A 72089-nucleotide genomic window follows, 5' to 3' on the forward strand; every position below is an offset into this window, starting at 1 on the left:
GCGAGTGATCCTCGTCACCTAGATAACTATATTTCTAAGAAATTTCTTCTTTGATTTATGATTGCTGATACACTTAATTTTTTTTACATTTAGGATAATCATGTTATGGTATACTCTCCGTATACTCTCTGTATAAAAAGTAGTAAAACATGGTTTTACTACAGTAATGTAGTAGTAACTAAAAAAAATTACAGAAGATCACTGTGAAATCTTTATATTTTATCATGCAGAATGTAATTCATGATTCATTCCAAGGCTTCGTTTATTTGATCCAAAATACAGCAAAAACAGTAATATAGTGTAATATTTTTACAATTTTAAATAACTGTTTTCTATTTGAATATATTTTAAAATGTAATTTATTTTTGTGATCAAAGCTGAATTTTCAGCATCATTACTGCAGTTAGTACTCTTCAGTGTCACGTGATCCTTCAGAAATGCTTTTCACTGCAACTGTACTTTTCACACTATTTTTATTTATTTTTTAATTGCTGGCTTATTTTAGGGAAAGTGTAGTGAATAGGAGATCTTGAAGAAACCAACATACCTGGTCCACCACAGTATCAAATTTTTGCCAGGTAGGCGGAAACATGTTGGATATGTTATAGTAACGGTATGGCTATAGTTTCTTATAATCTGGAATTGAGTTGTACCGTAGTGTTGGACATAATTACTTAAATTATATTTCAAAAAAGTTAGTCAAAAATACTTGACTCATTGCTCACCTTCCCCTCTTCTCAATGTCATTCATAAAAATGTTAACCAAATAATACAAATTAGCTTATGAAACCAAACAGAATAGCTAAAAAAGAGAATATATATAATTGATATAAAAAAGGGAGGGGGTGCCCTTTTTCAGTTTCAGCACATGCCCCTCAAAAGGTCTGTGCACGGCCCTGACCAGCACACACACACACACACATACATACAAGGAATTAATATACACAGTAGACACACATTATTTAAACAAAAACATTTATTTTAGATGAGATTAATCACAAATAATTGTTTGACAGCACTTCACAGGAATAATGTGATTGTAGGCTCATATACATGGTAATCAGACTACAACTTGCCTTGGTGCTGTGCATTAACAATAAAAGACAGAGGTGACGCACAATTCTTCAAAACCTGATAACGCGTCATATCATGTATACTTAAAGACTATAGCTCAATTTTGTAAATTAAAGACAACAGGCAGTGTTTTTTTATAAATGCACCTCCACAGGATCTGATTCTCGCTGAAACACCATGTACTGTACTATCACACTTTAAAGGTTAATGTGTTGGTCTCATGCAGTCAAGTTCAATTTAAAATAGAAATCTTAAATACATGACATGACGCACAGGACCCTAGAAATGTGGCCAGAGCATGTGGCTATCAGTGCAGTACTTGACAGTGGGTTGAGGGCTCTTGTGCCATTTGTGCCAACCGTACAGCTCTGCTTACATTAAATGGGTCAGGAGGACTAGTTTGTTCAACTCAAAAACATTCCCTAATCAGACCAGTTTACTTTAAAATACATTCTTGCAAATGTAGAATGCTGCAGCCATTATGTCAAACCCCAAAAGTCTGATTTGCTATGGGTGCCGTAAGATCTACCCATAGGTTTTAAAATAATTTATCTAATAGGGGTTTACAAATAATAAATAAACTAAGTTAAAAACATTTTAATAATAATAACTATATCTGGAGTGGAGTTGCATGTATGTTACCTTTAAGATGATATAGAATTTTTGCATACGCATATTCTCTGGAAAGTTGAAGAGCTATAAGTTTAAAACATACATTGTAGGCCTATATGTTAATAATCGACAATATGATTCACAATGAATTCTTCTACTATTATATAGGTCAACTATTTTATTTATATTTACACAACTTCATTATAACATATATACATAAAACAGTATGTTTTTTAAAATCATTTTTAAATACAAATGTTTATCATTTATAAATCAACATGTTTTAATGGGTTTTAAGATGGATATACATGTACATATTACACAAGTATTTGTATGTTCAAGATATGTTAATATATACAAATTATTATATTTTCTAACAGGTTTCATACAGTACATGCTTTTACTTCACATTAAAAAAAATTAATATATGGACCTACTACTGTTCCAGATTCGTACACATCATTTATTGTTAAGTCTTACTATTTAAATGTTGTTGTTGTTTTTGTCTGTCCTCATGTCAGATGTGTATGCATGTATGTATGTTCCAGGAGCACCTTAAAAAATTCCTTGTGTGTTTGTGCACACCTGGCTAACACAGTATTATGAATATTGGTATGGATATTCAGAGGCATTAGAAGAAAAGAGATGTGAATGTTGCATGAGTGATATTTATTTTTATAGTGATTCCTCAGATCTAATGGAATCTAACTACAAGATTAAGAAAAAATAATAATAAATAATCTAGAGTCTGGAAAGTAAGTGTGAGTCCCAGACATTTCCAGATTGTTCCAGAGAAGATTTTGTAACTATGAGTGTACCAGATTCTGGCATGATAGAAGATCAAACAGTAAAAAACTAGACTTACTAAGTGCTTTATAAGTAGCAGTATTTTGTCATATTTATCATTATCCTTCCTCAGAACACAACAGGTAGATGATAGCAATGATAAAATGTGGATAATATGATCAAATGATCTGTTAAGACGCTTTTTGAACCAACAAATTATTTGTGGAGACTGCAGAAAATCTAGCCAGTAACGCATTATCGTAATCTGAATCCTCGTAACTTTGCAATACTTTAAAGATGAAGAATGTTTTTCTGTAAACACTGGAATATGGTTCTACATGCATTACCCTACTGAGGAAAAACTGTCCCTAAAAAAAGATTTTTGATAATAAATAGCACAGTAAATCAGTATTTTTATAATTTTTTTAATTGTTTATAGTCTACATAGTTTTGGGTACATTACTGCAGGTATATGGGTAACTATTAAGTTTAAATTAAAATTGTAGCATGTTAAATTCAATCATTATAGTACCCGGGAAAAGCAAGTAACAACAAAACTACCTGTTTGTCCAACAGGGCGAGTGTTTGGGAGAATGGAAGTTTGTTATTTATAGTTAATTTCTATCATTTCTATTTAAATCTATTTAATGACGCCAATGGCACAGAAATTATACTCTTTACTTTTACCAAATTAATTGGGGTTTTGCTGACTAACTGAATAGTTCTTTCACTCCTCTATGTGTTTGGCCATTGTGGACGAGGAGACTTTACATCATAAGCTTTGGTATAACAACCTGTGAGGGCCTAAGTTATGTTTGTGTAATCATCAGTACCTGTTGGCTTTCAATGGACAAAAATTGCTTACAAAATCCAGATATTCCATTTGATTTGTGCAACAATTTGTGGGGACTGCCATGCCATTAATTAAAGTAGTACAGCAGTCAACATTTGAAGTGGATAAGTTAAAGATTGGGAATTGTTTTGATTTTAGGACAACTTTGACGAAAGGTTTTGAACCACTTCACATGTTGACTATATTTTCATGCCCACTTATGATTGCAATATATTTACCACAAAACAGAATATGGTTGGTCACTGTATCAGTGAGAAGACTCTTTCTGTGGGGTGGATAAGCTGCAGAGTGGATCAGACTCTGTGCCATTTCAATGCTGTGTGAGCCTTGGCAAGCCCTGCAATTAAATAATAATAAAAGTGAATGTCAGTCTGATGCTGCAGGCTACATATTAAAAATGAATGGATGGACAGTTAAAACATCAGTTGGAAAACAGGTGTCAACACAGTCTGGAGCAAAAGCAGCTGGAAGTGATGCAAGAGAAGCAGTTTCAAGAAAACAGATTTCTAAAATGAGAAACACATAGCAGATTCAAAAGTTGTAGAGTTTGGAGAAAAGGTCTCAGTTGGCTGAAATATCCAATCCTGCTTTCATCTATATGGAGTCTATATGGGTTATTAAGAGGCTGCAATGGCACCAGCACCAGCCCTCCTTTAAAGGTTCTCCCGCCTTTATTGTTCCATCAAATTACACCTGCCCTGCCAAGCATGTCTGAGTTACATAGTTAATAAAAGTCTGCCGAGAGTCACCCGCTCCACAGCGAGCGCATGAGGTCGAGATTGTTGCCGTGGAAACGTGAGATAGCAAGCACCTGTTCCTTCCCTGGAGAGAGGCGAACGAGCCCGGTCCTCTAGGGAAGGTGTGGCGATTCCTTGGAGTGTCATCGGCTGCAAGAGTCAACCCAACGCAAAGAGCTGCATCTGATACAACCATTGAGCTCCTGCTCAGATCTGGAGCCAAACCATCGAACAGAGCTGACGGCGCTGGTACTCAAGCTTACCATGCAAGACTTGAAATTGGGAGAACTTAGTAGTAGTAACTTAAAACACCAATCAGCCAAATCTGAATAGACCAGAAACAAACATGTGAGGTTATAATGCAAACACACCAGGCCACAAATATACCATGCAATTACACAAATTTGAATGCTTGGTCAACGCATTGCATGATGCCAATTGTTCGGGTCCGGTGTTTTAAAAAAAAAAAAAACCTTTCAGGTGGAGTTTCTTTCAGATGTGAAACATATTTTACTTACCTTATTCTGGAAGCCGTTTGCCTGCTTAGCAACAGCAATGCCATCAAGGGTGCAATTCCCAGGTAACACACATACTGATACATTACATTCCTTGAATGCTAAATGAATAATGCATGTACGACCTCGTCAAAGATCAAGTCATGACAAACCTGCAATGCAGTTCAAAAGCAAATCACTATAAATCTACAGCAGATAAAAAAAAAATTATAATATTTTATGTGTTCAGCTACAGTACATCACATTAACACTCAAAGCTAAAAGAGAGCAAATGACATGTAGTCACACAAGGTTAAATGGAGATTAAATGTATGTTTGCTCTCTTGTTTGGATGGGCCACAAGTATCTCATATAGCATTCAGCTCAGGTTCTGCGAACAGTTTTATCATTAGTCTTAAATATGAAATCTCACATTCAGGACCATTATGTAGTTCTGTTTACATAATTTCAGTTGCCTTTTGCATTCCAAATATTATTTTGCCTCATTGTTTAATAACCAACAATTGCCTGAGTGCTATGAAAAGAAAAACAATGATTTCAACCTATGAGAGCAAATCTTATGGCTCAAGTCAGTGTAAAATGCTGTTTTTAATTTTAATTCTCAACAACAACAAAATTTCAGTCAGAAATTGATTGAATCACAACTGCTCTGTAAAAAAGTGAGGTGATTTAGAGCGGAGGCATTTGTGATGTCAACTGAGAGAGATGGCAAAATGATTACGCTTTGATGAAAATGAAGACAAATTGCTTTTCTTTGGAATAACATGCCCGACGAGACCAGGAAATGTTCATTAAGAAGCCCATTTGGATTTCAGTGCTTCTCAAGCATAAACATCACAAATAACAAGCTACTAAATGCTGGCTATTAAATCTGTTTCTGGAAATGATCAGTCATGATTGATGTTGCATGAATGTCTCTCAGGACTGTCGTTTTAATATTATGCTGGGATCTGCAGGCCCATCCCAAACAGATGTTTTTGAATGTTATGCAAATGTTTGCAGCTTTAGCACCTTGAGTAGGTGTAAGGTCCTGTTTTACCGTGGTCTATCCTCACGGCCTGAAGGATGACAAACAGCTTTGAAAAATGTATAGTCTTCCATAATATGATGCTGGGGGTATGTGAGATAGACGCATGTTCAGTTTAATACATAATGTTATTCAGTTTAATATTATTTAAATGATCAAATATGCATAATGCATGCTGTGCTGTTACTGTAGTAATCTAATGATTACGTCAAAAGGAAGCAATTCAAGTTCTGATTTTTAATGCAAAAATAATCTCAGTAGCAATCATTAAAAAAAAAAAAAAATACTAAAAGTATTATATACATATATAAAAAGTATGTCTCTTCTTTAATGGTAATACAGTCTGAAACTAAAATCACTGGACTGGAGAGAAAAGATCAGTGCAAGACCTTTAATTCAACAGGGATCCCCCGAGAAAAGAGTTAATCTATGTCCAGCCAACAAATGTAAATGTAAATATAAAAACCAATAACTCATCATAAAAAAAGTGGATATTGCCATAATTTTACATTGATTAAAAAAATACATAAATACATGCATGGCAGTTTGAATATTTTTTTTTGCAGAAGAAATTAACTAAGCTATAAAAATAATAATAACAACAACATTACAGTTTGTTCTGACATCAGGTTACTCTGTAATATCAGATTTCATCAGAAAAACTGAAAAACAGACTCCCTCCACAGTCCCATCCATTGTGCTTTTATAAAAAATTAAATATGAATTCTAAACGTATGCACTTGATGTTCTTGATTCATGCGTCACTGGACAACATTATAGCAACACACCAGCATATATAAATGACATAACAGGGTTGATGCTTGCAAAATCCAGTTAACTTCCTATCCGACGTAAAAGAATGCATGTCACTGCAAACCTCTACAGTTATATATGTATTCATGCAAAGCTAGCGTCCGATCATTGCGTGCCAGTTGTACAAGCCAGTTCTCCAAATGTGTCTCTTCACACATCGGAGTTGAGGCTGAGGTTGGCTAGCCGTGGGTCTGAGTTGATCTCGTATCTGTAATGGTATCCCTCCATATGATCTCTGCACGCGTCACGGATATTGTACATCCACCTCTTGATCCCTTTCCTGTTAAGGTAAAGGACCAGAAGGAAGATGACCCCAATGAGGGCAAGAACCATCCCCAAGAACACATAGGAGGGCTCCAGCGCACGGTTCATCGCATCTCCTGCGTTACTCCAGCACGAGAGCTGTGATTGTTCCAGGTGTGAAAGTGGGACATTTTTTAGTTCTGCCGGATCAGAACAGGTAAGGTTTAATATGTCTACCACTAACTCATGTTTGGCCAACCAAATCAACATTTCCTCAATATTGCAATCACAGCGCCAGGGGTTTCCTGCGAGTCTGACTCGCAAATCAGGGAACGAACTGAGCTTCTCTAGGGTCACGTTGGGCAGGACTTTCAACGCATTGTCTCGTAAGTCCAACTCTTTAAGTCCCCGACTGCACAATGTATCATTCCTGATTATAACAAGGGAGTTGTTCCTCAAATCCAAAACAGTGAGGTCCAACAAACCTGTGAATATGCCTTCTGGAAAGAGCACCAGGTCATTACTGGATAAATCGAGATGAGAAACTTTGGGCAGGCTGTGATTGAAAAGATCTGCAAACACACCGATGTAGGAGTGATTGTGTAAGGATTTGCTGAGGTTTAGAACCTCAATCTTGTTGTCTTGAGGTAAAGCCTCAACGCTGAACTGTGAAATCCTGTTGTTGCTGAGGTCAAGTAAACGCAGACTTGGCAAGTTTTTAAACACCATGGAGTCTAATTTCTCCACTTGGCTTCCAGACACATAAAGGTGTGTTAAATGTTCCAGCGGCCTGGGGAAAGATTCTTTGTTCAGGTTCCTTATATCGTTCCCACTGATGTTAAGCACGGTGGTGTTTTCTGGAAGGGGCTGTGGGACTGATTTCAAGTTTTGGCTAACACAGTTCACCACCGTGGCTTCGCACAAACACTGGGCAGGACATGAAGATAAGGACGAGCAGGGACACGTCAGGAAGAGTAAAACACAGAGAGTCAGGTTACACATGCCCCTTTGTTTACTCTGAAGTTGAAGCAAATGCAGTAATCCAAAATCTGACATTCTGAAGCGATGTAAATCAAACGGCGGGAAAGTATTTCTCTCCACAGAGATGAAAGCAACGTGTTCGCGCTTCTCAAACAACCGTTTAACGTAAAAATCTCATATATTTTTCTTTGTTCTTTCATTCAAGATAACTCCTTGGACTCATTAACTTTAACTCTTTCGAACTTTTAACGATCCGAGATGCGTTTATTATGATTCCGTCACTTTGTGCGTCTGTATCGTCACTTCTTTTTTAAATCCAGAATTCAAAAAACGAGTTTCTTCAAAGGTAGTTTCTCCCAATCCTTCGACCGAATCCTGTCCGAAAAGTCCGAGTTGTTATTAAAGTCCCTTATATTTTAGAAAGACACCGTAGTTCAACAAACCTGTAGTCGTGTGATTCGCCGTGTCTTGTCGTGCGTAAGGCTCGGGGCTCAGCATCTCACTCCCCGTCCCGCTGCGACGGCTGTAATGACTCTCCCCCGCCGCTCGCCGGATCCACACTGAGCGCCGTTCACTGGACTGAACCATCACGAGCAAACAGGGGGCGTCAGGGACCACACACGAGCCAGCAGAATCCAGCAGAGCTGTGACGTTTTCCAAATAGTACATTCTTTTACGGGAATCTGCAGGTAAATAAACTATTATTTACACATTCTAGATATAAAACATTATAAACACGACACAACCAATAAATACGAGTGTCAAGCTTTTATTATGCATTTAAAAATATCTATCTATCTATCTATCTATCTATCTATCTATCTATCTATCTATCTATCTATCTATCTATCTATCTATCTATCTATTCAATTTAATTCATTTAAATTCAAAACTGCTTTATTGGCATGGATGATACAATATTGCCAAAGCAATATACGTATACAAATAATAATAATAATAATAATAATAATAATAATAATAATAATAATAATTATAATAATAATAATAATTAAATGAATATCACAGTAATGGAACTGAATATCACAGTAATGGAACTGAATATTGTAACATCTTAAAATATTAAACTGTAACAAATTATAATATGATAATGAGTCATGTGACTCGTTAGGTATGCCCCGTAAGCCCCGCCCCCACTAAGCTGACGCAATAGAAGGGACTCCCTTGTCAACTCGCCATGACACTAGCAACCATTTTACAATATAGTCCGTCAACAAGATATGCGCAAAATCATAAACAACTGGAATGTTTACAATAAAATGAGACATGTTTGTGTCAAAAGCGCAAACTGCGAAGTCCTTTTTACACCCGAGCCGTCCAATGACAAATAACGATACAAGTCTGCAAGTTGAACTGTCCAATGAAATGTAAGGATGATAGATGCCGAAGGGCCAATCAGAATTCGTGTTACTCATGCGTCTACACCTCTAGCTCTTACTTAACCGACTAACTCTACTGCAACATATTTGCTGCAACTCGTCAGTGTTTCCTTTAAAGATGTTTCTGTGGATCTGTCTTATTGGGGACAACACAAACATGGGCTTCTCTTTCATCTAGCGTCAGGTGAGCGAGAGAGATCAGCGCTCTGGCAGTGTTTCAGCACAGAGTTCAGTAGATATGGGTCAGAAATATGATGACGATGATGTGTCAGTCACTCAGAACACACTTCAGGACAGATCTCACCCATTATCGTGTCAAATGTGTTTTAATCCTTAATTATTTCCACTAGATATTACAGCGTGATCTCAGAGAGTCGCTTGGTTGTCAGTGAAATGTCTCTGACTGACGTTACAGTTAATGAGAGAAAGCTTTGTGGCCTCCAGATGTTAACAAACGGGTTGAACTGAATCATTTCCTCAGTTATTTGAGATTTAAACACATTTATGATCACAAAATAATTAGTAATGTCCAAAAACGGATGCAGTAAGATGGTTGAAGCCATATTTATCTGATGGTGGGGCTGTTTGGAAGTGCACTAGGTAATGTTTCTTCAAGTGTGTGCACTCTTCGTTATTTTTGTTATTAACTAACAGGTTTGAAGGTTACACTAACCCTAACTGCATTATTCCGTAAACATTTGTTTGTTTACGGTATTTATTTGACTACTTACTACTGAAGAAGTTTTATTACTACTTTTCTAATGCCAGTGTTGTGTGTGTGTATATATATATATATATAATGTTTTGGCTTAGACCCAATCTTATAACATGAGCATTGATTTGTGAAGCCCACTGTCTAATACTGTTAGCAGATAAACTATTTTTATTTTTAAAAAGCAAGATTTATTTATTTTATTTATTTAAAAAAAATTAATCAAATAAAAACACAGCCATAACTAAAGAAAAAAAACTGTTATGTATAATTTTACATAAAACATAACTAATTTGAGTGCTTTATGTTTGTTTTCAGGCTAGTAAAATTTTATAATTTTTCAGCCAAGTCATAAATGAAGGCACAGCTTTGTATGATCTCATGAATTTGGCTGTTTAATTGGTGACATTTTTGTATTATGAATACTGATATTAATCTGAAAACCGTTCTTTCTTTTCAGGGACCTTTTGCAATTATGGAGGCTTGAACGGTGGAGCGTTTTGGGGGGAAGGAGACTTTCCCCTCAAAGTTGATGGACTCTTGAATGGACACGATTTGCCTTTTGTAAAATACGATATATAGATATATTACTAAATTAACTTATTTATTTTTGTTGAGAAAACTGGTATATATTTGTATGTTTCTGTACAGAGAAATGAGTATTTTCTTTGATGCTAATGAATGTGCCAAAGGTTTTGTGGGATGTGTTGTAGACGCGATGTGTTGAGATGAGCTAGATCTTCACTCGTGGGGCCGCTAGGGTGCTGTGGAACATCAACACACGCACAATTCTAGCGCCCTGAATTCACAGAACCTGAAACCTAAATATAGTTTTTTTTATTGTGTTTTCTTTAATTTATTGCAGTTGTTTGAGAAATTAATTTCTGTGTTAATCTGTGAAGTTAAAGCACAAGCTTGTGGGTGTTCTGGGTTTTTTGGGGTTGTAACTTAGCGGCTGGGAAGCTAAAATGAGTTTGGGAAGCCCAGACTGCACACCGAAGTGCCGCTCTGTGAGGCACGCGGAGGAAGTGATCGCCGCTTTGACCAGCGGCTCGGAGGGCCGTCTGCGGGGCTTCCTGTCTGTCCACTGTCACAATGCATCCTCCCTGCGGGACGAGTTTGGACGCACCGCTCTGCACCTCGTGGCCTCTCTGGGGAAGCGTGACCTGCTTCAGTGGCTCCTGGACAGCAAACACGCAGACATGCTGGCGAAGGACAAGGAGTCTGGGTGGACCGCACTGCACCGCAGCGCCTTCTACGGGCAAATCCACTGCCTCATGGGGCTCATCAAGGTGAGCACTGCTTCAGTAATACAGGTGTTTCACTGACTGCTGCCAGTACAGTGTTTAGAAAGAAGTCTGAGGTGACCCATTGTCAGGATAATGCCGATTTTTAAAGATTTTTTTTGTATATAAAAGAAAGTCTATTACAAAAAATAATAATAATGTAATATTGGGAAATATTAAATAAGTGCAGTCTTGATGATGTGCAAAAAATGTAACATAGAATTGCAGTTTATTTTGGTGTTTCTAATACCCAGAAAAGTGCTATATAAATTATTATTATTATTATTATTATTATGATTATTATAGAGGCACAGAAACTGCACACTCGGGGTTGCCAGGTTTTCACAACAAAACCCGCCCAATTGCTGCTCAAATTTAGCCCAGTGGTTTTTCGAGCTGGGTCCCCCCGAAAAATCTAATCTAATTAGAAAGTATATCAGAAAGTATATCTAATATACTTTCTGTACAGCACTTTGGTTCCACTTGTGGTGTTGAAAGGGCTTTATAAATAAAGTTGAGTTGAGTAATTCTGGGGGGTAAAATAAAATTATGGCAATGTTCCCCAGGTAAAATTCACGTTGCAGGGGCTTAATATCCCAAAATTGGGAATATCACTTCAACCCATGAACATGTAAAACAACCTGTTGATACAGTGTTAAAGAAGCCCAATTCCTCAGGCAAACCGCAGATTGGCAGCACTGTGCACACTTCACCTGTTAAAATTGTTTGCTTTTCCCATCCAAACTGGCCGATTTTGGAACGGTCATATTAGTGATAGCCCACGTCTGTTAATTTGGGCCAACTGGGTATTACATTCATGGGCCAGTAATCTGAAAATGATCAAATAATGGCTGATTAATTGGCCGGGGTGATCCACGAGTCAGTTACTGTTGAGATTGACACCAGATTTCTCTAGAACAGCGTCATCTTTCCCTCCCCACTCCAGTGGTTTATTGGTTTGTATGACTTTCTTTAATTGTTTATATGTTCATGTTCCAGCGTGGTGGAGCACTGTCCATCCAGGACAAGGAGGGTCTTTCTGCCCTAGACCTCACCATGAAGGACCGCCCAGCTCACGTGGTCTTCAGAAACACCGGTAATCAACATGGATTCATTTCTTTATTCATATTTGTGAATGTGCCAGTGCTAAACAAGGGTTTATGATCGTTATGATTGTTCACCTTAACGTTAAAATTCTTTAATCCATACTCATTCTATACTTGCATGCCTGTTTTTGACATGTCTGAACCAGTAGTGTTTGTTTGTTTCATTGAACAGCCCAAACTAAGTCATTCGTCTTCATGCTTCATGTTTGAAAATGTGTACATGTGAATATGAATGAATAACCGTCTGAGTTAAAGAAGGGATTTTAATGACATTATGCCGATTTCATGAGAGAATTTGTGTTGATTTAAGGCTTAAACTTTTAAATCATTAAAACCAAAATTTACTCCCTTCTCAATCCACTTGTTTAGTCTGTCATCACCATTTCTGGATGCAAACACACAGCAAACGGTGCTTATATACACTCACGCTGTGCTGTTTAACTTGGTGATGATTGAAGATGATATTGAGACTAGAGACTGGGACTGGTAAACAGTATTACCTCACAACTTAAACACGAGCACATACAGCTCACGTTGTTGATCTGCTCTCATCACAGACCCTACTGAAGTGTACACTTGGGGAAGCAACACAAACTTTAGTCTGGGACACGGAAACCAGGAGAGCAGACACCATCCTGAGATCGTGGACCTGTTTTCAAGGTCTCGCACTTATGTGAAGCAGGTAAATATTGTTCAGTGTGACTAAAGATTTGAAAAAAAAACAGTTTTCGTACTTTTGGTTTCTTTTTAAAGTTTATTTTAATCAACCATTTTTGTCCATTTTTTTTAATCAATTCAATCAACATTATTATTAATATTATTTGTAAACAGTGGTGCACATATGTTTTTCAGCCTGCTTCTCTTTAGAGCACCTGGATATTTGGTTTGATCATCACTTGGCTAATAGTGACCCGTAAAACATAACCATAAAGAAATGCTAATATTACTGGGCTGATATTATTACTGGGCTATAATAATACGTGCGCAGCGTGTATGTACATGATTGTGTTTTTGAGGGAAAAAAAAGATTTGTGGTTGGTGAAAAACTAAAAATGTTAAATCACTTGAATAAGGCCATAAAACACATACAGAACATTGGTACCCGGGATTTTTGAGAACTGGCGCTTGTAGCCTAGAATTTTTTTTTTTGTCTTTACAGATTCGATTGATGTATTGGTCTTGTCTGTACGATCAAAACTGAAAGTGTAATTGGAGTTATTTTCAGGGTTATCAGGAGAAAATGCCTCATGACATGTATACGCGTGAATCAACTCCAGAGGGTTAATATAGAATGGTGATAAAACTGACTTGTAACTACCTTTGCATTAAATGGTTTTAATGCACACCTGTTAGCCAATCAGAATCCAGTATTCTGACCGACCATGGTATAACAGCTGTTATGAGTGCAAATGAGCGCTCTGAACTTAAGGCGCTATCACGTCATGACGTAATTGTCTTATTTGAGATACCAACTAGAAAAAAAGTGTTCACGTTCTCGTGGAACTCGTTTTCTGTTATATACCACAGCTTATAAAGCTTGTACCACGTGACCACTGCACCTCAGGGTAACTGGCAGCACTTCAGTAATTTCGTGTAATTGACTTTTGCCAATATAAATGTCTACATAGAAAAGTAATGTGAATATAAATGAAAGACATCACGAAGTTAGATATGTAGGATATCCATGTAATAACAAGTGTAATAATGACTCCTTTGCAATTTTGCATAGCAACTGTTACTTGTATTGTGTTTAGAAACCGATTATCCACAGTCTGAGGATGTAAACCGCACAGAGTTGAATGTGTTTTCATCTTGAAATTACGGTAATTACAACACGGTGTAAACACAGCATTATTTACGCAGTGCATTTTTTTTTATTTTGGTTGTGCATGCATACCACTTATGGTGCACTTAAAGTGTACTTAAAAATGCAAAGAAAAAAGATATGAGGAATAAAATAATCACCCGGATTTTGTAAACACTTAAGCCATTCCACAACTGAGGGACAGCAACCAAGCTTTTTTATCTTCTAAATCTTATTTAATATTTTTGACCCAGTCACTCCCAAACTTCTCTGCATCATTATACATCTATATGGATTATTTTCTGCTGATGAGGCACATAGTGTTATGAAATCCTCATCTGCAATGCAATTCCCCAAGGTTTGTGTGAGCTAGCAGATCCTATAACTCTCCAGGGTTAAGTGTGACAACAAGAGAGGAGGGTAAAAACAGAGGACCTGAGAGGGTTGCCTTGATACCAGGCTCCTCACAGGGAACCTCCTTCAAAACAAACATCTCCAAGGGTCCCTGCAAACCATCCCAGGAAACTGGGACCTCTTTGTTACTCTGTAAATTGTTCTTGAGAATGCCCTCGAGGAAGAAAACGATGTTCTTGTTGATGAAGAGAAGCTCTTTGTGTTGGAACTCGCGCAGCTAAGGTGAGCGTCGCTGCTTTGGCATACCTGACCATGAAAAGATGCCAACATCATGCTTTAACGCTGTATAAGTTTCCATTTTCCGTGGTCATATCGGGGACTCATTTGCATTTTGGATGGATAACCAGCATGTGCTCCTATGTGGATGGGAAATGTGATCCAGTAGTGCTGCATGATCCCATTGTCAGCCTTTCACTTGGGATTCGGGCATTTTTGAAAGGAGAAGCCCTACGTGGTTAAGGGGGGGCTCAAAATGAGTGCATTAAGCCAAAAATGTCAGCCGTTTAGGATGATGGAAAACTTCTAGAGATGCATCTTTCCCTTGAGAAGACACTTCAGCAATGCATTTCATTTTTCATTGTTCAGTCGGTGTGTGTACTTACATTCGGCTAATTAATTTCTGAAGTGCGGGGCAGGCCTTTAATTTTGCACTGCTCATTGTGATGGCGGATCTCGTTTCCTGACCCTTTCTTCAGCTCTCCAATGCCCCCTTACATGGAAACAGAGTGCATTGTGTAACGCCACGCTGTTCTGCAGATGCTTTCGGTTAAATATTAAAATATTCATTCAGGGAGAATGGCAGCAGATTAAATAAGCGCTGTGAATGTGTGCGTATGGCAGCCCGTCAGCGCAGAGTTTGGACGCTGCGCAGAACATCTCTTGCTTCTGTTTCAGCCTTGAAGAGTGTGTTAAATTAGTGATGATGTTGACTTTGGCACCCCTGCGCTGCTGTAGTTGACTCCGAGCCAATCCAGAGCTGGCCAGCTTTGCATAGAAAGGGCAAAGCTGTCATGGTTAAAAGTCAAGTCCTCGTAATGAGCAGAACGCAGCTTGTTGGTTCTGGCCTGCTGTTGTTCTGTCCAGGTCTCAGTTTTGAATCAACCCATAATCTCCAATGATATCATATTTACACTGGCCTTTTAAAGTATTTGCTACACTTTTTATAAAGTTGAAATGTAATTGCGTTAGATGTTTTTGCAAAAATGACCCAGATTTTTTTTCTTTCATTTTGCTGATGCAAATTGCTTTTGTTTTAGGGGTCATATGATGTTGCTAAAAAAGAACATTTATTTTGTGTATTGGGTGTAAAGAAATGTTTGTGTCCTGAAAAGTGAGGTGTGCTCTGATTGGCCAGCTTTCCAGTGCACTGTGATTGGCTGAATACCTGAAGCATGGGACGGAAATGTTATGCCCACGAAACAAAACCAATAAAACCCATTACAAACGAGGCATTTGTTGCATCCAGTGTGGACATAATTACTGATAATGACTTGGTCTTTGTGTTGCATGTCACGCTGCATAAACATAAAACCATGTCTGCATTTGTGATCGGAGAAACGACAAACAACAAACAACAAGCTCTACTCTAGACGGCTCAAAACTCCTGTTTGAATCATCAGTGACAAACCCTTTACATATGAAAACATACTTACAGCTGGCACTGAAGGCTAGTCTCTCAGGAAACAGTCCTCGTCCTTCGTAAAATGTGCTGAACAAATGAACAAATCTGAATATTTGGGTTGAACTGTTCTGGGACCGTGTTGTAAGTACAAATTAACCACTGATTTCTTGCTGTGTCCTCTTTTGGAAGGACAAACAAAGTAGTTTCGTGGTGGCAGCAACAATACTACAGCGAGAATCAAAGTCATGAAACCCTTTCTCTGCATGAGAAACATTTGGGCGGTGTTATGCCAATCTTCTCACATCATGACATAGACATGGGGCGTGTTAGAACGAGGTGTTTTAGGAGGGTGTGGTTGACTCCTAACTTTTATTAAGAATATCTCTTTAGATTTTTTTACTTTATTCTTTGCAACTTTACAGATATTCTTTATGCAGCAAGAGCTTGTGACACTCCAAAATAGAAAGGAAAAATTGAGATCGCATTATATGACCCCTTAAACAGTTATGCAATTAATTAAAAATGGCAGTGAGTGAAGACATTTATAATGTTTCAAATGAACTGTAGAGTCATGTGACACTGAAGACTGGAGAAATGATGTTGAAAACACAGCTGCACATCACAAGAATAATTTCTATTTGATAATATATTCATATAGAAAAAAATAATAATAGAATTTTCACTATTTTTGCAGCCTACAACAATTTTACTAATGGTCAATGCATGAATATATAGAAATGCAGTATATTATTTATTAGATTGATTTTTTTTTTTAATGAAAACTCAGATTTGATCATGGGAATAAATGCCATTTTACAGTGTATTCACATAATATGGTTATTTTTAACTGTATTCACAATATTGCTGTTTTACTGTATTTTTAATTTAAAAATGACTAGATAAATGCATATTAGTATACAGGCTTTTATGCTAATATAGACCATCATTTATGCCTTTTTACATTAGTACCTGCTACAAAAAATTGACAATTTATTGAATTTAAAGTTGGCAAAAAAAAAAGAAAAAAAAATCTGGACCTACTGCGCTAAAAATAAATAAATAACAATATTAAATAAACAAAAAAGAAATAATAATAATAATTGTCAGTCCATTCTATTATTCCATATGTTTAAAAGTGCATTTATTGTCTTATCATTTCAAATTAAACATAAAACTGTCTGCATTTGTGATCCATGGTTCTCTTTTTTTAATTGTTTTGCTGAAAGAGAGTGCTTGTGCTACATATGTTTGCTGTAGTGTTTAAATATCGGCACCATGACGGTCTGTCTTCATTAACATGGTCTTGAATGATGATGGTAACATTGTTGTGTTTTTGTGTCTGTTAAGGTGGTGTTGTGTAAGTTCCACTCTGTCTTCCTGTCCCAGAAGGGTCAGGTGTACACATGTGGACACGGACAGGGCGGACGACTTGGACACGGTGATGAACAGACATATCTGGTGAGACGCTTTGGTGTCCGTTGATGCATATATTTCTACACCTGCTGTCTTTCTAAGACTTGGTGTCCACATTCATATCAAAGGTTCCCCGAATGGTGGAGGGGCTTTTGTCCCATCACTGCTCTCAGATCGCAGCGGCCCGAGATCACACGGTTGTTCTGACAGAGGAGGGGTACGTCTACACCTTTGGGCTCAACACCCACCATCAGCTGGGGCTGGCACCTCCTCCTGCTTCCAGCCAAGTTCCCAAACAGGTCGGACCGCCTGGATTTATCCATGACACACTGTATCACGAAACTAGTGATGCATCAAAATAAAAATCCTGGGTCAAGTCAAGCCACCTTTATTTATATAGTGCTTTTAACAATATAGATCGTGTCAAAGCAGCTTTATAGTATTCAATAGGAAAAATTGTTATGCAAAACAGTAAACACTCAATTTACAGTTAAAGTCAGTTCATCATTGATTCGGTGACTTCATCATTCAGCTCAGTTGATGATATTGCTGGAAATTAAGCGTCTAGGTTATTCCATATATCGCATCTTTTAATATTATTCTCTGTTGACCACAGGTCACCTCTAAGTCCCTGAAAGGGAGGTCTGTGATTGGTGTAGCAGCTGGCAGGTTCCACACTGTTCTTTGGACCCGAGATGCGGTGTATACCGTCGGATTAAATGGTGGCCAGCTTGGTAAGCTGCTCACGCATCCAGATCTGTTTATCACATACAAACAAACAGATTGTTTAACTGATCTAAAGTCTCTCAGGTGTTTCGCAAATCCTATTCATGCAACTTCATCAGAGCATCTGCTTCATTTACCTCTTCCCATATGAAAACTTGTGGTCCAACCATTGTGATACATTCAGGTTACCTGCTGGAGCCCAACGGAGAGAAGTGCGTGGCTGTTCCTCGACAGGTGTCCGCCCTGCACCACAAGGATGTGACCATCGCTATGGTGGCAGCCAGCAATGGGGCCACTGTGTGCGTGACCGAAAAGGGAGATGTGTACCTGCTGGCAGATTATCAGTGCAAGAAACTGGCATCCAAGTGAGTGGAGTTAGGAGACTAGGGTTTGGCATTATGTTGTCTCTCCGATCCAGATTTTGTTCAGTCAAACCAGAAGACTTTTCTCATCCATCTCAACCATCTAAAATATTGTTTTAGTCTTTCTGAAATGCCTGAGTCTGTTCAGTCTGTCACCAAAATGATTTTATATAATTACCTCCCAGAAGTGTCTCACATCATTGAGTTCTCAAACATCAGACGTCCAAATGCAAGATAACATGACAGCATTTGTTACTGCAAATTTCGTTTGCATGCTCTGAGGCAGAGTCAATTTAATATGCAGGAAACAAGAGTCACCGGTTTCCCCGGCTGAAGCAACTCTTTATTATTGTATTACTGATACTTTTGTACTAATTTCCCAAGAAATGCTGATTTTGTTCTCTTGAACACACAAGATAGAAACCGCTTTAGTTGCGAATGTTTAATGCAATATTTAACCTTTTAATTGTCACCCATACGGGACGCCTACGTTGACTATACTATATTACAATCAAATCTAATCTAATCTTGACAAACTATATATCGTTGGAAAGGTCTAAGACTCCCAAATATATATTTTACCAATATTTTTTGTTAAAGATTATGTAGGAAAAGTAATAGATTAATTTATGACAGGAGTGCATTCTCAGAAATCTACATTACAAAAGGAGCTTTGACCTTTGTTTAAAAAAAATACTTCCTCGTTGCCTTTTTCTCGATCACATTTTAGAAATCATCAGAAGTTATATATCACTTGAAAACATAAAATCTCAAAATTCATCCTTTAAAACCCATTTTAAAATCAGACATTGCATTACCATGTAAATGGCACATCAAAATCATGTTACAAAATGTTTTCAGTCATGAATTATAAAAATTTAGGTTTGTATCATGCACATTCAAGACTATCTTCAAAAACGTGAGTGACAGTTAACAGGTTAATATTTAATGCAATATTTAATTCACATTTAACACAAGTTTAATTCACAGCTTTAAATGTAAACTTAGTTATTGTTAACACTGTCCCTGTGTTGTCCTCCAGACAGCTGAACCTGAAGAAAGTTCTAGTGAGCGGTGGTAGTTTGGATCATCGTATCAATCCTCAGCTTCTGCATGATGGTGGAGGAGAGAAGCTGGTGATTTTGGCTCTAGATGAAGCTGGAAGGGTGAGTGATATGACACTGAACTGAACTTCAATCTCTTGAGTACACATGCTAAAATATTGGCCAAAAATACCTTGTGTAGCAAAGTTTACGATGAACTTGGATTAAAGCCCAATGCAGTCTGTTCCCATAGTCACTGAGCTGTCCTAATCATACAGATACACCTGATTCTCCTCAAAAATGCTCATGAAGAAGTTGTTACGATCCTTTTAGAATCTTCTTTTACTGAAAGAGCGAGTCTATCACTCAACAGTCAAATGAAGCTGAAGATGCTCAACTGAACGCACCATCAGTCTCAAATTAATATCAGTATAGCTTCCAAAGCTTCCTCTGTAGCTGTAAAAGTCTTTCTAAAATAATTTTATCTAAAGTGCTTATGTTAATCACAGTTTAACAAATTGAAATTACTTGTCATACATTCAGTATAATTCATGATCCACTTTCATCTGAACTTGAATAAGTGTAGAGAACATTGTGGTCTGTATAACAGTGAAAACTAATGCTGTGTTTCCTAATATCATCATGTAAAGTAAAAGAACAACAAAGGGCCTGAGACAGAGCCTTGTGGCATACCATATTTTTGCAATAGGTCAGGCAGATTTTCATTTACATAAATTCAGTGGTAGGGATCTGACAGGTAGGATCTAAACCAAGTTAGGGACTAGTGACTGTCCACAGTTGCCAACATGATTCCTTACCCTGTGTAAAAGAGTTTGGTAGTAGCATCAGATGACAGAAATAAGTTGTTTGTTGTGCTAAGTTGTAATTGGCCACTAAATTATTAAGTTTCCAAACAGCGTTTCATTTTTATTGCTGACTTTTTTACTCCCTCGTAATTCACTGTGATGTACAGCTGGTTATAATGTCTGCTTAACCTAGATGTTCAGTCTTGTGGGTTAGTACGTGGCTGATAAAAGCCTATCAGTTGGACCAGCCCAGTTAGTGGAATGGGGTCCAAGTTGAATTTAGTCATGCTTGATGATTTTGCATTTTCACATCATTAATACCAGTGTGTTTTCATATATATTTTAAAACATATAGTTTTTCTAAAATGAATCCACTTATGCTAGTATTGATGCTGGCATTTAATTTGCAAAGCGCATATACCTAAATGTCTGGTAATATGCCAGAGTCATTTGCTGTTATATCTTAACATCTTGTCAGTCCATCTGTTTGTCAAATGCCTGCTTTAGCAAACACCATCATTTTTGCTCATTAGGGATTTAAACAAACCCTGGTACCTCTGATCACGTGACTTGTTTGTTTGATAAGAGGTGCATTATTGCTTTTCTGAGAAGTATGACTTAAGATTTTCTGTGATGTGGAAAAGGCAGATGGAATCATTGAATCCAGTCATAAAAATGGAATTTACTATATAATGTATGGTCTCACGCAATTTGAGATATTATGGATTATTCAATTAAAAAGTAAGGAAGTACTATTAATCAAATAGTGATATGCATTAGTGTCTGAATATTACAGTCCGAAAAGATGATTTAGGAAAAGGAATTCTGTTTTGATTAAGTTTCAAGATTAATTGTTAATGTTTTAAGTCTTGATTTGATTACCACAATTTTTGAAAGTACATAAACATTCAACTGAGCCCTGTTATTGAAAAAAAAAAAAAAAAAATTAAATTACTACAGTATGAATAAAGTTGTGACATTAATTGTGATTATTAAAATGTAATTACACTTAAAGAGATTTAATTACAAACCTAAAAATATTAAAACCTATCCGAATACATCAGAATATTGCGAAAAAATAAACACTTTTTTTTTTAAAGAGCCTTAAAAATGTATAAACAAAAACTTTAATTTGTTTATATTTATTTATTTATTTATTTAATTTAACCATTATAATAAAATCCAGAAAAATGAACAAAAAAATAAAATAAATAAATAAAATAAAACCGGTTTCATAGAGCCTTTTGTCTGTGTTTTTGACTTGAGTTAGTAAGTCAGAACAAATTAGCAACTTTAGCTGGTGTTGCATTCATTATATTCATATTCCTGCTTTCCTCTGTGTTCCTCTGATGCTTCAGGTGTTTTGCTGGCGCTCGATGGGTTCTTCAGTGAGGCAGTGTCGCTGGGCGTATGGCCGACAGGTCTTCATGTCAGACATCGCCCTGAGTAAGAACGGCATGATGTTTGTTACTCAGGAAGGAGAGGGCTTCAGTGGACAGTGGCTGGGCCAGCACAAGAAAGCTGTAGACAAAAAAGGTACTGAGAACATCAGTTTAACACTTAAAATCTTACAAATAAAAGAGGATTAACAGATCTAGACCCGTTACACATGAATGCTCTGTTGTGTCAGATGGCATAGAGGTGTCCGGTCACCCAGACGGAGGGGGTGTTTACGAGCGAATCCGTCTGGAGAAGCTCCCATACGTCCACAGAGCTGTCAGCATCACCATGGATTCTAAGGGACGAAATTTTGGAGTGCTGCAAGCCGATCCAAAAACCAGGTTCAGATAATTATGATGACTAAGGGCACAGATGTGTGTGATCTAAATGACTTTTCATTTGTTTGGAATGCTGGAATCTAACAATTCCAGCTTTCGATGTCACTGACTAGTTCCAGTTAATTCTGATCAAAGATGTTTATTATACAAAGATAAACAAAAATGTGCTTCGAATCAAACTGAGATTTTTATTTTTTATTTTTGTAAATTACCATCAGCAAAACCGGGAAATTACAGAATTGATGATTTTTTTTTTGTTTTTTTAAAGACATGAACAAAGTGGAAAGCTGATTAACCGTCTTAACATATGGGAAAAGACTGTAAATACTGAATTCGTATCAGCCATGTTACCAGCTGATGAATAAATCTTTCCATATATACAGTAGAATTTATTTTGAAGCAGAGCTTCACAGCTTGGCATCAGCAACAGAACAAATATGAGAGGCATTTTCTCCTCCGTTGCGAAGATGATAAACTTGTTTGGTTTGTTTTGTTATCTTAACTATGTATGTTTATATTGTTAGTAAAATTTTATTAAAATGCATGAAGTGTCCAAGTATAAGTAGGCCCAAAACTATATATATATATATATCTATTCATTTAGCAGACGCTTTTATCCAAAGCGACTTACAGATGAAGACAGTGGAAGCAACAAAAACAACAAAAAGAGCAATGATATATAAGTGCTATAACAAGTCTCAGTTAGGTTAACACAGTATACATAGCATGGGCTTTTAAATAATATAATAAATAAAAACAAAACAGATAGAATAAAAAAAGAATAGAGCAAGCTAGTGTTTTTATATATACACACACACACATATATATATATATGTGTGTGTGTGTATATGTACAAATTTATTTTGTTAGAGGGTCAAATAAAGATGGAAGAGATGTGTTTTAAGGCGATTCTTGAAGATGGCTAAGGACTCAGCTGCTCGGATTGAGTTGGGGAGGTCATTCCACCAGAAGGGAACATTTAATTTAAAAGTCCGTAAAAGTGACTTTGTGCTTCTTTGGGATGAACAATCAAGCCACGTTCACTTGCAGAACACAAGCTTCTAGAGGCACATAAGACTGAAGTAATGAATTTAGGTAAATGGGTGCAGAGCCAGTGGTAGTTTTGTAGGCAAACATCAATGCCTTGAATTTTATGCGAGCAGCTACTGGAAGCCAGTGCAAATTGATAAACAGAGATGTGTGACATGTATTCTTTTTGGGTCATAAAAAATTAATCTTAGTTCTGGATTAATTGTAAAGGTTTGATAGAATTGGCTGGAAGACCTGCCAAGAGGGCATTGCAATAGTCCAGCCTGGACAGAACAAGAGCTTGAACAAGGAGTTGTGCAGCATGTTCCCAAAGAAAGGGCTTGATCTTCTTGATGTTGAATAAAGCAAATCTGCAGGATCGGACAGTTTTAGCAATGTGGTCTGAGAAAGTCAGTTGATCATCAATCATAACTCCAAGGCTTCTAGCTGTTTTTGAAGGAGTTATGGTTGATGTGCCTAACTTGATGGTGAAATTGTGATGAAACGATGGGTTTGCTGGAATCACAAGCAGTTCTGTCTTGGCAAGGTTGAGTTGAAGGTGATGGTCCATCATTCAGGAAGAAATGTCTGTTAGACAAGCTGAGATGCGAATAGATACCATCGGATCAACAGGATGGAATGAGAGGTAGAGTTGTGTGTCATAGCAGTGGTATGAAAAGCCATGTTTCTGAATGACAGAACCTAATGATGCCATCTAGACAGAGAAGAGAAGTGGTCCAAGAACTGAGCCCTGAGGCACCACAGTAGTTAGATATATATATATATATATATATATATATATATATATGAACTACAGTAGGTGCCAAAGCAACATTTCTCATTTAATTTAGTTGATGTGATGCACTAAAACAACTATTTAATATATTATATATATATATTAGTGCTGTCAATTGATTAAAAAAAATTAACTAATTAATCGCACAATTTTTTAAAATTAATCGCAATTAAAAGACAAATATAGCTCTTGAGCGTACCGCTCAAAAAATACCGTAGACGGCAAGACACAAATTTAGATATTCATTTATCTAATTAATATATAGCCTATGCACAAAGACAATATGATCTTTTTGTCCCCTTTTTGTTTTAAAGCTTGATGAAGAGAGAGAGAGCGCAAGTTGCTGCAGCTGAAAGAGGACAGTGATGCACGCGTACAGGAGTGATTGACAGTTCGCGGCACTGTGTACAAAAAATACTCCGCTACACAATTATGTCGTTATTTTCGTTTAAGCTTATTAACGTTAGCGGTACAGAAAGGTCTGATTTACGCACTGTTACAGCAGTCATTGTTTTTTTTTTTTTTTTTTTTTTTTTTTTTTAAACCATGACATTGGAGTTCATGATTTTAATGTTGCTTTTTCTTGTGGCAGACTGAAGAGTAATCCGGCAGAGTTTTATACTGAAATACTCCATATTTCTTTGCACGTTGAACATACATAGGCCACAACCGGAAATAAAAAAAACTGCAACCGCGTTAATTGCGTTATTTTTTTTTTAACGCGTTAAATATTTCAAATTAATCGAATGCGTTAACGCGCTAATTTTGACAACACTAATATATATATAATTAATATAATATAAAAAACATCAAAACAGTAACCAATATAAATGACTAAAAACTTTTATTTAAAATTCAAATAATTACGTTAAAAATATAAAGGAAAAGCTATAATGGTATCATAACACTGCATTTAAGAACCATTAATGGAATCAAATTTCATGCATACAATCCTAAGTGTGTTGTATTACACTTTGAGCCTACTTGCGTTAACTTATTCTTCTCTCTGTTCTTCAGCTTGTATGAAGTTCCCACCACTTCTGCGTCCACGTTCTCCCAGCACTTCCTGCGCCTCCTGACCGAAGCCGATGAGACGGACAGCATCCATGACGTGACCCTTCAGGCTGGTGATCGCACCTTCGCAGCACACAAATACATCCTGTCCACGCGGTCAGACTTCTTCCGTAAAGTGCTCCTCCTGGAGGAAGGCAAAGAGGGTGTAGAAGATGGAGAGGTGAAGAAAGGAGAAGACGCGGTGGGCTGTGATCTGCTGGTCCTGGAGAAGGTTCCTCCTGAGATGCTGGAGCAAGTGCTTCACTTCATCTACACAGACTCCTGTGAGATGCTGGTTCACGGGACCCGGCCCATCATCCCTCGCTCTACCCACAGCTCTGATCCTGAACCACAGCAGCAGCTGATCCACAGTCTGCAGACTCTAGGGCTGGAGAAGCGCTCCGCTCTGGACGTGTACCGCTCTCTTCCTGCTAAGACTGCGGAGGATGCAGACAAGCCCAAAGCCAAAAACACTAAATCTGGGAAAAAAGGCAAGAATGGTAATGTCGGTGAATCTGGACAAAATCCGGTAAAGATGCTGCAAGGCGTTGCCAAAAAACTGGGCTTGGGGAGCCTCTCAGCACGGTGAGATGCATTTAGTGGAGTTCACTTGTACTGTTAAAGGAAAAGTAGAAAAATGAAAATTTGCTGAAAATGTACTCGTCCTCAGGCCATTCAAGATGTGTGCCCCCTGCCTCCTTGATTTTGTTCCCCCTCCCCTCGCGTTGAACATGGTGTCGTCCGCAACCAGCCCGGAGACTGCAGAACTAGTATCAAAAAAGAAAACTGGCTCCATTATATGGAGATACCTCGGTTTTAAGGCGTCTGCAGGCAGATGTATACTGTAGGACCCTATGATTTCCGCGATGCAGAAAACGCGGAGGGAATCACGGAATCCAGTCATAAAAACGGAATTTACAGTTTAAACGTGGAATGTCACGGAATTTGTCAATTTTTTATGAATTAATCAAAAGTAGGTCATTGCACTCACATCAAATCGCGATCTTGACTAATATCTGTAAATATTAAGCCAGAAAAGTCTATTTAAATATGAATCCTGCATGTTCTGCATGTCTGTGTTAATGAATGGCACAGAAGCGGGTCTTCATTCATTAAACACACGAAAGCGTGCGTGACACTCGCGATGATTTCAGCGTCTGCTGTCTCACTAAATAAAGACGTGAACACATGAACAACATCTCCAGAACTGCTCTGAGAGTCACTCAATGAGCATCTGACCGTTTGATTTGAGTTAAACTAGCTCATATCACATCATAGATTGTAGTATCACATACACAGAACTGTAAAGGTAAACCTGTCAAAATAAAAGTCTGGTTTAGTTTAAAGACAAGTATTTGCCAGAAATCTATTACTATTGTTCAGCAGAATGTACATAGCCCACTACTACTACTATTAAAATTAAACGAACACATTTTTTTAATGAATAATCACACAACATTTCTTCCATGTTTTATTTTTAATATTAAATCCCTTTTTTTTTTTAATTCAAAGATAAATTAAATGAATGTTTTATGCCTTCATTTGAGAACCAGAACAATGTAAATACACAGAATTTCAGAGGGGGAAAAACATTTCTTAAGGCTATTTTAAGATTTTTTTTTTTTTTTTTTATAATTACAAATGCTAAAACACAGAATTAGGTAACAATAAAACATATGGTAAAAAATAAATAAAACATTTAATTGGGCCATAAATGTAATATTTGGCATATTTTATTATTTTTTTCATAGTTTTTGGGGGGTTATTTTTCCTGTAAAGATATCGAGAGATATATCGTATATCGAGATATATTTTTTTGCTCCATATCGCCCAGCCCTACACTGATGGAGTACTACATACCTGAAGACACAAACTCATCCTAATCTTGGATGGCCTGAGGTGTTTTTGCTGCTGTGCTTTCAGTGTTTCCGTGTGTAAATGAAGGGTCTTTATTGGCTGTTGCTATAATTCAACAAGGTATCCCGGTTGCTAAATAATAAGTATTTTACGAATGACTAGGCTTGATGGGGTGAAGTTTGAGAACGGGAAGATCAGTGTGGTGCAGAAGAAGACCGGCAACAAGCTGCGATTCAACCAGAAGAAATGGTGTGTGTTCTGTTGTGATGAAGCATCAGTGTTGGTCACACACTCGTTCAGTGGCTGTGAATACAGATCTTCTCTTTGTGTCCTCAGCTCGTACCTCTGTGACGTCACACTGCGCTCCGAGGACGGCAAAGAGTTTCCCTGCCACAAATGTGTCTTGTGTGCTCGGCTGGGTGAGAGCAATCATTTATTTCACACTTGTGTCCTCTGCAGTAGACTTCATTCACTATGATTCTGTTGAACATTGAAGCATTGAAAATGTCTTTGCACCATTTATTTATTTATTATAACATTTTCATGAAATGAATTAAAAATCGCAAAAAACCAAGTTACTTTAGCTTCTTGCCAGTGCAACATTTCTTATTTTCATTTAGATTATTGAAATGGAAATAACCAAAGCTTAAAAACTATAGACATAAACATAATTCAAAAAGACTAAAACTTAAACATAAAAATAGAAAAATAAATGGTTAAAGATTTTTTTTTTTAATATATAATGCCCTCACTGCAGTTTTTTCTAGACGGTGATATTTCAAGTGGAGTAGAAATTACTAGAAGATGTAAAACCAACCCATAGCTTGCTGAAAATATTCAATGTATGATCCTCAATCATTTTGGATGTTCTTCATGTATGTTTCACAAAGTTTAGATGACCCTGTTAGAATAAGAGGGGTTTAAAGTTGACTCTTTTGTCTGTACAGAGTACTTCAACAGTATGCTGGGCAGCCCCTGGATTGAGGTACGATGAAGTGATGTGAACTGTCTCTCTGTCTCTGAACTGGAGCTGTGTGTTGATCTGACTGTCTTCTGCCCTCTTCAGGCCTCCAGCTGCACTGCGCTGGACATGGCCACCACCTCCGAGGTCCTGCAGGCCATTCTGGAGTACATCTACACGGACGAGTGTCCCACTGTCAGAGGTAACACCCCAGACCCAGCGCTCTGCTCTTATCACCTGGCTCTCCTCGTTTCGCGTGTGTAACCATGTGTCTGCTCTTATCTCAGAGTCTGTGAACGTGGAGTTGGTGTGTAACGTGCTGGTGGTGGCCGATCAGCTGCTGATCACCAGACTGAAGGAGATCTGTGAGGTCGCCATCACTGAGAACCGTACGTCATGTGACCCTGAACTTCTCAACTATCACACAGGCCATATCGTTGTTTTAAAAGCTCATTTACTTTCATTGAATGGAAAAAAAACAGCTTAAATGTTGGCAAAAATCTGCCTAGCCAACAAAAAAATACCAGTTTAATTAAGTCAGATATAAACAAAAATTGTAATACACAATGTCTAATTAAAGTGCACTTAGTGTAGGTTATGAAAGGTTCATATTTAGTTTTTAAGAGGTCATGCAAGGTCAAAAAATAGTTTGAGCCATCAGATAACGACACGGCAATAAATCATAAATCTTTAAAATGCAAAGAAAAAAGAACCGAAATGAATTGTTTGGCTCTGTTTATGACAAACGAACAGCTTTCAAGAACGACTGCCAGTTGAATAGTATGTAAGAGTAAATCTAACATTTCAAGTTAAAGAAAGAAGTTCAACTGAGTGTTATTGTAGCATTGCATATAATATACTATGCGGAGTCCAAAATGTTGCAGTGGCAAACCGAGCGCAGGAGTAGGTGATTGTGTGTGTGTGTGTGTGTGTGTGTGTGTGTGCAGTGACGCTGAAGAACGCAGCGGAGTTGCTGGAGTTTTCCACCGTGTACAACGCTGATCAGCTCAAAGTGTCCTGTCTGCAGTTCATCGTCCTCAACATGGCAGCGCTGCTGGAGTCCAGGTGAGACCCAGACTAAACCCTGACCCCTGCTGCAGACAGTTTCCTCCGCTTACTCTCAACCTTGACCCTGCTTGTGTTCAGCTCGGTTAGATTCTAGAAATAAGGTGTAGGATGAGCAACTTTCACTTCTTTGGGGTGATACAACTTAAAGCATTATGAATAGAAAACATTCTTGTATGAATCCGAGAGAAATTAGATGCACAGGATAAAGAATGCTTAAAGTATTAAGTCTCTTCTGTTCATCAATTTGATCAAAAACACTAATATTATTACAACTTAAAATAACTTTTCTGTGTGAATCTATATTAAAATGGCATTTATTCCTGAATTTCCAGCAATGTTACTCCAGTCACAATCCTTTAGAAATCATTCTAAAGTAACGATTTTGATTATCAATGCTGAAAACATTTATGCTGCACCATATCTTTCTGAAAACTGCGAAACATTTGATTTTTCAGGACTCTTTTGAATAGAAAGTTCAAAAGAACAGCATTTATTTGAAATCGAAACCCTGATAAATTTCCTTATTGTCATCAACCGAATGCATCCTTGACAAATAAGTGTTGATTTCTTCCTACTTAAGACTAACGGATGTTGCTCGTGTGTGTGTGTGTCAGAGCGCTGGAGGTCTTGAGCGATGATGTGCTCCTGGATCTGACCGCTGCGTACAGGAGGATGGTAAGTCTAAATCATGGCTCTCGTCTGCTTCACTGAAGCTCTGCTCCGAGATCCTGACATCACACTCCTCTGACAGATCCCAGCCATGCAGAGACGTCTCATCACGCCATACGCAGACGCTCCGGATCTCAGCGCCTTCGAGGACCGAGAGTGGGACCCGGCTGTGGACTGTAAGAGCGGCTCTGAGGCCGATCACTCCAGGTGTGAGATCTACCTGCTGAAACACTGTGATATAAAGAAGTGTCCAGCTGTATTCAGAGTCCTCTCTGTGTTCAATCCAGCGAGAGCCTGCTGAAGAAGGCCAAGATGAGGGCGAAGAGGAAGCCCCGGCGGCGCTCGGACAGCTCTGGAGGATACAATCTGTCTGATGTGATCCAGAGCCCGCCCCCTGCAGGTCAGCTCCTCCCCCTGTCACTGTCGCATTTACTCCAGAGTTTAGGATTATCAGTTCGTTTGAGATGGACCAGCGAGCAACCATCCCTAAATACCTTAGCAACCACTCAAAACACCCTAGCAAGCGATAAAGATCTAATATTGATCATCTAAATTAGTGGATCTTAACCAGTGAGCATCACAACACTTCTAAGGCAGCCACAGAAATAATTAAAATGATCAAATTCAACTTAACTGATATGGTTTGGGTTAGTGTAGTTATGTTTTTAAATAAAGATAAAGATGTGTAGTGATGACAGCCCAAATATTAAATGTCATGGATGAATATTTACGGTGTAATCCATTATTTTGTAGAGGGGGGCCAAAATGGCTTTCACCTGAGAATCAGAGCCAAATTACAAGAGGCTTAAAATGACTTCAGAAAGATGGGAGCGTCACAACGTTACTTTTTCACTGAGATTAGCAGGTGTTTAAGTAAAATCTGTTGACTTTAGCAATCATTATGGAGTTACATGTCAATGGTGACCATTCAAAAATGGGGAAAGAGCACTTTTTTTAAGTTTTCCTCTGAAGTTTGCATGCCTGTATCTCTAAAAGTGTTTAAGATATCTTAATGTCCTTTAAGATACCAGGTCTTAACAAACTTCCCTGTTAGCATCTTCATTTTTAAGGCCCTAAATGATTCGCTTCTAGAGATAATGTGGGTAATTTTGCAAAAAATTTTGGTTTTAAAGAGGAATGTCTGAAGAATAATAATGTTGAGACTAGAATTGTATATTGTTTCCAATCAACTGCTTTGAACCAAAGTGCCAAAAGTATTCTTCTTCCAAATTTTAAATGCCTGTAACTCAAGAAGTATCAAAGATATTGCAATACGGTTTTAGTTTCTAGTTCTTCTGCCAGAGGAATATTACAGATTGCATGAATTGTTAGGTCACTTCTGTGAGCGCTGTTCCTCAGGTGTGGCCAGTTCAGTGGAGTCTCTGCCGGAGATCATCACGTCTGACTCCGAGGGCAGTTACATGGGAGCGGGCAGCCCTCGAGACCTGCAGTCCCCCGTCTTCCAGGACCGGCCCGACACACAGGTGAAGCCACAACCACACACACACACACACACTTCATTACAGTGAGATAATAACACCATTCAAAAGACTCTTTTCATAGTCGCTTGCTATTGAAAACAACAGAGATTGTTAGTTATTACCAAAAATGAAAATTATTTTTAGGCTATTTATTAAGATATTGTTTTAATCTAATAAATAATATACAGCATTTCTATACATTCATGTGTTGACCATTAGTAAAATTTAAAGATACTAGTTAACTACAAAATTGTTGTAGGCTGCATTTTTCATATAAAAAATACAGTGAAAATATAAAAGAAAATTCTATATGAATATATTTTCAGATATAATTGATTTCTGTGATGCACAGCTATATTTTCAGCATCATTCCTCCAGTCTTCAGAAATCATAATAATATGCTGATTTGCTGCTCGAGAAACATTTCTGATTATTATCAATGTTAAAAACAGCTTCTGAATATTTCTTTAAAAATATGTGTGTTTGTTTCTGCACCGTAGAAAGCCAAAAACTAATCTTAACTAAATGAATGCATCCTTGCTTAGTAAAGCTGATTTCTTTACAAAATAAATAAATGTACTTCTAATATTTTGTATTAAGATTGAACACGATTATAGTCCAAATGGCTGTGCTCTGTGGATTCAGATTGAGTTTTCTCAGTAAAATAAAATGGTGAAAGATGCTGTTGAGTTTTAAAGTAGTTGTTCATCCTGGCACCAGAGATCTCACATCTCTTTAAGCATCAGTTAATAATGACAGAACTTACACTGTTGCACGAGCTCTTCATCTGAGGATATTTGGTGGTTGTAGGAGGAGAGACGTGTCCTGACAGGGCTGAAGACTCCTCCTGACACCCCCGTCCCGATCCCTCCACTCAAAGCCAGGTGACTGATCTGCTCTCACAGAGGATGTTGTTGATGGCTGTCGCTGTGGTTCTGAATATGTGTTGTGTGTCTGCAGCCCGGCTCCTGTCCTGGACCTCAGGGCCATCATGGAGATGGAGGCCAGCTCTCTGAACAGAGGTGCCACACACAGGAGTCCCAGCGCGTAAGTCTTGTGTCACGGAGGTTCAGAACGTGTACTGTGCTCTGGTTTTAACTGCTCCTCTGCTCCACCCCAGCAGCAGCAGCAGCTCTAAGGTCCCGGTCGTCCCCAGTAAGATGTCTCAGAAGCAGAGGAAGATGATGATGATGATGTCTCTAGCCTCCAGAGAGGGCAGCACAGAGAGCATGTCTGCTAAATCACCGCTCAAACCTGTCAAGACCTGGTGAGAGCCTTATTCCATGAAGGGGGTATAATAATCTAATGTAGGGTGACCATACGCCCTCTTTTCCCTGGACATGTCCTCAGTTTTATTTCTTTTTTGGACTATAAATCATCAAATATGGCCATTATTCTGGAGATTTTGCTCTCTACACTCCCCGTAGTGTTATTTTATGGTCACTGAAATGAATATTTTTTGTTTATTTTCATTTTAGTTGTGCATGTATTTTAATATGCCTTTTTGTTTTTTGTTTTCACGTTTAATTTCATATTATAGTACATAATTCATTTAAATTAAAATGAGAAATGTTGCCTTGGCAGCTTGCTGAAATCAAGTTATAAAGAAAGTTATTTTTATTCAGTTAAAGTTTATTTTATTTCAAATAATGATTTATAAATAACATAGTTTTAGTTAACTATAATCATGTTAGACAAAGAAATGTGTTCACAAGATTAATGAACTAAATTAAAATGCATTATGGCTCATTAACATTTAGTTAATGCATTTGGTATCATTAACAATGAACATTACTTATTTGATACATTATCAAATATTTTTTGGAAAACTGAGATACTTTTTTCAAAAATTTTTGATGAATAAAAAGTAACAAATAACAGCATTTATTCAAAATATTAATCTTTGCTATCACTTAAAAATGTAACCCATCCATGCTGAATAAAAGTAGTAATTTCTTAAAAAAAGAGAGAGCATAAAATAGTTCTGGTCCCAAACCTTGAATAGTATTGTATACTAAAGTTTTATTTTAGTATTTAAATACTACTGCTTTCAATTAATAGTTTGAATTAGTCTTTATTTTCTCTTCTTTTTCATTTTAGTTAGTTTGTAATTTTGTGATTTGTTAGTAATGTTACATTTTTTTTAACATGGTTTTTATTCATTTTTATTTCAGTTTTAGTTATTATAGTACATCAGGTTTAACTTTTTTTATTATTATTATTATATATATTTTTAAATTTTTGTTTGTTAATATTTATTTGAAGTAATGAAAACATTTGACCTTTTACATTTTTTGAAATGTTAAATGTTGTTAAACAAAATATTTAAACCTACAGTAATGATTCCTAATGCATTGAAAAGCGCATTGACTGTTACAAACTATTTTCAGTTTTTAACCACTAAAAAGTAAAAGACTCTAAATAATGGAAACATAAATGCATAAATAAACAGTGGTCACTTCACGTAAGGGGAAGTAGTTGAAGTGACCTAGCTTAAGTTTGTTGGTGATTTCGGCTCATTTGGACACGGATGATGTTTTCGTCGCTGTGTCATCAGGTCGACAGCCGTTCAGTCCCCGCCCTCCTCCTGTTCCTTCCGGGATCTTCTGGTAGAGGAGGAGCGGCGTGGGAAACCCTCTCCAGTGTCCCCAGAGACGGCCAGGAGTCCAGCGACATGTGCCAAAAGAGTGAGTTTTAAATGTGCCGAGAGCAGCGACCCGGAGAAACCAGCAGGGTGAGGATCCTCTCGTTCAGTCCACAGTATCTGCTGTTGAGGTGGGATACGGGTAAGGTGTCACTGACCAATCACAGCAGCCCAGGCAATCAGCTGACCAATCAGAGCAGACCCACACTAAGACAGAGGCAAAGAGAAACGATTTTCAGCTTTAAATTGTGAAGGTACTCTAGCAGACCACAGAATGCCTTACACTTCTTCTTCTGTTAGACGCGCGCGCACTAGGTTTTGGGGCAGAGCAGGTGTTGTCCTCTGAATGCTCCATCAGGTGGCGCTGTCATGCTTCTGGTGTGTGAGTGAGTCAGCGTCGTGTTACAGTTCATCTGCAGACACGCTGAGTTTAGGATGATGCTTGACAGAATGATACTTGTTCCTTTGTTTTCTTTACTTTTTCTCAAAGAAATGGAATGTGCTTAGAACCGCAGCAAGTGAAACGACCTCAAACGTGCTCTGTTTTTAACGGTCCGTTACTTCTTTAACTCGGCTGATGAAAAGCTACATTTCATTTGCTGTATTTTATAGTAAAGTATGGCGTTCCATACTTGCTCCAGTGATCTACTTTAAAACAATGTGGAAATTAATAATAATAGCTTTGAAAAATGTCTGTGTATAATAGTTTAGAATATTACAAATTCCTTTACATAAAAGTGCTATTTTTCAAAAACAAATGAAGCCGTCTACAGTTTGGAAGCAACAAAGTGTTTTAGATTTTTTTTTATCATAAATATATAAATATAATTATAAATAAATAAATAAATAAATATATTACCTTTCAAACATTTAAGTTTGGTAAGATTTTTTTTTAAATATCCTGATTTATTTGCTTAAAAATATAGAGAAAGATCTTTCATATTGTGAAATAATAAAAATAGAAAAGTGTATATATATAAAAATGTATTCATGTGATATGCAGCTGTATTTTCAGCATCATTCCTCCATTCTTCAGTGTCACATGATCTTCAGAAATCAGAATAATATTTCTGATTATAATCAGTGTTTAAAACAATTGTGCTGCTTTATATTTTTGTGGAACCTGATGCATTTAAATATATATATATTTTTAGGTTTTTAGGTTGACTGTCAGTTTCGGTCAATTGAATGTGTCCTTGCTAAATGACAGTATTGAATACATACAAAATAAAATAATTGCATTCTGTAGAAGCAGAGTAGCTGATAAGATCATAGACTTCTTTACTACTAGTTTCTGTCTGTCGTCTCATCTGTTGGAGTTTTGCAGCATGACGTTTGTTGCTTGGTTTGTACACGGTGTTTATAACACAAACCAGTGTTGTCTGATGCTCAGGTGATTCAGACGCTCTGCTCTCCAGGATGTTTCTCTCTCCAGGATGTGTCGCACTGATCTGACCCGAGCGTCTCTCCGTCTCGGTCACGTTAGCTGCCCGCGGGGCTCGTGTTTATGACTCCAGCGCTCAAGCACAGGGCTGAATATTTATCAGCAGCGCTCCACTGCCCGGCTGTGATCGTAATCTCTATTGATAAGGGCAGACTCTGTCACAAACACACTCATCCCTGTGGCTCGACGTCACCTGAGGTTACGAGCTCACGCTCACGCAGGTCGGACAGGCTTCTCTGTGTGTGTGCTCATTAATGGAATCATTTCATGCATTCTTCCAACATTGTAAACGGAAAGATGTCGTAAAATATGCAATAAACAAGTACACGGTCCCTTCTTTCAACCTAAAAATTAGGATCATTAGAGTATCATTAAAGGTATAGCTCAAGCAAAAAAGGAACATTTGCTGACAATGTATTCACCCTCAGGCCATCCAAGATGTAGAGGAGTTTGCTTGTTCATGTGAAAAGATTTGTAGCATTGCATCAGTGTCTCATCAATGGGTGCTCTACAGTGAATGGGTGCCGTCAGAAAAGCAGTCAAAAGCAGCAAGTTTGTGAAAAACAAATCTATCATCTATTTGTTTTTAACTTCAAAGTGTTTCTTCAGGCTTAAATACAAGTCCATAATCAAAAATCACACTTCATCTAGTGAAAAAGTCCATCTCCCACATCAGAATCCACGCATGTATTTGTTCAGAGCAGTTTTAAAGTAAAAACAGTTTAATAATGGGTTTGTTTCTTTGGAGTGTTGTGGATTATTGGGATGTTTTTATCAGCTGTTTGGACTCTCATTCTGACGGCACCCATTCACTGCAGAGCATCCATTGATGAGACACTGATGCAATGCGACATTTCTACAAACCTGATGAAGAAACAAACTCATCCTAATCCCAGATGGTCTGAGATTGAGCACAAGTTCAGCTCATTTTTATTTTTGGCTGAATAATTCCTTTAAGTAGAAGTAGATCAGAAAGCCTCTTAAATTAGTTGGATTCAAAAGATTTAAGAAAGCAACTTCTTTATTTGTTTTCAGAAGTTGTGTTAGTAAGCATTGAACTGTTTGTGTGTTTTCCCATCAGCCCTTGGGTGCTGAGGGCGGTTGGCAGCCCTCCGTCCACCTCTACCTTTGCCTCCATTGTGGAGGAAGAGAGACAACAGGAAGCTGCGCTGATCCGCAGCCGTGAGAAACCACTAGCACTCATACAGGTAACATTCTTCAGTCTTAGGTGCATGTGATTTACTTTAATTCAACAAATGAAAGTCAGCAGTTGACAACCTGGCACTAACACTGCACATGTCAGGGTGTCAAATGGGATAACCTTTATTATTCAAACCATGCTCTTTTAATCAAATGCACTGTGCTTTTAAATATTTATTGGGAAAATGCATTACTATTTAAAACTTTACAAGGGACCCCCCCCCCTCTCATCTTTTCCTGATGTTTATCATTTGACCCTTATATATCATTCTTCTCATTTTTATCATAGATTGAAGAACGAGCGATTCAGGATCTGTTACTCCATTACAAGGCCATTAATAACCCAGAGGAGCTGATATTGGTGGAGAGGTCCACCCAAGGCCCAGTCGCCATCCCAACCTGGAACAAACACTGATGCTGATGTGATGTTGCAGTGAAACTCATGAATTCCCGCTCACGCTCACGTTTCAGCCAGTATCAAGGTGCATCGCAATCCCCTTACTGTGCAGCAAGCACACTTGCTTTCTTTAACATACTATATGCTTTTTTCATTAATTTAGCTGTTTTCTTGTAAGAAAAGACTGGAATATAAAGTGTAATCTCTTGTTCTCAGCCCAAAGTGTTGCCACGTGTGCCAAAATGTTTTTTTTTTGTTTTTTTATTATAATTTTATGATGCAGTGCTACAGTGATCTGCATCTCACAGCTAGTGTGTGTGTGTATTATGAAGAGCAAACTCGCATTGAAACCAGATGAAGAAAACCCAATCAGCCGTGAGAAGCAATAAAGACTTTAATAGGTTGCTCACAAGACAAGGGCTGGTGTAAAAGAAAATCTAGTGCACAGTGAAAGGAGCGCAGATTAACCAATATGTCTTTTATATCTTGCTTCCTCGTGCAGTTAACATCAGTAACATTATCATTTGCTGTTCAAGATAAAAATAGTTTTTGTTAGTCACTAGCAGATGATTGGTACTACAGATATAAAAAAAGTAATGTTTGCTTAATGTTAAGAGAAGATATTTGCAGTGGAATGCAATAAAGAGATGATTATGAGCACGAGCGGTTGTTGTTTTATGTCTCATTATAGTCATCTCCTAAAGTTTCCCGTTACCCAGACACACCCCCACTAACTTTAAGTTACTACATATTCATCTGCCAGGAGAGAGAGTATTCTAACATAAAAAACATTACAAATTGGCCTTTAATCACTTCCCATTCCAGCTTAACTTCAACACTATGACTCTGTCAAGGCCAAGATCATATAATATTATTTAATACCTTGTTTTTACATTTTATGCATTGGTTTAAACATTCAAACAGTCAAGTTTGCCAAACCCCAAACCTCAAAATTGCTATGAACAGTTTTTGTCTGATTCCTTCACTTTATTTCTTCATCCTGTTGTATTTATACCATTTTACCAATTATCATTTTTCTGCCCTAAATATTCATAAAGATCTCCAGTTTGGTGGAATGGATCCAGATCCCTGTCACTACTTGGGCACGCTGCCACATACAGTAAACCTGTTGGACGCTAGGTGGTGCTATACTAAGTACATTTTTATTATTCATAATTCTGGAACCAAAGGTACCCTCTGAACCCTTAAGTGAAATCTAGTATACATCTACATACATGTATATGTACTGTTTGTATGCAAAAAAAAAAAAAAAAATAGTCACATTTAACAATAATTTTGATTTATTAAAGTGAAGACATAAGATAATTAAATGATCTGGCATCACCCATTTGGACTGTTTGACTCTGTATCTGCTCAATGCACTGTGTAAACTTTATGAAACTTGATACACACAGAGGACAGCCCAATTTGAAGTTGTGCACCAATTTGAGCCCAAATCTGTCAGTAGGGGGCGCTGCAACAAAGCATCATTTTGGATAATCAGGATTTTTTCTCAGTGGCAAGAATGTGTTCCAGTTTACTTGAGTTCACCCTTAATTTTTCAGTCTGTCTTATCCGTTTATCTACTAATGGACTGTAATTAATGACAATGTTTAAATAGTTCTGTTATATATGAAGATGTGGGATTTTGTCCAGACAGGAGTGAGTTAAGGCATATCAGTCTCATCATACGTCATGCGTGTTTTAGCAGAGCCGTGACTCAGTGTTTTTTACAGTCGTCGGGGTCTGAGCAGAACTTAACTTCAGTGACGTGCCATGAATGATGTCAGCTCCCTTTCATTTGTCAAATTAGCGCTCATGCAGTCATCTCAAGCCCGTCCTAATGAATTGGATGTTTGGTGTGATTTGATTAAGCAGACAGTCCTTTCCTTTCGAACAAACCTCTCTTTGCATGCGTTACAGTCATCAGAGTATGAAAAAGCAGAGTGTGTCAGATGACCCCTCCAGAAATAAGTGCATGATGGTTAAGGGTTCTAATGTTCAGTAATTACTGTGAGCGTCCAGTTCAAGCATCTGCCAGACACACATTGAGGTGAATGATAATCACTTACTTGACTGAATTAATCTGAGATGAGAGATGATGCCCTGTCAGGTTACCGGATATAGAAGACACTTTTCAACCCTTGTTGTTGAGTTGCTAATTTAATTCAATTCTTTGTCATTACATCAGTTCAATAGATCGTCAGATCTATGCTATTGTGTTTCAGAAACATTAAAATCAGCATTTTAAGGGGAATCCAAACATGACATGTTTAAGACGAGCTGCGCTTCATGCTGTTTTCTGTCACACAATGGCTTATCTATTCTAGATAATGGCTTATCTGTCTAATATTTTCACAACTATTCACTATATTGCATTGATTCATTCATTTTCCAAACTGCTTGTCCTGTGTAAGGAAACACCCCGAGTGATGCAGCTCATTAACCCGCTGGATGAAGTAAATCACTTTACTCTGTGTAATTGTTTTAAAGAAAGACTGTCATGGAAAAGTTTGTTTATTTCAGTAGTTCAACTCAAATTGTGAAACTTAATGCACACTGACTGAAGTAGTTTGTCTTTTTATTCTTTTAATTGTGATGATTTTGACATTTAACAAAAACCCATCATCTCTACAAATTAGAATACTTCATAAGACCAATAAAATAAAAACATTTAGTGAATTGTAGGCCTTCTGGAAAGTGTTCATTTACTCTACATGTCCTCAAAGCTTGAAAGGGGCTCCTTTTGCTTTAATTACTGTCTCAGTTCAGCGTGGCATGGAGGCGATCAGTTTGTGGCACTGCTGAGGTGGTCTGGAAGCTTTTCCTCTTGACAATACCCCTTAGATTCTCTCTGGGGTTCAGGTCTGGTGAGTTTGCTGGCCAGTCAAGCACACCAACACCATGGTCATTTAACCAACTTTTTGTGCTTTTGTCAGTGTGTGCAGGTGCCAAATCCTGCTGGTAAATGAAATCAGCATCTTCAGAGAGGTGGTCAGCAGAAGGAAGCATGAAGTTCTCCAAGATTTCTTGGTAAACGGTTGCAGTGACTTTGGTTATTGGGCATTCCTAAATTCCTCATGGAAAGTTGTAGTTCGTTTTCTGTGTTGAAACTATCCAGCGATCCTGAAAATGTGCACAGGATTCATTTGTACAGACTCAAACCCGACCTAATCCTCATGATTATGCCATTATGCAACAGTTTTCATCGATAAAGTAGTCGTGGCCTAATGGTTAGAGGGTTGGACTCCCAATCGAAGGGTTGTGGGTTCTAGTCTCGGGCCGCACGGAATTGTGGGTGGGGGGTGTGCATGTACAGTTCTCTCTCCACCTTCAATACCACGACTTAGGTGCCCTTGAGCAAGGCATCGAACCCCCAACTGCTCCCCGGGCGCCGCAGCATAAATGGCTGCCCACTGCTCCGGGTGTGTGTTCACAGTGTGTGTGTGTGTGTTCACTGCTCTGTGTGTGTGCATTTCGGATGGGTTAAATGCAGAGCAAAAATTCTGAGTATGGGTCACCATACTTGGCTGAATGTCACTTCACTTGTTTGCTTGTTGTTTGTTTGTTTTTTTGGGTAATGAGTTTTTCTGCATATTGGATTTATTTCATTATTGTTGTTAAAGGAATAGTTTGCACAAATCACCCTTCCAGATATAGATGAGTTTGCTTCTTCATCAGGTTTGGGGACATGTAGCATTGCATTACTTACTCACCAATGGATGATCTGCAGTGAATGGGTGCCGTCAGAATGAGAGTCCAAACAGCTGATAAAAACACTTCAGTCCAATCTAGAGAAGACCGAAGCTTGATAAAGCAAAATCGTAGTCTGTGTTGTAGTAAATGTATTGTTTATGCATTTGCCATTTATATTGATTCTATGTGCATTATAAGCATAATTTTTCCCCCTTATTAGGTCAACAGTCGCACATCCCTTTTCATCTCTGACAAAAAGATTTTGGGGAAATCTCTGTGTAAGAGTGACGGAGAGATTTTTCCCAGGTGCCGCGACTGCTCTGATCTCATTCTGCAGCAGTGTGGATTATCAGGTTCTTGTTAGTCAACTGCTCTGAATAATGTAAGGCTGTGAGTGGAGAGTATTCTGAGCGTGCCCAGAACGTGCTTTACCCTTTCAGTGACTTCACTGATCTGCCACGCGTTTGACCTCATGGGGGTTCCTCCACGCACGTGCCGCTAGACGCCAGATCGGATTCATTACGAAGGCAGGATTGATGATGCGGCGCTGGGAAACACTCTGCTCTTTACCAAACGTAGAAGAGGATTAGATGAGCTCCTGAAAGGCCTTCCAGGCACAAAGTTTTCCTTAGGACATATTGCTGTGTAGTGGAAAGTGACCAAACTTTATTTTATTTTATTCTTTTTTTAAATTAAAATATTTTCAAATATTGAAAATTGTATTCCATCAATAATAACAATTGTTTAAAAAAAGAGGTCAAATCTCATTGTTTAATTTTAATATCTCAATGGCTGCTATATTTTAATTTTTAAATTAGAAACTGGTCTTTTATTTAAGATTATCTACCTTTATTCTTCCTGTAGAAATGGACATAGCCATTTGAACATTTAATGGGTCTTGCTTCTTGTCTCATTCACATCCAGCTATTTTTAGCAGTACACGATCACTTGTTTTGCTGCTTAATATTGCAAATTGGGGTGTCTTACGATATTATTTTAATGTCTTATCTTAATTACATGTAATGTAATTCTTCTCATTATTTGGCTAATATATTAGCCTATAGTGGCTATCTCACCTACTACCGCATTGAAGAATAAAGTGGATCATTTAATGGTTTGTTCTCTTTGGCTTCATCTAATAATTGTTTAACATGTCTTCGTGGGAATATCAATTTAATTGTCATCAGTTTATAGCTTTTTCCTTTCCTTTTTGTGTAGAATAGGATGAGATGCTTCCTTTTATAACTCCTTAACCTGAAACTATAATGACATCATTCTCCATGAACGGACATCATTTTGGAGGGAAAACAACAGCACGGTCATCAGTATGCTTTAGCAGAAGATTTGATCGTTTCTGGGATGTTTTGTGCCAATAGTTACAGGCTTCACTCTAAAAAGTTCTTCATAATTTACGAATATAGTTGACCCCGCATGTATGTTCACTGGCTAACTTTAACATTTTTATTTCTGTACTGTTGTTTTTGGCACCCGATGAATGATTCACGTTTAATTGACTCACAGAACAAATTACATCACTTTTAATGACCTGACATGACTAGAATGAATGAACTCAGAAGAGACTGGAAATTCTATTCTGTAATGACTTAAATCCTGGTGTTCTCCCAAAACTAACTGAGCAGTTACTATAGTTACTGAGGCTGCGACTCCAAGAAAACCAGAGTACAAATGACACATTCAAGCTCTTCTGTTTATTTCTCTGTCTCCATGAACTACAGTCATTAACACAATCGCATTAAGTCAATTTGACACATCCAAACATTCAGTCAAATGTTTGGACACACATTTTATACTGTGTGTATCCATCTGCACGCTCTACACTGAAAGCATTATTAAAATAAGCATTTTAAAGGAGTTAAAACTTGAGAAGAACCTTCCTCTCAAAACCTTGAGCTGAGGGCAAATGATTTAGAAATCAGGAAACTGTTTGATTTCTTCACTAGCTTGGTTATAACATACCAAGTGTCACCGGTGTCATAAATCACCAGTGTTTAAAACACAAAATTATCGATAAGATAATATTTATACATGGTCACTTCATGCATCTTGACTGATTCATTTGATGTCTGATTGTGTTTCTGCAAAGAGGTATACATTTTCATTTCTACACTATATGCAAATATAGTTGACTTTAATGAAAATGGCAATGCAAGGCCACAAAACTTTCAGTTTAATGCATTGCAATGCATCATGTGGCCTGAACCATGCATTTACTCTTGGCCGAGTCTAAAACATCTTTCTAATTCAGTTTCTGCAGAGCTCATGCAAAAGTGTGAAGAAAAGAGAAGTTGAATTGAACTCGACTGTAAACATGATGTAACTGAAGATGACTGGTAAAGGTTTTAATGAGCCATACACAGACTGTTTGAACATCTGACCCTTGGAAAATCTTGTGGGACGTAAAAGTGCACGCATGAACACCTCCACACATTGTTGCATGTTATTTCTTCAAACAAACATAATCAATGGCCAGCTGTGTCAATAACAGCAGATAGCTGACAGCACATGGTGTTTATTTCATAGAGAGAGTGGACATGCAATCCACATGAGTTTAGCAGCAAACACGTTTGCACACTTCTATTGATTTGTGAACGTGTCCGCTGTATTCTCAACATCTTTTTTTGTTTATTAGGATGCAGTGTTTCTCAGAGACGTGGTCTGTCACAGTAAATGAGCTGTTTACTGCCGGAGAGCTGCAGCACTCGTCTGGACGCTTTAGACTTCTGGCCCGGTCACTTATTGAAAACTTCAACTCACTTTCAGACGTGTTTATGCCTGTACTTCTGAGTGGGCTAGTGATTGGGACCATGTGAGGGAATTTTGGAAATATAACAAATTAAGGCCTAAAGTGGTCTTAAATCATAGCAGAAAGTAGGAAGATGCATTTACTTGAGATGCACATTTAACATGAAATCTTCATAAAAGCCAATCAGATTTTAGTGTGTGGCCCACAATGGTCAGTTCAGCTGTTCCATATCTACTGAACTCTTTAGTCAAAACTTGGCACACATGGATGTAATATAAGACAAATAACTGCAACTGGAAATGTATCATTGTGGTCAGTTTCTCCACTTCTCCTGAAGATCTTTCCTCGGTGGATATCATGCCAAGCAAATAAACTGAAGCACAGAATCAAACTCTTCCATTTCCAGTAATCTGACAGTGTTGTGTTTGGCTATTATCACGATAAGTAAGAAACAGCTTAAGACAATTCAGCTTTAGCGTTTGAAGGTGTGGATGAATACTGATATGAATATGGGTCAGTGGTCAGGTTATGTGTTATTGCATTGCTCTCGTCTGCTGTAGGTCTGCTGGTCTTGCTCATGGGGTTTAGCCTGTGTTAGCCTAAATGGGATCAAACAGATTTAAAGGGCTGGGTGAGTGCAGTGACGCAGGGCTTTGTGTGCGCTGATGAATCCTGACTGACAGCTGCCCCGCTCTGTCATGAGCTGAACACTCACCTCTGCATGGCCTCAGTCATCTAAGGTTATGAAGTTTGGACGTGGCACTTGGTGGTGTTTTTAAAAATGAATGCTCAGTAGACATTACAGTGATATCCTGAAACACACTTTACAAAATAATGGTTCTTTATTAGCAGTGATGCTTCTATGAAGAAGCTTTAACATTCACGGAACCCTTTCCATTCCACAAAAGGTTCTTTATATAATTAAAATGTTCTTCACATTCAGACAAATGGTTCTGGTTCTTTTAAGAAATGTTCACTGAAAGGTTTTTTTTTGGGAAACCAAACACAGTTATTCGATGGCATCACTGCAAAAAAATGTCCGGAGTGTAGATCAAAGTTGAAATGACTTTTGAAAGTCTAAGTGTGCTAACTAGTGGAAGTGCAGGTGTTTACAGATGTGTAACAAACCAGATGGAGTCATTTGTTGTTCAAGACGCTTTTCTATCACGTCCCTAGAGGGCAATAAAAGACACCAGACTTCCTGACACTCACCCTTCTTTTACTTTGTGTTACACTGACTTACATTATATTTCTTCTCACAAGCAGATGTGCTAGAATGGCATTATTATGATCATTTTCAGATGCATTACTGCTTTTATTACACTTTCAAACAATGCACTTATCTACAGTGTGATTTAATTAATATGACTATTACACATTACTGTTTGTGATTTATTTTCAAAACTGTTTTATCTATCTATCTATCTATCTATCTATCTATCTATCTATCTATCTATCTATCTATCTATCTATCTATCTATCTATCTATCTATCTGTCTGTCTATCTATCTATCTATCTGTCTGTCTGTCTGTCTGTCTGTCTGTCATCTTGTAAAAATCTTGTGTTGAATGTGCATTTGTAATTTATTTCTAATCTTTTTTTTTAAGTTTGTTTAAAAAACAACTGTACTTGCAGATAATGTAATATTAAAGAGAAAGCCGCTTAAGAGCACTTAATGAGACAAATTCATGTTTCTTAACACACCTAAGTGCACTTTTAAAAGGTACACCATGTAACAATTTCAAATTAAAAGTTCTACTCTAAAGTAAAGTTTTAAATGATTGTTTTAATCTGTTTTTTAATGGTTTTGTCGTCCTAACTTACTAAAGCACGTGTAAAGTCTTTCTTTATTTCATTTAATATAAATATATTTTAGATGTATTGCAAGTTTATTATATTTGTGTGTAACACTTTATTTTAAGGTGTCCTTGTTGTACGTTTCATATAGCCTACTTACTATTTTAATCACAATAAATAAAACATAAAAGCATGCAAGTAACACTAAGCCAAACCCTAATCTTAACCCATATAGTAGTTAATTAATATTACTCAGCCCTTAAATGTACAGTATTATTACACTGTAACAAGGACACCAGTAACAAGGCATATGTAAGGTATCTTCATGTGTCTGTGTGCTAAATGACTGTATGCAAAGAGCGCATGCACAGCAGTGGAGAGATGAGTCGTGTGTGTGTGTGTGTGTGTGTGTGTGGTGAAGTGATAGGCGTGACCTGAGGCGCACAGAAAGCTCCAGCACTGCTGTCATACTCCACTCTCCAGCACTGCGTGCGCGGATGACCCTCTCCACAGCAGCACACAGAAGAAGCGCCTCGCATCAAGCGCATTATGCGTCTCCTCAGCTCTCCTCCTAACATCTCCAGGCAGTAGATCGCTCCTCGACTCCAGCAGACGCGACCATGGCTGAAGGGGACAGCGCGAACTTCAGCGTGCTGAGCTGGGAGCAGGTCCAGCGGCTGGACCTCATCCTGACCGAGAGCATCCCGATCCACGGCCGAGGAAACTTCCCGACGCTGCAGATGAAGCCCCGGCGGATCGTGACGGCGGTGCGGAGCCGCATGCGGGAGCAGCGCATCCATGTGCGGGACGTGCGTCTCAACGGATCCGCCGCCAGCCACGTCCTGCACGGGGACAGCGGGCTCGGCTACAAGGACCTGGACCTCATATTCCGCGTGGACCTGAAGGGAGAGACGGAGTTCCAGATCGTCAAGAACATCGTGCTGGACTGTCTGCTGGACTTCTTACCTGATGGGGTCAATAAAGAGAAAATCACCCCACTGACCCTGAAGGTGAGTGCTGAGATGCACGAGGGTAGTGGACTTTACATGTTCAAATACAATTTTCACTTAATTTCCACAGTTCTGCAAACTGTTTTTAAAATTACAAATATCCAAAATCTCATGATCACTCAATGCAAAATGTTATTTTTGTGTACAGAATCTGTCTATGTTCTTCTTGTACAGTCATGAATAAAGAATCGTTGCAACACAAGCATGCATTATAAATAATAATAGTTATATTCAATTTATATTTATGCAAAGTTGCTTTGCCAACTTCACAGTCAAAATAATAAGCATCTTTTGGGCTGTTTCTAATTGTACAGTTTAATATTTCACGCTCATTTCACAACTAATGGTTTTTGTATTCCTGCAGACAGTACAGTAAACCGTGACTTTACTTTTGCTTTGAGGGACCGCCGTTTATTTTTTATCAGTAGACCTTTGAATAACCTCAAACCGAATCTTTAACAATAATTTATAAGAAAGTGGTGTTTAAGATACTCAGCAAATATGAAGCATGTCACACTGAAGCGCAGTACTTGACTTCACATGGCATGTGTTTATTTGTGATGTTTATTCAGTGTGTTATTTAAGATCATCTGCATGGATCCCTGTAGTCTCCAGTGACATTTAGTAGAAATGCAATTAGAGTAGTTTACTGATAGGCTGGTGAAATGTTGGTTTTCTGTCAGTAAGAGGATTGCACTAAAGCAGATTAAAGCCGATCGAGCGTTCTCAGCCTCTTAGATCTCCTGCGACAGGTAATAATGGAGAACTGATATGGTGAACGGATGTGTGCTTGAATCTTAAAGCATGAAACACTGAAACAATTGCTTGTGTTATTTTGCAGGAAGCATATGTGCAGAAGATGGTGAAAGTGTGCAATGATTCGGACCGCTGGAGTCTCATCTCTCTCTCCAACAACCGGGGCAAAAACGTGGAGCTCAAGTTCGTGGACTCCTTGCGCCGGCAGTTCGAGTTTAGCGTCGATTCTTTCCAGATTAAGCTGGACTCTCTGCTGCTTTTCTACGAGTGCTCAGAGAACCCCATGGCCAAAACGTTTCACCCCACCATCATCGGCGAGAGCGTGTACGGAGACTTCGCCACCGCGCTGGACCACTTGCGCAACAAGGTGATCTGCACGAGGAACCCAGAGGAGATCCGAGGAGGCGGCCTCCTGAAATACTGCCATCTTCTGGTCAGGGGTTTCCGAGCCGCCTCCGAGTCGGAGATGAAGTGTCTCCAGCGCTACATGTGCTCCCGCTTCTTCATCGACTTCTCGGACATCAGCGAACAGCAGCGCAAGCTGGAGTCTTATCTCCAGAACCACTTTGTGGGCTTGGAGGACCGCAAGTACGATTATCTGACGACGCTGCACGGGGTGGTGAACGAGAGCACGGTGTGTCTGATGGGACACGAGCGGAGGCAGGCCCTTGGGCTGATCGCCATGCTAGCGGTGCGCGTGTTGGCCGAGCAGAACGTCATACCCAACGTGGCCAACGTCACTTGCTATTACCAGCCTGCTCCTTATGTAGCAGATGGTAACTTTAGCAATTATTACATTGCCCAAGTCCAGCCAGTCTTTACCTGCCATCAGCAAACTTACTCCACATGGCTACCGTGCAACTGAACACCAAAAAAGATGAGCTGAATCATTGCATTGTTGAATTTGTTTCGCAACTGACCCTGTGTGTGATCGTCCACTTCCCCAATGTGCATCGATGCTTGAGTGAAATGAATGGGGTTTGACCGTTATCTCAAATGAGTTTGGAAGGCAACTTCTGCTCTACCTTGCCTAATTCTCGGCCGATCTTGAGGTTTTACACTTGCTAACAGTTCTCTTGTGTGTTTCTGACTGGTTGACACATTGAATCCCAGTCGTTAGATGCATGAGAAGAGATGTGCAAGGTTTTGGAAAGCTGCGGTTGCACCCTTTAGTCCAAATGGAAACTGATGTATTGATAAGAACCTTTAACAAAGATTCTCTGAATGAGGCGAAGAAGTTAAAAACCAACAATTACAATTTTGTACAAACCAAAGATTTTAAGACTGTATTTTTATACTACCCAGACTATCAGCTGATGTGATAGTGCTGTCTATATTTGTACATGTGAATGCATTCGAAGTGCCTAACGTCAATGCAGTACGCCGAGGTGAGCAAAGCAACCTCAAAATCGCGACACACGACAAAGAGACTTAAAGCTCGTGAATGTACATGATGTGTCCTGATTTACAAAACAAGGATAAGTGTCCTATTTGTTTGCAGGTCAGTCTCTGTCTATTAATTGAACTCTTAATCATTTCCACAGCTTTGAGAACCATCTTTTAGTTCAGTCCACATTTGAGCCGGCTTTACAGCAAACCTTGTGATCCAGGTGAGAGTTGAATGCGGTCTGAAAACAAAGAAAACACTTGTTTTGGGGACGAGAGCAAAGTTTGTTTCCGGACTTTTTAGATGAAGGGTGTTTGCAGAAGCACTTCTGATAGCGGGACGCTGTTTGCTGTAACATCCGAGCAGGGAATTCAACAGCTCCTGCTGAAGTAAACCCCGCTGTGTTCCTGCTCTCCCGGCACAGCTGAACCTGACCCCGCGTTCACCCGCTGTTAACAGAGTGTTAACCTGTTCTTGATTAATAGCGCTGCGGAAGGAAGCAGGCGGGGCTGTGGCATATATGTTTAGACTTGACAGAGAGACTTGAGAGGGAAGAGGAAAGCGAGAGTGTGAGGGAAAGCGAGACGCAGACGAGAGCGAGGGAGCGAGGGAGGGAGGGAGGGCTGGAGAGATGGGTGCAGCTGGTGAAGGGGTTTATCTCCTTCCACAAATGTCTTTTAATCAACACAGCTTCTTTCATTACTATGGGCAATTTGACTAAACAGATTTAATAGGACTGAGAAGCACAGATCAGTGTCGCTTCACTGGAATGCAAACTTTGCAGTCAAGTTTCCAATATTCCTCATATCACAGCATGCATCTGAAGTGTGCTCAACTGTAGACAATTCGGCTTTATAAAGATGAACTCGGCAAAAAATAAGGAATGGAACACGGAATTCTGAATGAGATTTTCAAGGGTCATATATTTTCTTTTTTATTGAGATCAACTCATAGTATTTTAGCTTCTGTTTTTCAACCACTTCCTGATCTTTAGAGGCGAGAGACTTCACTTCATGTCGAACCCTGCGCTCTGTGCAGCTCATGCACACGATTAGAGTTTGCTGTCAGGTCCAGTGTTCATTTAACTGCGTACTCTTTGTGTTTCCGATCACACAGTGGACATCACTGATGTGTGAATAATGTATTCATCTGTCTGTTATGAGAAATTTGTGGATGTTTAGTCTGAATAAATATTCCTTTTGAACTGGGAAGCAAGTTTTGATTTATAAAATCTAAAAGTATGTCTATTTCCAAATCTATTTGTCGAGCAAATCTGAATTAAAATATTTATCTTGAGGTACACTCCTGAGTTTTTAAATGAATATTTTAATAATTACAACAATATTAGTAACCCAGTTGTATGTACATGGTTTTCTGATGTTAGTTAATTGTCACATGACATGCAGCTAAACAACACAAACTGTCTTTTTTAAGTGCTTTGTTTGCATTATTTTTATTTGAACAATAATAGATGACTTCTATAGCAGCAATACACCATTTCGGTCATGCAACCCTTTCAAAAGTGATTCAGGACTCCTCTATTTTTGTTAGACTGTTTACTTTAGTTTATTTCTGCACTCCTGCTTATATAACATACTAGGAGCTGTGGTATTTTTAATGTTATTTTATCTTAAAATAATTTATTTTGATTTAGAAATGATGTTTTAATTAATTATTAGCTTCTTGCGAATTCCAGATAAGGAAACCCTAATATAGTACAATCTAAAAGATGAAGCAAATCATAATATCTCCCTTTTAAAAACATCAGTGGATGCATTTCTAGGGAAAGTAAGACACAATGCCGTTGCCGTGATTGACATCCAGCTGAATTTGCATTAACATTTGTTTTTACTCCATGTGATCTGCAGTGTTTTAAAGACTCATCTCATCTCTTTTAGTATTTTACATGTTTGTGGTTCTCACTCGCCCTCCAGTTTGTCTTAACATTTTGACATTATCCTGTGGATTTTGTTGGCAGCAGGATGTTTGAGTCGCTCTGTGAAGTTTGAGTTAATTTCTTGGCATTTTTGGATGATGCCAAATGCTTAGTGTTCAGATGTCTTGTAAAAAACAACAGCAACACACATGTTTTTTTTCTTATTGTATCGGTGAATTTAATTGTCATTCTGCTAAATGTCATTTTTTTTTACTGCTTATTTTGTGCAGAATTTTTGTGTTCAATTGATCGACTATTGGACATGTTTTCCTCAATAAAAAATACAAAAAGAAATGTGCTGAATGCAGAATGTCCTTTATGTTGCATTTAACTGTATACAGTAAATTCTTGCAAGACCTTTTCACTATGTTCACATGTTCAGGTTTTACTCTCTTTTGTTTAATATGCAAATCTAACAGTTTGATTACTTATGTCAGAAAATGTGAACACTTTCATCTGCTGGATAAATGTTTAGGATTTGCATGAACCAAAATGAGGCAGTTTTGTTCCACAGATCAACCAAAACACCTTTTAAAAAGGTACTTTTTCATGTGGCTTCTGCACCACTTTCATCATCTAATAAAAGAAAAAAAGAGATATGATTTATGAAGTAGTTTAACATTTAAAAAAATAAAATAAATCACATTATCATCACTCATACTATTTGGTGTAACTGCTGTATACAGAACTGTATGAACCCCCCCCCCCCCCCCCCCCAAAATAAAAAAATAAATGAGAAATGTTCGTGACATCACCTAAAAGGAAATATAATTTTAGAGCTGGAGCGGAACGAACTTAAAAATAAATTAAAATAAATATACCAAAAAATACAGAGTGAAACTTTTTCATGATATCAGCTAAAAAGAAAAATAATTTTAGAAGCCGATCTAATTAATACATGCACCAATAGCGACAATCTTATTTTTATATTAAACTCCCCCAGCAGATTTCTTCCGGGGATCTTAAGACGATGTATAATGAATTACTACTGGATACTTGTCGGCATTTACACGCCATGGGCAGAATGAAACATAGGGACTTACAACCCATAATGAAGAAAGCCAGCAGGAAGAACTGCACTTCTCCAAGTGTTCTTATGGCTGAATTATACATCTTTAACACAAACCGCAAACAGGTCAATCGAAAAGGTCGTTTGGGGTGAACTGCGTCAGAAAAGACTTCCTCTGGTTTTACAGGAGCTCAGGCTTCGACAGCAGCTGCACTCAGTGAGCAATAAACATATATATGTGTGTGTGAGATGACATTTGTGTAAAGCCACAGTCTGCTGGACATGAATATGACATCAGCAGTAACCCGGGCAACCAGACCTTTAGACGGGTCAACCGTTAAAGCCCGCTAAGATTAGAGCCGCTATCGCTGTGTGTTTCTGCTTGATTGATGCGCGGTGAGCAACGATTTTGTCAAACGTGACGTCACAGCTCTTGTGTTATGTACAGGCCAGTAGACTTTGAACCTGGTGGTGATGTGTGCCAATGGAAACACTAGCTCTGTTCCTCCCCTGCGTAACCCTTCTAAGACAACATCCTAAAAAAGATGGACAGATGGTCACATCATATATACAGGAACTCTGGTCACTCATGCATCACTGACTCGGAAGGATGATGTACTCAACTGTGTAGTGTAGTAAGAAAGGTTATTTTGTCATTCACAATCAGAGTCTGACACCCTCTCTGGAACATTATTAAATCTACAACAGTTGAGTGCATCAAGTGTCTGATATTAGTTTATTTGGATATTTACGTGCTTCATCCAGGAAGCCTATTTACACTGCTCTTTTTCTTTCTGGAACACTGTACTAGAAAACATAAGTAAGCAATTTGGGTTGCACTTACTGATTCTGATTGTATTTATTTTTATTTAAGTTTTAGATTGTAAATGTAGTGCATCAATTTAAACCAAATCAAAAAAGAAATATTCCCAATTACCAGATATTAAATACTGTATTTCAGTTAACATTTATTTTAATTCAAATAACATTTTTTAAATGGTTTTTAGTTTCAAATGAATTTGAAGACTCTCTCTTTTATACAATATCATTTTTTCCCATTTAGTTTTTTGCAAGTGCATTCAGGAATGTACTCGTGTGTGGAGAACACATGCAATTCTGCCTTTAAATTTAGCCGAAAAGCTTTATCTTCATCGCTTTGATCAGTCTTCACATCAAGGGGTCACTGACGTAGTTTGGATGCTGTCTAGGTAGAGCTGAGGTTTGGATCAGAGCTGCAGACTTCTGATCTTCTTTATGATCCTGAGCAGCCACTGGAGAGAACACATGAAATCACAAACCATTTGTTGAGTTTATTTTTTAAATCAGAGCCCAGCAGAAACTCTGGCAGTCTTGCAGTGGTGTGAGCTATTTCTCAGTTTTTGACTGGTAGGTATAGTAAAGTAAGTACTGTCAGAGCCGTCAAAGACGTTCCCTCTGTCGCCTAATGCGTTTTCCAACTGTGCACCGCCGGCTATTCCATGGGACCTTTTTCCTTTCGTTTCCGTGAGGCATTTTTTCCAGATGAAGAGATTTATGGAATTGGAGAAACGATGAAGGAAAGTGACAGTGTTTCCCAGAGCAAAGCCCTCGTCCCAGTCTTCCTGCCGAGGAATTACCTCCACATCCAACAACTCACCGCCGACTGCTGACGCCACACCAATTCACCATCAGCCGCGTCAAAACAAACTCACCCTCACAGTAAAAGACACATATATATATATACTGTACAAATACACAGATCTGAAAAGTTTTTAGGGTCTGTGAGGTTATTAAAGTTTGAAAAAAGTCTGTTCTGCTATATTTATTTGATTTAAATAATTCAGTAAAAACTGTAATATTTTGAAATATTATTACAATTTAAATGAACTCTTTTCTATGTGAATATACTGTACAGTAGAATGTAATTTATTTCTGTGATGCACAGCTATTTACTTAACTTTGCCTTATTAAACTCCTAATTACTGCCTGTTAGTAGTGAGTAAGGTTTATGTCTGGGGTTGGATTAAGAATGAAGATAGAATGTGGTCGTGCAGAATAAGGCATTAATATGTACTTTATAATTACTAATAAACAGCCAATATGCTAGTAATGTGGATGCTAATAAGCAACTAGTAAATAGTGAGAACTTGTTCCTTAATTAAAGTGTTACCAAAAACAGTTGTGCTGCTTCAAATTTTTGTGGAAACCATGATGCATTTAGTTTTTTCAGGATTATTTGATGAATACAATGAATAAATGTAATTGTTTATTAGAAACAGAAAGTTTTTTGAAGTCTTGCACATGCACTTGAAGAATGCATCCTTGCTGAATAAAAGGATTCATCACTTTCAAAACAAAACAAAACAAAAAATTTTACTGACCCGAAACTTTCGAGCAGTACTGTATATAGAATTGATCATGACAGTCTGGACCATTCAAACACAACAAGACGATGGCATATGACATAAACACAATGTGTATTTATGTCAACATTCAGCAGTGTCAGTTTCAATCAATCTGTTTAGCAGACTAAAAAATGTGTACCATTTGAGGTTTACCAGATTGCAACCAATAGTATTTAGAGATAAACTATAACTTCCATAATATACATCTTTGTATGGAAATGATCATTTCTAGGCAAGGCAGGTTTATTTATATGGCACATTTGATACACAATGGTAATTCAAAGCTCTCTACATTGGCATGATATATTAAAGAGAAAGCTAAATAAAATCAGTTTTAAAGCCAACCATTGTTCAAACAATTTGTCCTCTAAGGTTTTTAAATAATTTAAGAATATAACAATTAATTAGAACAAAATGGAGCCAATTTTAAACATGGATTGTGACAAATAGCCAAACAATCAGTAGAATTAAATGGACATATATCTTAAATGAAATAACTGCAGTGTCATATCCAGTTGTTTATGTAATCAGTGTTACTAGTGGATGGCACTTCATTCCAGGAGAAACAGGGCCTGGGAATACCTGCTGACACAACTAGGTAATTAGATTTGGGTGCCATTTGCATAGCTATTTGGTGTTTTCATCATTTGTCCTAGTAGGAATGAACATGAAAGGTCCAAATATTGAATCCTGGGGGACTCCAATTTCAGCAGTTTCGTTTCCAACAAAAACTGTTCCCATCACACACAACATTAAAATGAAGGTAAAATTATTTTTTGAGAGAGGTGTGAGGGTGTGAGAAGAGACAAGGAATGTGTGTCTCAGGCTTGCTTTGATTGTTTTCTCACTGTTGTGCATGCAACTCTGTTGTTCAGCGTTTCAAACTGACTGGATGGAGTCTAGCAAGGCGATCCCTTTGTCTGTTGGATTACAGTCATTAGAGGTAGCAGGTTTGCATTTAGTCATTAGCTGCTGCAGAGATTATCACTCATACATGCAGGGCAATAGGAAAGTAGGGTAAACCCACAGACAGATGAGACATGGAGCTAATGGAAATCCACAGAGCTGGTGGAATCTGTCATTAGGGCTCCTAGAGAAATAATTGCTGCTCAGACACTGCTCTATAATATAAAGAGGTAATAGATTTGAAGTTTCCTTAATCTTTTGAGATGAGAGTTATTTCCACTATGATAACATACTGTAACTTTCAAGTCTTATGCCCAGAAAGACTTTATTTAGATTTATTAAAACGGCCAATCAGAAACCCAGTTACAGTGAAGGAAGTATTGTGCTTGCCATTATTGCAAAAAAAGCAGAAGAAGAACCAAAGATAAGAGCAACATGTATCGTTAAAGCTTGTGCTGTTCATGTGGAGCAAGAGAAAGAAAGAGAGAAAGAAAGAAAGAAAGAAAGAAAAAGAAAGAAATTACCATCCTGAGTCTTGGGTTACTTACGAGTAAGTATCAGATACAGGTGTAAAAGGTGTCAATTATTTTACAAACTTTTAGCCGATCACTCATTCACATACAGGGGAATCAGAAAAGCATCTGACCAAAACCTCTTTATGTGTCTTAACAACAATGGACTTTTTTTTTGCCAATTGAACTGCCAGTTTTGAGACTTATCTACTTGCAATAATACACTGATGAAATAACTGCAGTGTCTTATTCTCAAACTAAAAACAAGTGATCACAGGAAATATCTTCAGTTTGAATGTATTTCAGTCTTTTTTTATGGTCCACCAGGAATGAATGAAGGAATGAGTTAATACATAAGTTGGGTTACCGTATTTTTCGGACTATAAGTCGCACCTGAGTATAAGTCGCATCAGTCCAAAAATACGCCATGATGAGGAAAAAAACATATAGAAGTCGCACCGAACTATAAGTCGTATTTATTTAGAACCAAGAACCAAGAGAAAACATTACCATCTACAGCCGCGAGAGGGCGCTATACACTACTCAGTGTAGACTACAGGAGCACTGAGCAGCATAGAGCACCCTCTGGCGGCTGTAGACGATAATGTTTTCTGTTAGTTCATTTCTCTTGGTTCATGTCAAATTAATTTTGATAAGTCGCACCTGAGTATAAGTCGCAGGACAAGCCAAACTATGAAAAAAAAGTGCGACTTATAGTCCGGAAAATCGTTACTTAGAATATACTGCAAAAATAAACTTAAACAAGGAAACAGGAAAATAGTTTTTGCATTAAACTTCGCATTACAAAGTTTGCATTTTCAGGCCCTCAAAATTCAGTTGTTGTGTAAATTAATCGCCAAAACGCATAAAAAAGTTTTTACCTTTAATTGAAAAGGTGCATTGTGTATTGGATTTTTTTTTTACTGACGATCAAGACACAAATACCTCAGTATTTTTTTTTCTTTTGCAGTACACTGACAGAAAATATTAATTGAATTTAACCATTATTATTATTATTTTTTTTTTTTACAATTAAGTAAAAAAAAAAGTTGACTAACTTTCATCATATTTATTTATTTAATGTTGCTATAATAAATAGTTTGCAAATAGTTTGCAACCAGCAACCTAAAAAAAATTAATTTAAAAAAATTAATTAATTCATACATTCACTGTGAAGCAAGTGCTTGGAGGTCCACTAAAAATGTCTAATCTTTGAAGCTAAAGTTCTGTTAAAACCACCAACCCTGAGTATGAGCAACAGTAGGTGATGCTTGCTGCAATGAGAATGAAATGAAACACTATCGTTGGTTTTCCTCTTTTTCAACGGTCATCGATCAGACATGCTTTAATAAGGTCATTTCTGCATCCTGGAGGAGGATCATGGGCCGTCTCGCGCTCTCAGAGGTTTCCACATAGACAACAGACACAGAGTGAGTCACTTCACAGCGCCACACCAAATGTCACCTGGGTTTATGTGTAGAGAAGCACAGAGCGGAGGACTGGACCGGAGCAGCAGGGTGTAACCAAATGTTTACAATAGGCGTACGTGACATTTGCTATATAGCTAAAATCATAAACAAACATGACACACTCCTTCACACCTCACAATCCTCTAGAATCTCATTACAACTACAATACCATGATAATCATGGTTCTGTCAAATACCATAGCAGTTATGGTTCATAGTGAATTAAAATGTAATGCACTCATTTTTACACTGCAAGAAAATATTACTTTATGAAGTGAGTAAATGAAAGTAAAATATTGCAGTGGACATGAATCGAAATGTACCAAAGACATTAAGGATATCTTAAAAATATGATTTTTGTAATAAATATAATGCTAATAATGTGAAAAAAACAACCCATAATGAACAGATGGATATTTAGGCATTTATTTTGGTACGTCCAAATCAAATGATCACTTAAGGGATTTTCTTTTTCTGATGACAGAAGCTAATACTAGGTTATAGTTTTATTGTAGTAACAGTAGTTGTAGTAACCAGGGTCAAACCACTTTAGACCCAATATTTAATTTACTGGTTCACCAAAATGGGTTTTTAAATGCTTTTTTCATAAGTGATTACACGTGGTCCCTTCCAGACTTGAACATTATGCTATTTTGGAGGAAATTACTGTTAAATTGAAAAAAATAAAAATGCTGCAGGATTTACTTTGAAACAAATTCCACTCAGAAATGTCACTAATAATTACAATGAACTCTAATGGTATTTTCTTGTAAAGAATATATATATATTTTTTTTTTACAGTGTAACTTTTCTGTTTTATTTATTTATCTATGTATTACACATTTGATATTATCACCATAATATGAATACAGCAAGAAAACCTAATTTGAAGTACATATGCTTAAAGAAAACCATTATTAAATAGGAAAAATGAATGATTTGTGTTGACCATTTCTACACACTCTTGCCATTCTGAGACAGATTTAAATAAACAATATTGCACAATTTGTATTGAATGCATTTTTGAGCAAAACTAAACTAAAGGGAAACACCTGTAACTTTATCCACATTATTATAACTGTGGAATCCCAGAGAATGACATATTTAATAGCTCTGCTAAAGACATCTGGGCCTGGAAAGAGATCAAATGTGTATCTTTATTTGAGGCAGTCAAAGGATGGCTAGAAAGTGTCTTTTTTTTGTCAGTGAATATGTATGGCGAGAATCAAGAAAGAAAGGTTTAAAGAAGAAAGCAGATGGATTTCTTTGCTTAAATTCAAATATTGTTTTGCTAATGTTCTTACTATCTTCTTCCAAGTATTTCTACTTTTCCTGCAAAAGCTTGGGAGTACATCCATATCTTCAAACATATGCATAATAAAAGCATTCTTTCGTCTAAATTTTATAAACATATTCTTGGATCCAAAACCCATGCCGCCTATACTGAATAGGATATATTTTAGGCATCATGCTGTTCTAAAACAGTGTGATTAAGATGCTTCACAGGTCCAGCCAAGATGGCAAGCAAAAGCTTTATATATTAAATATTTATTTGTATATGTAATATGTATTTTTACATATTAAAAAAGTGTTTAAAAATTAGGTATTTCATCGAATATGTTTGTGCTATTAGAGTTTAGCAACATGATTATGTCAAATAATGTGAATCGATTTACATTCACTTAAAGTAATTTGTTTCTAATGTAGATTTATTTATTTATTTTAGATATAGTTCATCCAACAATTTCCTGAATATGCATTGACATTCAAGATGTAGACGAGTTTGCTTGTTCATGGGAAAAGATTTGGATACATTTTGCATTCAATCAATTTGCTCACCGTGATGCAAGCTCCTCTGCAGTGAATGGGTGCCGTCAGAATAAGAGTCCAAACAGCAGATAAAAACATCACAAAAATGCACAAGTAATCCTCAGCACTCCAGTCCATCAAAAGTCCAAAGTTTTTTGAAGCCAAAAGCTGCATGATACAAATCCATGAAAACATTTTTAACTTAAAACCATTGCTTCAGTCCATAATCCATAATAACGCTTCCTCCCACATATTCGTTCAGAGCTGTTTTGGACTGTTGTAAATGGTACTTGTACATATTTCTCCCCTTATACATGAGACGACTTTTTCACTGGGGGAAGCAGGACTCGTATTTTAGCTGGAAGCAATGGTTCAAAGTTAAAAAATTCTTGATGATGGATTTGTTCTTACAAACATGCATCTTTTTGCTTCACAAGACATTAACTGCTGGACTGGAGTGCTGTGGATTACTTGTGGATTACTGTGATTTTTTTATCAGATGTTTGGACTCTAATTCTGACGGCACCCATTCACTGCAGAGCATCCATGCTGAGCAAGTGATTTCTCCCAATCGGATGAAGTAACAAACTCCATTTTCGTTTTCAGGTGGACTTTTACTTCAAAAGCATACCTTAGGTACCAATATACCTAAACTCACTAGTTAAAACTTATGCTCTAAATCACGGACCTTTTCCTGGACTGTGCCCAACTGGTGGAATCACCTCCCAATCTCAATTCGTCTTTACTCATTTTCAAGTAAACATCTAAAGACTCATCTTTTTCGCCAGGACTTAACCAACTAATACTAGCACTTTCCATTTTCTTGTCTTTCATATTAAAAACCTGGCTATGCATTCTGTACTAGACTAACTGAGACTTGTCATGGCACTTGTATACTGTTGTACTCTTGTTGACCTGACTGCTTCTATTGTTCTCATTTGTAATTCACTTTGTTTAAAAGTGTCTGCTAAATGATTAAATGTAAATGTAATTGATCACATTATTTACAGATTTTATAAAATTTTATAAATGAAATCAATATTTGACAAGACCAACAGATCATTTGCAATAGAACATCTTTTTATTCAGCCAAACAAGTTCATGAGATCCTAAACTCATTTTCTACTATCTAGTGTTTATCATCCATACAGATAAAAAGAAACAGCACACACATTTGATATCATTCTTATATTTTGGCACCAAAATGGTTAAAGTTTTAAACGTGCACGCAATTCGTTCAGTCTGTAGAGATTACATTTTGGCAAAAACAAAAACATCTCTATGTTTGTTAACAGTTTGGGAGGCTTGATTTGAGCTGGCCTCTATCATGTTTTATTATAGGAAACAGATGTTATATTAAAACTTTCCCTGGCAAATTCTGCACTTCCACACCTCCAAGATCATATTTCTTTACTTTCCTGAAAGACTGTGCAAGCTAATGCAGCCTCTCAGCTCTATTTGTACTACTGACTTGGAAGTTGTTTGTGTTGTATTCATAGCATTTTAATGAATATACAGTATGCAGTGGCTGGAAGGCACTATTTGTGGACTGAGTGTTTGTTCAGCAGCCTGCAGTTCCCTCTCAGTCAGTCACTTTACGTTACATAAGCAGTGACTGATGAATTGGGATCTCACCAGAGAGCCCAATCACCTTCAAATGTTAATAAAATAAGCCAATGAATATTGGCGTGCAAGCTTTGCATCACGCACCCCACCCCGCAGAGCGTGTGTATAAGGAGTGCGCGTGCAGTCGCACATTCAGGTTTTCGATTCGGAGCCAAACCTTTCTGCTTGAGCCGTCACCAAAGGTCCAGTGCTGCTGCTTATTTTTTGATTTGGACGGCGTGCTGTAACACATCAAACCATGGTCACACTGCGAACTCCCCAGGACACTTCAGCAGTTAAATCTAAAATAAAAAGTTCTAAGAGAGTCCCACGAGTGACGCGGCATCTTCTTCAGGAATTAGTTTTAAAGTAGCAGTTTCCTACTTCTCCAGGTCCCAAGAGGGTGAGGATGGCAGTAAACGAGACACCGCTTCAACACTTCTGTCCCCCTCTCCTTTCGCCAGCGGGCAGCAGGTCCCGGCTTGTGGACTCGATGCCTCCTCACATGCCCCCTGCCCAACCATGGAGTCGATTGGTTTGCAGCAATCGACCTAAAAGATGCATACTTTCTTGTCTCAATTCTCCCTAAACATAGGCCGTTTCTCTGCTTCACATTTGAGTACAAGGTCCTCCCTTTGGGGCTGTCACTGTGGCCTTGCGTCTTCACCAAAGTCGTGGAGGCAGCCCTCGTTCCGTTGAGGGAAAGAGGCATTCGCATTCTCAGCTACCTTGGCGACTGGCTCAATCTGACCCAGTCTCGAGCGCAGTTGTACTCACACAGGGATATTGTACTCAGCCACCTCTGCCAGTAGGGGCATCAGGTCAGCTGGGAAAAGATCAATCTCTCCCCTGTGCAGAGGATTTCTTTTCTTGATATGGAGTTTGATCTAACAGCACGCCTCTCGGTAGAGCATGCCCAGTCATGCCCAGTCAGAATTCATTTCAGCGCAGGAAGGCAGTCCCAATGAAACAGTTTCAGAGACTCCTGGGGCATATGGCATCCGCTGTCACTGTCATGCTACTCGGATTGCTTCATATGAGACTGCTTCAGCATTTGCTTCACCTCACGCTGCAGCCAGACATTCAGCATGTGGCCGGACCTTGCCTTTCTTAGGGTGAAGTTCCTCTAGTGCAACTGTCCAGGCATGTTGTTTTCTCAACAGATGCCTGTCCATAGGCCGGGGGTCCATGTGCAATGGGCATGCAGCATCGGGCGCCTGGACAAGGCCTTGACTGCATTGGCATATCAACTACAAGTTGCTAGTAGTATGGCTTGCTCTGGGCTGCTTTAAATCGCTGCTACACAACAAGCATGTACTGGTCTAGATGGACAATATTGTAACCATTGCGTACATAAAACACCACGGTCTACACTCCCGTTGCATGTCGCAACTCACCCGCAATCTCCTCCTTTTGGAGTCAGAAATATCTAAAGTTACTTTGCTCCATTCACATTGAGCAGCCGACGAGCTCTCACGTTGGCCCGCCATTTCGAGAGAATGGTGAATCCACCCCAGTTGATTTGAAGATGCTTTTAAGAATGCTCAGGTAGACCTGTTTGCCTCTCTGGACACGTCCTACTGCCAGCTGTTTTACTCCTTTTCCGAGGGCACTCAGCTGTCCTCTGGCCTAGGCAAGTATGCATTTTCCCCGGTGAGCTTTCTCACACAGACACTGTGCAAGGTCATGGAGAACGAGGCACAAGTCCTCTTAGTAGTGCCATACTGGCCCAACCAGTCTTGGCTTTCAGAACTGATGCTCCTAGCGACAGCCCCATATTCCTACAAGATAGGCCTCTACAAGACATGCTTACGTGCTGAAGTGGAACCATGTTCGTCAATTGGTGTTCTCCCAGGCGGAAAGACCCCTGTAGATGCCCGATGGTGGTCGTGCTCTCTTTTCTACAGCAAAGGTTCGAGTCGAGGCGGTTTCTCCCCACCCTAAAAGTGTATGTAGCCGCAATTGCTGCGCATCACAATGCAGTGAATGGCAAGTCCGTGGGGAAGCAAGACCTGGTCATCATGTTCCTTTGGGGTTGCAAGGAGGTTGAATTCTCTGCGCCACTATCTGGTACCTTGGGATATCCCCTCAGTCCTGACAGCCTTGAAGAGTCCTTTGAAACCCTGCAGTCAGTAAAGTCTCTGTTGCTGAAGCAGTGGTTCTGAGAGTGTGGGGCTCGCTCACCAGGGGGGTGCACGAATATTGCAGGGAGCATGGGCCACCAGCAGAAAAAAATAAAAAATAAAACAATAAAGAGCTAAAGGACATCATTTCGAATAGGAAATGGATCGGTTTGTGAGAGTGAAGATAAAAGCTATAGATGAAGTCAAACAGACCCAGACAGGTGCTAGTCATTCAAAAGCTAAATGCAGAAAAGACGAGGCATATTTTTCCTTTGGCTTTACTCACTGTGTCTATACCGGATGCTGCAGTTGTCACCTTGTGCAGCAACAACTCTACACTGGATACAACAAAGCAGCTCTTTGTCTGCTATGGAGGACAGCAGAAGGGAAAGGCTTGCCCAATGGATAATGGAGGCTATAGTCTTAGCATAGCAGGCCAGGCGTTTACCGTTCACCTTCGGTGTGAAAGCACACTCTACGAAAGGTGTGGTCTCTTCATGGGCTTTCTTCGTGGGGCGCCTCGATAGCCGACATCTGTAGAGTTACCAACTCCAGGGTAAGGCTAAAAGACGTCAAATCTATTAACTACAAACATCATAAACTCGTTTTTTTTTTTTTCTGGCAAGAACCAGAAATTGGTGTCATGTAGGATTAATGTAGACATAGCCTTTCATTTACACCGAAGTTGCTGTTTCTGTGGAGCTTCATAATTGTTTGTTTGACAGCTGTTTTCTTTTTTGTTCACCTTCCAAACTGAGAAAATAGCATGTAATTCCTTTCACAGTTACAGCTGGACTGGTTTGCAAATAAAACTCTGACCCGGATATAATGACATACACCAAAATATCAGAAATCCAGCTCAGATTCATGCAGATATTTCTAGCTAATCTTATGCAATTTACAGTTCAATTAACATTTACATTAAGGCAATTCTTTGAATAGTGTCTGCTATGAATATTATTAATAATCAAATGATTTATTTCTTATGAACTTCTCTTCATGTTTATGTTAGTTAACTATATTAGTTAACATGAGTCTTGTAAAAGATTCTCCAATAAACCATTTGTTGGTTGGTTGATTGATTGAAACGAAAGTTGTATTTTTTAATACAGACTTTATTAATACTGTAACAAATGCATTAATATTAACTAATAGGACCTTATTGTAAAGTGTAATTTAATAAAAAAAAGTCCAAACAATATGCCATCATTTTCACATCATATCATAACACAGAATCTTGAAATTCCAAACTATTAAATGTTATACCAAAACCATCCCTAAAGTCAGCGTGAAAGATATGTTAACTCACCAATATAATCACTGGATCCCTGCGCTAAGAGACAATATACAAACAAAGTCTTTCAATAAATATCTGTTTTACAGCCATTTTATTCTGAATTTCCTGTTCAGTATGGCCCAAAAGAATGACGTGTGTGTGGACTCAGTGTTTGGATGCTGAACTTTCCTCTGAGAGCTTATCAAGGTCTGACAGTGATTCTGCCCAGATGGAGAAAACAAATCACTCTGATTCTGACTGTAATCTGACTGGACTTCAATTCCCAACCTTATATTATGAGTTTAACTGCTCATATGACCAGAACTCATAAATATAGCAACAAACGTTTAAAACACAAGGCTGCCACTGGGAGAAATGTCAGAAAGAGAAATGAAAATATATTTAATAAATAACATCACTGCCAATAGATAGGCTGGTGCTGCAGGACAGTGAAACTACAGATGCTTGTCAGGAAAAGCAGAGTTTGAGTTTGATTATAGGCTAAATAGTTTGTCTGGTAGCTATTAAAAAATAACTGTGTAGCAGCTATTAGAAAATAGTTGTCTGGTAGTGCTTAACAACAGTAACATACTGTCAGCTATTAAGAATCATAACTATTATTGGTAACAACACTTTCTCAAGTAATCATTTCAATAACTTCAATAAGTGTTTTTGAATAAAAGGTGCATGTTATTTACAATTAAATGAAAATGTATTATAGCTTAAATTAATTTTAAATTCAGTTTACTGAACTTGAGTGTTTTTGATGCAGAATTTAAGTACATCTTTATATTTTATTTTCAATAATTACTTCTATTATCTTGAAATATAGTAAATACTATAAGTGATACTGCTGAATGTACTGACAAGCATTTATGATAATTACACATTTGCAATGATAAAATTGCAATTTAGTACATTTAAAATATATTACCTTTAAATGTTATAACAAATAGCAAACTACATTAAAATTATAATCAAGTGTTTTGCATGTGCTTTAGTATGTTAATCACTACATCAAAATAAGTGTACTTGTTTAAAGCGCAACAAAAGATTATTAAAACAATGATTTAAATTCAACTCTAAAGAAAATCTCTGACGTCATCACAAAGTGCACTTTTTAAAAGTGTGTTAAGAAACAGTCAGGAAAGGGTTTCTCTTGAAGTGCACTTAAGTGGACTAGCACTAGCCGTATGAGTTTTAATTCTAAATTTTATGTCAAACTGAATTACATCGAGAATCAAAATTGTCTAATATGGTTAATGTTATATTCTAAAAGACATTTTATGTAATAATGGAAATGTATTTGAGACATTACATTAGGATCATTGAGGTCGTTTGTCAGTTCTGATTATAGCATTACCTAATTATAACAAGGACAGGTAGGTTTAGGAACACTGAACAATGAAAAGCACATTTCTCATTTAAATATATTCATCTGGCAGATGCTTTTATTCAAAGTGACTAACAAATGAGCTAATAGCAATTTATCTGCTTTTATACACAATATGCAAAACTTTTTGTATAACCTTCATAACCTTCAGTACTTTTCCACCCAAGAGATAGAGAGAGACCATTACTCATGCAATAATTAGGAAATTATATATATATATATATATATATATATATATATATATATATATATATATATATATATATATATATATATATATATATATATATATATATATATTTAACAACAGAATCTTTGAAATAATAATGAAATAAATAAAACAATCAGTTCAATCGTTGCATGGATTATGAGTGAAGTGCGTATGCTTTTTGTAAATCCTCTCATTGTTTTCATGTTCATATCATGAAGCACTGCTCAACAGTATATGTGCTTAAACTGCAGGTCGATCCCACAGTCTGGTGACATCGCTGTATTTTCTAAAGTTACACTTTTGTGCCTTTTAGGTACTAATATGTAGCCTTAAAAAATTATTAAGTTATGTCCATGCCAATAGCTTTGTGGCCAACATTTAACGCCATTGTGCTTTGGGGCGTCCTGAGCAGTGTTGGGTGTTATTAGTTACTAAGTAATTATTTATTGTAATTTAATTACTTTTCCCATGGAAAATGTAAAGTTAGGGACTACTCTTATTTTTTCTGTAATTTAATTACAGTTATTTCTTTTATAACTGAACTTAATACTGTTTTTAAACTGTAGAACACTCATATACAATCCAATAGTGGATTTAACATTAAAATGTAAAGTCTAACCTTAAAATGCAGGCCTTTTATGTACCCTCCTCACTTTAAATACTTTATTGAGTTAATAAGAATATCAGTAACACTTTAGTGTCCAATTCTCACTATTAAAGGTATACTCCTTTCTATGTGTATTTATATTTTGATTTGAAAGAAAACAGCGCATCCTTGTGGTGCGGGTGACACAGAAGAGCGTAGTCAGTTTGACTGATGTGGAGAGACAGAGAGGAGACTGTTCACAAAATGAAAAAGGAAATGTTGAATAACATCATTATTTTTGTTTTACTCCATACAAAAAGTATTCTCTTCACTTCATAACGTTACGGTTGAACCATTGATGGCAGATGGAGTATTCTGACAACATCTTTCATACTTTTCTGGACCTTGACAGAGTAATTTTCTTGGCAGTCTATGGGACAGTCACAAACCTCCTGGTTTTCATCCAAAATAACTTAAATCGTGTTACGAAGACAAACAAAGCCTTTACGGGTTTAGAACAACATGGGGGTAAGTGATTAATGACAGAAATTTCATTTTGGGGTAAAGTATCCCTTTAACTAGTTGGTTATTACACACACACACACACAAAAAAAAAAAAACTGGGTTGTTTCAACCCAACTTTGGGTCAAATATTAATTTTTACATTAAATTTTTAACCCCAAAGTTGGGTTAGTCCAAAATTGACCCAAAGTTGGACTGAATTAACCCAGCATTTTTTAGAGTGCGTTGAATATTACTGGGATATTGGCTGTTTATTAGGCCTATTAAAATCACATATTAATGAATTATTCTGCAAGAACTTATTCTAAATCCTCAACCCTACCCAATTCTTAAACTACTCTACGTGAAAGCAGTAATTATGAGTATATCGAGGCAAAAAGTCATAGTTAATAGTTAGTTAATAATGAGAACTGCACTCTAAAGTGTGACCAGAATAATTTGTGTAGTTATCTATTTTTATTTTTATTTTTATAAAATAATTAAAAGAACTGTTTCATGTCTATCCTCATATCATTAACTTGTCGAGGCTGATATAGCATTTTAAAAAAGTAGTTAGTAATAAGTAATTAAATACTTTTTGGAGAGAGTAATTTGTATGGTAATCTAATTACACTGTTGTTAGAAACTAGTAATTAATTAAGTTTTTAGTGTAACTTACCCAACACTGGTCCCGAGTTCAATTCCCGGCTTGTTAGCATGCATATTACTAGAATACTGGCTATTTATTAGTACTTCCATGGCACATACTGTATTAATGCCTTATTGTGCATGACCATATTCTAGATCAATTAATCCTTAAAATCCACACCGAAACTTAAACAGCAAATTAGAAGTTTACTAAGGCAACAGTTGTAATTAATTTAATTTAAAGTTAATAGTGAGAATTGGTCCCCAAACTAAAGTTTGACCCAGGAATTTAATAATTATTTTGTATTTGAAATATGGTTAAAGTGTTACTGCTGAATGTACTGAGAAGCATGTATGGGAAAATTAAAATATACTTGAATGTAATTTCTACGTTACAATATATGGAGTACATTCAGCAGTACACTTTAACTAGATTTCATATTCAAAGTACTGTACAGTGAGAAGCATTATGATGGATTATGGACTCAGTTTAAAGTTAAAAGAAAAAATGTCTCTTACAAACACAGTGTTTCTCTTCTCCAGATGTTCACTGATGGACTGGAGTCCATCCAACCGATTAAATCCAATTAGCTGAACTTTTAGTTTTTGTTGTTTTTCACCCACTTAATTACATCTTTATGTGTAATCTTGTAATTCGTTTTATTGCCTTTTAAATAGTGTTCAAGTGTAACTGCAGAATCTACTGGCAAACGTTAAATAACATCTAAACTATACTTTTAATGTAATTTCTATACATTTAAATATATATATAAAATATAATGGTCAATTTTAAGTACTTCACAGTGGATTTATTATGGAAGTTAACACATCAAATATGTAAAAAGATTATTGTAATATGTGAAAAGATTATTGTTTATTATTAAAACGTAATGGTTTAAAATGTACTTTAAGTAAAAAAAAGAAAAGAAAAATTAACAATATGCACTTTTTAAAAGTGTACTAAAAAGAGTAAAACAAGTCATGAAAATGGAGTGTCAGTCATGAAAGTGTCCCTTTTTAAGTACTTAAGTGGTCTTCTATTTAATCTATATTATTTGCAAGGTACAGTTTTTTTTATGCTTTTAATACTACAAGTGCACATTCAATAAAATCTTTTTTGCAAGAGACACTTCACTTAAAATAAGAATTCTGTGATGATTTACGCACCCTAATGTTGTTTCCTGCATCCCTGCATTAATTTCTTCACCTATGTGTTACTACTAAATATAACGCTGAGCAAATTCTGAGTGCAGTATAATAATTTCATCATTTTTGCAGTGATCCTTCTTTCAATGGAAGTCTGTGGGGTCTTGCAGATTTTATAATCTGCAAGATCAAAATCATAATTTTGATTGCTTAGAAAACTAATGCAAGATTACTTACAGCATCAAGTTTAACGTTAAAGTTAAATGGTTACTTTAAATTTTTAACTGTACGTACAAGCAATATTAGTCATGCTTGCTGTACCATGAATAATAAAACGTTTTAAGTTAAATTCGACTTTCCAGCAGTTTAAGTGCAATACATTTCCTGTCAACTCAAAACACACTAATAAAACAAGTTAATCTTGCATAGATCCTTTTAAACTGACATTTGCTGCATGAGCTCAAGGCCTATAAAAGCAATCATTTGGCAAATGAATAGCATAGGTTGAATGCATTTCCAGCTACAAACATTCAGAACGTGAAGGAAAACATCACTCAAAATCAGACCAGCACAACCTCGGATGAAGGAGGTCGCAGGAGTTTCCCAGCGGAAAAGTGGAGACATGTGACTTACAGTACGGTCATGTTTTGTGCGCTTTAATATTCTATTCATCACATCTGAAATCACGTCTCTGGCATCTTCAGTTTTCTTATAAATTGTGCCTGGATCAACATGAGAGACGCTTACAGTGCATGGGAGTGGTTATACATAAACATATCACTTAGTCTGAACTTGACATTAGCACTTCAAGCAGGGAGGGAGTTTCTTGGCTTCATCAAAAAATCCTGAAAAATAAGTTTGCATAATAATACGAAGCAGCACAACTGTTTTCAACTTTGATAATACTCAGAAATGTCTCTTGAGTGGCACATTATCATGATTTCTGAAGATCATGTGACACTGAAGACTGGGAGAATGATGCTGAAAATACAGCTGTGCATCACAGAAATGAGTTAGATCTTACAATATATTCACATAGAAAACAGTTATTTGAAATTTTAATAATATTTCACAATTTTACTGTATTCTTAATCAAATAAATAACTGGAATAACCCTGGAACTACATCATGCAAACTACAAACCATTTTGTGGCTTAATTTGAGAAATGTGCATTGTAAGTGTCACCACGTCAAGCTCAGGAAAATTTTTTGATGGGAAAATAGGAGGAGATGCTCAAAAGTTTCTTTAGTTGATGGTTTCTACACCAGATTCATCAATTAGAAACATACTTCAAAATTGGATTTAAACATCAAATACCAGTTTCTGGCACTTGCCGTATGTTAAGTGAACAAGTGTGGTCTGTCTAAATCTGACTTAAACTGGTGATAACAAACCTTGGGGAAATAAAACTTTACACAGCTCTGAGTGACGCTAAGACTCTTCCGTGTCTGTACACAGAAGGAAAACAGTGAGAAAAGTTCAAAAACGATCACGAAGGCTTGAGTTTGACTCTTTTGTATGTATTTATGAGTGAGATCAGTTGTGCGTGCACAGCACACAGCTACATGTATCTGCCTGTCCTAAAAACAGCCAATCGCTCAGGCCAAGGATCCACATCAGTGCTGTGAATCAACGCTTGGATCAATCCTCTCATGCTGGATACAGGAGGGGTGCAGTCAGGGAAAATACATGCATAGTCAAGCTCAGAGCCTGAGGTGTTCCAGCCAGCTGCTTCAACACCATATCAACACTACAGGACTGCAGAGAGCGATGCTATGTGACATGTAGAGACAGGGACGGTTCTGTTTGCTGTGCTGTTGAGTGTGCTGATGACACTAAGTGAAAACACTTCTTATTGAGCGCAGTCCAATATATATATATATATATATATATAGAACGTGGTTTGGACAGCTTCAGTTTGCACATTTTCCCTTTGTGTTGGTTGCCATGGTTGATGATTTGATCATTTAGTTCAAGTGTGTCATTATTAATCCTCATTTGCTTGTATTCTTAAATTGCTCTGTTTCTGCTCATTGTTATCAGGTCTTGTCTAAGTTGTTAAGGATGTTTTGTTTATGTGGATTATTATCACCTTTCTTTGATTTAGACACACACACACACACACACACAAACACAAAAACACGTGCACACACAGTGGTGACCTAAATTATTAGAAAACTAGTATTTTCACCATCTAAAGAATGATTTTAATTTACATGCCATTCTTGTTTATGTCCAAAACCCTGTGGTAATCCCATGGTATTTTTGTCACTTTGTTGTATGGGACATGTATAATATGAAGTGTTTAGAAAATACAGTAGGTGTGTCTGTTTTTCAAAAAGCATTGGTAAAAATTTTGGCCCCTTTTTCCCACACACCTTGTAGCTCACCAAATCATGACCTCAGTTTTTTATAACCGTGTTTTGACAGACAGACTCACCTACAGTCTTTACACTCTGCACTTCATTCCAGGGATTCCTGCTTTCAGCTTCACGAGGTCGCCTGAGGGTCCCGGACACTAAACCCTCATGACTCTGATGTAAAGGATTCAGTCCCTCTGTAACCGCAGGGTGTGCATGTGAAACAAGGTACTCGTGTGAGCAGTCAGTCTCACACTGTTACACGTCAGCTACAGTCTCATACAGCGGTAGTGATGAGTCTCTCTTTAATTCCATCAAGGTAAAGGTTCACACTCGACACTCTCACACTGTTGACCTGGATGATGATTAATTGGAAATGCATATGCATTTCTCAGGAAGAAGTTCCATGTCAAAAATCCATTCAGATATGATTATCTGGGCAAATTTGGTGAGCTGCTTGAGATTTGTGATTCACATATTAAGACCTCTTGGAGAACAGGTTTGAAAGAATCAAAGGAAACAAATCACTCAGAAGATTAACAAACCTGGTTTGCACACTGGATTATGGCTATTACTATCACTATTACTGATTATCATTTTTGTGCTTTGCAGTCAGGAATGATGTATATTTGTGGCCAAAACCTGGAAATTAGTTGCACTGTTTAAAAAAAAACTAATTTACATTTATTACATTTACATTCATTCATATAGCAGACTTACAGCGACTTACAGATGAAGATAGTGGAAGCAACAAAAACAACAAAAAGAGCAATGATATATAAGTGCTATAACAAGTCTTAGTTAGGTTAACACAGTACACATAGCATGGGATTTTAAATAATATAATAAATAAAAAGAAAACTGATAGAATAAAAAAATGAATAGAGCAAGCTAGTTAGAGGTCTTTACACATACACACATATATATAATTGCATAATAAATTAAAAGAAAATAGAATACAAAAAGATTAGAAAGGTAGTTAGATTTTTTAAGAATAGAATTAGAATAGTGAGTGTTAAAGTTAGAGGGTCAAATAAAGATGGAAGAGATGTGTTTTAAGGCGATTCTTGAAGATGGCTAAGGACTCAGCTGCTCGGATTGAGTTGGGGAGGTCATTGCACCAGGAGGGAACATTTAATTTAAGAGTCCGTAAAAGTGACTTTGTGCTTCTTTGGGATGAACAATCAAGCAAAGTTCACTTGCAGAACACAAGCTTCTAGAGGCACATAAGACTGAAGTAACACATTTAGGTAAATGGGTGCAGAGCCAGTGGTAGTTCTGTAGGCAAACATCAATGCCTTGAATTTTATGCGAGCAGCTATTGGAAGCCAGATTGGTTGCTGTCAAGGAGATTGTTGTGTGTGAGAAAAGTAGAGACTTGTTTGAACACAGCTCGTTCAAGTGTTTTTGCAATGAAAGGAAGAAGAGAAACTGGTCTGTAGTTCTCTAAAAGAGATGGGTTGAGGTTGGGTTTCTTAAGTAGTGGAGTTATACGTGCCTGTCTAAATGATGAGGGGAAAACACCAGTGTGGAGGGAAGTGTTGATGATGTGAGTGAGTGCAGGTACAACTGCAGGAGAAATGGCTTGAAGAAGATGAGATGGAATAGGATCAAGTGGGCAAGTAGTAGGGTGATTAGAACGGATGAGTTTTGAGACTTCTGCCTCAGAGAGTGAAGAGAAGGATGTAAATGAGTGTAAGTTTGCTGGTGATATGAGCTTGAATGATTGTGGTGTGGAAAATTGTGCACTGATGTTTTTAATTTTATTAATGAAAAACGTTGCAAAGTCGTCAGCTATTAGAGATGAAGCAGGAGGGGGAGGAGGAGGACAAAGAAGTGAGGAAATTTTTTTAAAAAGCATACGAGAGTTAGATGAATTGTTAATTTTGTTATGGTAGTATGTCTTTTTAGCAGAGGAGACATTAGCAGAGAAAGAAGATAGGAGTGACTGATACACAATAAGGTCAGTAGTGTTTTTGGACTTGCGGCACACCCTTTTAGAAGCTCTAAGCTTTGAACGGTGATCGCGTAGAACATCAGATTACCAAGTTTCAGAAGGGGCGTTACGGGCTGGCCTGGAAGATAAGGGGCAAACA

The 72089-nt window shown here is 37.6% G+C and overlaps 3 protein-coding genes across 6 annotated transcripts; 2 read left to right on the plus strand and 1 right to left on the minus strand.

Annotated features, from left to right (window-relative positions):
* Window positions 1-5980: 5980 nt before the first annotated feature.
* Window positions 5981-8210, minus strand: tpbg (trophoblast glycoprotein). Its single transcript, XM_026284767.1, has 2 exons — window positions 8085-8210; window positions 5981-8016 (listed from the first exon to the last, which is right to left on the minus strand). The coding sequence occupies exon 2, from the start codon at window positions 7714-7716 to the stop codon at window positions 6568-6570; it is 1149 nt and encodes a 382-aa protein (XP_026140552.1). The 5' UTR covers window positions 7717-8016; window positions 8085-8210; the 3' UTR covers window positions 5981-6567.
* An 850-nt stretch (window positions 8211-9060) lies between these two features.
* ibtk (inhibitor of Bruton agammaglobulinemia tyrosine kinase) lies at window positions 9061-37371 on the plus strand. 4 transcript variants are annotated; one of them, XM_026284769.1, is made up of 28 exons: window positions 9061-9222; window positions 10211-11042; window positions 12036-12132; window positions 12700-12824; window positions 17329-17439; window positions 17523-17693; window positions 18011-18128; window positions 18305-18485; window positions 19525-19648; window positions 21690-21867; window positions 21962-22112; window positions 24952-25572; window positions 27007-27093; window positions 27181-27263; window positions 27792-27829; window positions 27911-28007; window positions 28093-28194; window positions 28753-28870; window positions 29488-29548; window positions 29625-29749; window positions 29830-29942; window positions 30902-31026; window positions 31834-31907; window positions 31984-32070; window positions 32141-32290; window positions 33581-33757; window positions 36193-36319; window positions 36601-37371. In XM_026284769.1, the coding sequence occupies exons 2-28, from the start codon at window positions 10719-10721 to the stop codon at window positions 36724-36726; spliced, it is 3891 nt and encodes a 1296-aa protein (XP_026140554.1). In that variant the 5' UTR covers window positions 9061-9222; window positions 10211-10718; the 3' UTR covers window positions 36727-37371. The 4 variants fall into 4 exon arrangements, with proteins under 4 accessions (XP_026140554.1, XP_026140556.1, XP_026140557.1 ...); XM_026284771.1 differs by having other exon boundaries at window positions 32144-32290; XM_026284772.1 differs by having other exon boundaries at window positions 32147-32290.
* Window positions 37372-45358: 7987 nt separating this feature from the next.
* tent5aa (terminal nucleotidyltransferase 5Aa) lies at window positions 45359-50349 on the plus strand. Its single transcript, XM_026284773.1, has 2 exons — window positions 45359-45976; window positions 46818-50349. The coding sequence occupies exons 1-2, from the start codon at window positions 45587-45589 to the stop codon at window positions 47595-47597; spliced, it is 1170 nt and encodes a 389-aa protein (XP_026140558.1). The 5' UTR covers window positions 45359-45586; the 3' UTR covers window positions 47598-50349.
* Window positions 50350-72089: the final 21740 nt, after the last annotated feature.

The sequence above is a fragment of the Carassius auratus genome, chromosome 16 (genome assembly GCF_003368295.1).
Source record: "Carassius auratus strain Wakin chromosome 16, ASM336829v1, whole genome shotgun sequence".
In the NCBI taxonomy this organism is placed as follows: Eukaryota; Metazoa; Chordata; class Actinopteri; order Cypriniformes; family Cyprinidae; genus Carassius; species Carassius auratus.

Excerpts from the sequence above, each read along its gene's own strand:
- tpbg (XM_026284767.1), bottom strand. The coding sequence starts at position 7,716 with ATGTCAGATTTTGGATTACTGCATTTGCTTCAACTTCAGAGTAAACAA.
- ibtk (XM_026284769.1), top strand. The coding sequence starts at position 10,719 with ATGAGTTTGGGAAGCCCAGACTGCACACCGAAGTGCCGCTCTGTGAGG. Across the intron at positions 19,649-21,689 it reads CTCTAGATGAAGCTGGAAGG|GTGTTTTGCTGGCGCTCGAT; the intron begins GTGAGTGATATG and ends CTGATGCTTCAG. Across the intron at positions 29,750-29,829 it reads TCTGAGGCCGATCACTCCAG|CGAGAGCCTGCTGAAGAAGG; the intron begins GTGTGAGATCTA and ends TGTTCAATCCAG.
- tent5aa (XM_026284773.1), top strand. The coding sequence starts at position 45,587 with ATGGCTGAAGGGGACAGCGCGAACTTCAGCGTGCTGAGCTGGGAGCAG. Across the intron at positions 45,977-46,817 it reads TCACCCCACTGACCCTGAAG|GAAGCATATGTGCAGAAGAT; the intron begins GTGAGTGCTGAG and ends GTTATTTTGCAG.